Source organism: Salarias fasciatus, chromosome 3 (assembly GCF_902148845.1).
Source record: "Salarias fasciatus chromosome 3, fSalaFa1.1, whole genome shotgun sequence".
Classification (NCBI taxonomy): domain Eukaryota; kingdom Metazoa; phylum Chordata; class Actinopteri; order Blenniiformes; family Blenniidae; genus Salarias; species Salarias fasciatus.
Genome location: NC_043747.1, coordinates 11125974 through 11198062, shown reverse-complemented (window position 1 = coordinate 11198062; position 72089 = coordinate 11125974). Strand labels below are relative to the sequence as shown.

Sequence of the window (72089 nt, the reverse complement as noted above, 5' to 3'; positions counted from 1 at the left end):
AACCACATGACGTTGGTTCAAATAAACCAATCAGTTTGTTCCTGATGTGTGTGCATGTTTCCGCCATAAAACTCTCAAATAAAAACTCAAGTTTATATGATTGGCATGTGATTCAGCTTGTTTTCAGGTTCCTACAACGCAATACTTTTCAGCATCGAATCTTTTGTTCTTTCATTGTTTTCCACTCACTTAATTCTCAAGTTCTTTATTATATCTGTATAGTCTCTAAAACAAAGATCAAATTCTAACGGAATGAGCCTTTCCTGTATGGAATCCCCTGCAACCACAATAAACCGCTCATCACCAGTGTTGGGCAAGTTACTTTAAAAAAGTAATTAGTTAGAATTACAAATTACTTCTCCCAAAAAGTAATTGAGTTAGTAACTCAGTTACCTCACTGAAAAAGTAATTAGTTACTCAGCAAAGTAACTGACGTTATTTTTCATGTTCTACACATTACCACATTCTATAACATCTATAACATCAAAGATGTTTATATCAAGTGATTGAAGAATAAAAAGTCTTTATACAGTATTTTAGAACATTTAGTATTTATTTGAACTAAATTGCAGCCTGTTAAGAAAACACAAATGTAAACTTCTGGCCATTAAGTATTGCAAATCTCTGTAACTGTACATTAGGTCTACTGTGTTCCTGTGGACCTGCACAGGGCCGGCCCGGGCTTCAGAGGCGCCCTAGGCGAGCCCGACACGAGCGCCCCTTGGGAGCGTGTTTTTCGAGCGGTCCCGACATTTGTTGAGGAGGGGGGGGGGGGGGGGGGGGGGGGGGGGGGGGGGGGGCGCTGAGGAGCGATGCCGAACAATACCGATCAGTGTCGGCCAGGGCCGAGGACTAGGAGCGCAGTGCGTCGGACCGCTGCACAGAGGGGCACACGGAACACAGAGCGTCGTGGCGCCCCTTGTACGACCGCGGCGCCCCCCTCGGGACGTGGCGCCCTAGGCGGCCGTCTAGTTCGCCTATGCCTAGAGCCGGCCCTGGACCTGCAGTCAGTGTTCAGCTCGGCTCTGGTCGCCTGCTGGTTGCTTGTTTTAACAGAGCGGCCCCTCTCCCTCCTGCTGCGTTTGGACTCGGGGTCGGGTTAGCAGCAGCAGCAACAAGTGTCATGCTAGCATGTGGCAGACGTGGATAAAGTCTTCCAGTGACGCTTCCAGTTTCAGAACGCTACCTTTCTATGTCCTGGGCTCGAGCTCCACGCCATTGTCTCTGTCTTGTTGTGTTTACCGGTCAGCGCGTGCAGCGAGTGAGACACGTGGGCAGGGCATGCCCGCCCACCAACCAATCATCATCGTGTCTTCATCTCCCCCCCCCCCCCCCCCCCCCCCCTCCATTCCCCTCTCCCCCGTCCTCCCTGCCCTCTCCTGCAGCTGATGTGTGCGGCAGCAGCGGACACTCGCGCTTCATTCAGTCAGTAGTAACGCGCCACTTCATATTCTTAGTAACGGTAACGGCGTTGCAAACGATGGGAAAAGTAACTAATTAGATTATTCGTTACTGAAAAAAATAACGCCGTTACTAACGCCGTTTATTCTAACGCCGTTATTCCCAACACTGCTCATCACTCTGATCAGATGGCAGCTGCAATAAAAAAAGAGGAAGAAAAAAAAAAGCAGTTTTGTCTGGTTTAATATTTAACGGATTGTTTGATGTGTGCAGTTTTTTTTTTTTTTTGACGAGTGGAAAGTACGAGACAGAATTCGTCTCATTAGAAGCTTGAATGCAAATATTGTAGATTTATTTTGAAAGAAGAGTTACTTGAGAACAGTTTCTTTGATTTAAGAAGTATAAGAAGCAAATTTGATGTAACTCTGTTTTTTCATGGACACACCTGATTGCAATTAGATGTGTATCTACCAAGTTCACACCCACAATAAAAAAAGCAAAGCACACAGACAAATGTATTTAAACAAAGATGTAAGAGGAAAACTGCAACACCATCATACGAGGGGGTACCCAAAAATTCCCGGAATTTGGTCAGAAAACAATAATAATAATGAGTTCCGACTTCTGGCCGTCAGATGTGCTGCAGGTAAGCCTCATAAGAGCTATTTATAGCAATAGAGTGCAGAGGAGGTCTGCGATTTTTTTCCAAAATGGCGACATTGACTGAGAAGCCAGAGCAGCGCGTAAACATTAAATTCTGCTTTTTGCTGGGAAAAAACAGCAGCAGAAACACTCACCTTGTTGCAGCAAGCCTACAAGGATGATGCTCTGGGGAAGAATCAGGTCCATGAGTGGTTCGGGTGGTTTAAAAAGGGCCAGATGTCCGCGCGTCAGGTGCGCTCAGCCGTGAAAACACTGCTGAGCTGCTTTTCCGCTGTCCAGGGTATCGTCCACAGCGAGTCTGTCCCTCCAGGTCAGACTGTAAATCAGGACTACTACATGGAAGTCCTCAGACGGCTCCGTGAGGATGTGAGGAGGAAGCGGCCCGCGTAGTGGCGGAGTGGAGCCCGGTTGATCCACCACCACAGAGCGCCAGCGGACACGGCGCTGCGCGTCACGCAGTTTCTGGCGAAGAATGAGATGAATCTCCTCCCATCTGCCTAATTCGCCAGATTTAGCCTCCAGTGACTTTTTCTTGTTCCCCAAGTTGAAGAAGTAGCTGCAGGGACAGCGGTTTGCAGAAGTGGAGGAGGTGACAGAAAAATCGCAGCCGGCAAAAAATGGCACAATTACGCGCGGGTCTGACGACGCATTCGCGAAGTGGAAGACACAGCTGCAGCGCTGCATTAATGCGGATGGAGATTATTTTGAAGGCGACGGCGGTGTTTTATTTTGAAATGTCAGAAATAAAAAGTTACAATCAAATTCCGGGAATTTTTGGGTACCCCCTCGTACAGCCGTCATTACCTTTTAAAAACACGTCAGCGTTTCTGTCAGTCACAAGCATCATTTCGTGATATGTTTCTCATATGAAAGATTCAGGTTTATTGTGAAGAGGCGTGTGCCGCTCTTTGTCATGTAAACAGCATCAGCAGCTCATCTCACAGTCCAAACAGTCAAATGTTGGCGGTTCCACGTCCCCATGTGTCCTTGGGCTAAACACTGAGTCATATGTTGCCGTGAATGGACGCTTTACTTTGAATCTTGAACTGAACTTTATGTTGAAAGCTAGAAATTGGTTTCTTTGCTATAAACTCTGATTTATTTCGTGCCACAGGATGGTCACCTAGTTATTCATTTGCTCAGTGGGATCACCTGGTATGTCTGTGTGGGGACATAAAAGCAGGAAAATGCCAAACCCTCCATCATTTAAGAGGTTTCTTCATGCAATCATCACTCTCAACAAGTAAGTGTTCTTCTCTTTGGAGATGTATTCATTCTGACAAAGAGGCTGCGCTGGTCATTTACAAAAATGTGCTTTGGTTGTTTTGCTCAGTAAACGTTATGTTACTGTAATTATACTGTACATTCATAAAGCAAATCAGCGATCATATCAACATATAATCTGTTGAAAGATTCTTTCAGTTTGTCTTATGTCTTTAAATACAGCACATTTAACAGGCATAACCATTGTATGTTCTGAAATGTACATTATTCTTCAGTTTTGAGTGACATTATCTTATTTTTTTAACCTCTGGCACTTCATAACTTATCTTTGTACCATTTCAAGCTATTCTGTGATGTTTTGAACTACTTAAATTGTAATATATTCCTGGAAAAACTGGGTTTACTAAAAATGTTTTGATCAATAGTGTGTTTATATTAAATCTATTTTTGATGTTTTATGTGTTAGAAAAACATTTTTCTAGGTATCGGTTTGCCACTTTCACCATTTCTAAGTTAAAGGATGAGTTCGGTTTCAACAGTTTTCACGTTGTTTATAGAACAAAGTAGAACAATATACTCACCCAGAAGGATTTTCTGATCCAAATAGTGCTTCGGAGTACCATTAACCAATGGGGCATGCGTGGCGCCGGCTCCCAAAATGGCTTTAATCATCCAAAAACTCATTAGTTTGACCAATATTTCCTCATGGTCCACTCACGCCACTCCTCCAAGACAGCCCGGTGTTGCAAAATACATGCTGTTGCGGTTTTACCAGTGTTGCCAAGTGGGAAATGTAGTATTATCGTACCAGAGACATAAAATTATCGTATTTTGAGGAAAATTATCATACACCTGTCATAATCAAACTTAAAAAGTCTATTTATGTACTATAGTCACTCTAGTGTTGAAAAGCGTCTAACAGGCACTCAGGGCTTTGCGTCAATACGGAATGGATCAAAGAACGTCTCAATGAATTCATCAGCAGCCCCACAGTTGCGTTAGGCAAATGTGTCGCCCATAAACAATAACGGGTGGGATCTAATGAGCCAAATCATGAGGCCTGGAGGCCACCTAATGTCAGGATATAGACATAGCACCAGGTTTAAAGGTAAATAGTTTTCATGATAACTGACAAGGAAATAAATATCTGGCTTCACGTATTGAAGTTTTATTTTCAGTGAAACAACATTGTCTCTGTCCTCACAATGAAAACAGTTCATAAAATAAACAAACACTGCACTTATGCAAACGTAAAAGTGCCTGTGTCATGCCAAAACTTGATTTGTGCCAGAAAGTGATTTCCGGTAGGCGGAATCAGTTTTTGTCAAGCAAAATAAGCTGATTTTGACATTGTAATGTCTTTACTCATTTTTCAAGTGGTATAAAGTACTGGTTGTGTTCAAATGTTGTAAATCCGACTCTGCTGTGTGATATTAAATCATTTTGGGGCAAAATATCCCTCTTTATACAATACCAGAGGCATGAATCTGTTTTTGGCAAGCAAAATAAACTGATTTTCACATAATGTCCCTTTACTCTATTTTCAAACCGTACAAAGCACTGCTTGGGACCAAATCACTCTGTTAAGCGATCTAGTAATTTTGGTGCAGAAAAAAAAAAACACATAGAACAAGGCAACTGGACGTACAGGAGGCTATCAAATGCAAACAAGTATAAACATCATTCGATGATGTTCATAAACAAACTTGTTTGAGCCCGATGAAGACTGCTGCAGAGCCAGAGAAGCTGCTCTTTTCAGCTGTCTGCCCACCAGCTCCGTTTACTTCTTCTGGTTTTTTTTTTTTTTTTGCTTTCCTCACTCATGGGGCGGGCGCGGCGGACTATTCAGCCAATCATTACTGTTGTTCTGAGGTAAGCTCACATTTAGAAAATCACGATTGGCTTGAAAGTTGTCACATGGACAGAGATGCCTTCAGGGTTCACAAAAAAATCCGACAGACAGGTGCGACAGGCTGATTTCAACCAATGGACTCTATGCACAACTTCACCACTTCCTGAACTTCAGGAGCCTCCTTGTTTCCTGTCTTTCATGATAGGACGAGCTGATTAACGCAGGTGTGTCTGACCTCTGTAACAACTTACCTCAGACGCACCTGCATTAATCAGCTTGTCCTATCATGAAAGACAGGAAACAAGGAGGCTCCTGAAGTTCAGGAAGTGGTTGAGTTGTGCATAGAGCCCATATTTGGCCTTTTTTGGGATTACTGATCGTACATCGCACAGAGGGCAAAATTATCGTACAAATACGATAATTATCGTACACCTGGCAACTCTGGGTTTTACAGATCTCTGAAGCGAATACGGTGATCAGGATGTAAACTGAAGTACATTCTCCAAGAGACAGAGTAGGTGGAGTTGTGCACCTAAGTTTTTGTTTGCCACCTGCTCCAAAGAAGAAGATCTCTGAACTGCAAACATCTTCTTCTTCTAAAACACCGACCGCATCACCCTCCTTTGCCATAAACAAGAATCTCATTTCATCGGTTGCAGGCACAGTGTGTCTGTGTCTGAGGCTGTGTTCGAAACCGCATACTGCCTACTACATGCTTCCATACCCATACTGTCCATACTGCATACTAAAATTTCCAGTGTTAAATTAACTCTGAAGGTTAAGATGGATCTATATCCCTTTTGTGGTTAAAATCACAAAACCGGCCATGTTGTTTTCAAGGGTGGAGTTCTATCACCATCCTCTCTTCACCAGTTCGTTTAACACTACAGTGAATTCGAATACATAATATTTTAACACTTCATTGAGCTACAAGGTTATTGGCCACAACCCTTCAGAGTTAATTCAACACGCAATTTCTGTGTACAGTCCATCCGAGCAAGCTTTACACTACAGCATTACTATACACCCTGAGCAGGTGCCCACCCCCAGCGGCCCGCTCGAGCGCGACTTTTCAGGCCCCCCCCCCCCCCCCCCACCCCCCCCCCCCCCCCCCCCCCCCCCCCCCCCCCAACCCCCACCCGAGCCGCCCTCCCCACCACACCCGCCGGCCACCAGGCCGTAGAGGAGGAGGGGGGGACGGCGGAATCTCCGGGCCCCGCCAGGCACAGCATCGCGTTGCATCTTGGGTAATTTCAGTATGAGTAGAAAACCCACGATGTATACTCAACATTTCTGGCGAATGCAGTATGCATCCGGGAACTTCTCGCATACTCACAAGTCGCATACTGCCAGTGTAAACGCACTGCATACTCAGTAAGTTAGTATGAGTAGTAGGTAAGTATGCGGTTTCGAACACAGCCTGAGTCTGAGTGTGTGGTTTCCCAGGTTTGCTGCTGCAGGAACCAATCATCACTTCACTGCCTGCGTCTGGGGAGAATGACAAGAGAGCAGCTCGTCAGCCAATCCTGCAACGCACCTGAAGAGTTAAAAGCAGCTGACAGGACGCTGACCGGCAGCTGGCTGTAACCAACCATGTTCACGTGCCTCCTGGAGTTAGTTGTCAGTTGTTGCTGTTGTTGGCTAGGGAGGCACTCGTTTCTGTTTGTGGCTCTCAGTTCTGTGTTTTGGTTTCAGGAATCTTTTGTTGTGTTTCCTTTATTTTTAGTTACCTTTTGGCTTTGTGTTTGTGGTATGACAGCTCCAGTTCAGAGTCTCTTTTTATTCCTGTGTGATCTTACTTTTGGTTAATAAATAACTTTACTTTCCACATGACATCTGTGGATTTTTATCTTACTGCCATTTTCCTTTATCCTCAACTAGCTGGTTATAAAAGACCTTGATAAAACAATAAAAGCAGGAGAAGATTGTCAGGCTGATTCAAACGCCCAAGAATAAAATTGTTTTTAAGATCTCTTTTTAAAATGGACAGTATGGGGGCCTGTCTGATGTGCAGTGACAACATATTCCACAACTTAGGGGCTGTAGCGTTGCATTACGCAATGACGCCGCGTAATAACTTGCCGCATTTCGTAATAAAATTCTTGAACGCAATATGTAATAAAGTTTGTCGCATTGTGTATGATAATGTTTCTGTCTGTAACTTGCATTCAATGCAGTTTTTGTCTCTGAACTTTCAATCACATTCTCTTTGATTAGAATGGACACTTATATTTAAATAAGTGTTGACTAATGAAACATCTTACTAGCTTGTAAAAATAATTCTTAGTTATGAGTCATGCTAGAATGCTTAAAATCAATGTTGTTCTGACGTTATCATGTTTTTTTTTTTCAAATGAAAACATCAATTTTTTGGTTTCTTACATAATGCACCAAATTATTACATTTTCTTCCAAAACATTTTTAACACCTGCATTTTGTGGTAACCGGTGCAATATGTAACAACTTATTACAAACACAGCAAAATTTATGACATATTGCGTCAAGAATTTTATTACAAGATGCGGAAAGTTATTACAAAATGTGGCGTTATTACATAATGATATGAAAATTTATTACATTACTACATAATGCGGCTGCAAGGGAGATTGGAGTGATGTGTTCCCTTTTATGTTAGTAGTCGGGGCTGCAGCATGTTGGACCAACTTGAGACACGTGAACTATGAATACCTACTTCCCAGATAAAGCGCATTACAATAATCCAGCCGAGATGTAATAAAGGCACAGATTACAGCCTCAAAGTGCTCACATGCAAGAACAGGCTTAACTTTAGCCAACTTTCTAAGGTGGAAGAAGCTTTACTTAACCACTGAGCCTAGTGAATCCAGTTTAAAATCACTGCCCATTTTAAAACTGAGTTTTAAAACAGTTGGCTTCACATGTAGCCAAGGGGCCCACGTCAGCAGATGGAGTCACTGTGACCAAACACGCTCACCTCTGTCTTTGAAACATTTAACTTTAAAAAAGTTCAGGGCCATCCAGGTTTTTATGTCCGAAAGGCATCGTGATAAACGTGTTAACAAGAAGGCTTCTTTCTTCATAGATGCTGTCGTCGGCATTGCAGTCAAATGAGGTGCCGTGCCTTCTAAGGATGGACCTCCGTGGCAATAAATAGAGTGAAAAGAGCAGAGGCCTTACGATTGAACCCTGTGGCCCTCCATAAAAACTTTAAAGTGTACTGTACTTCAGAAAATTATTGACGGCGGTCTTCAAATATATTAGTGCATAAAATAAATATCAGGACATAAAACAAAACCTCATGACGTTGGTTTAAATAAACCAATCACAGTTTATTCCTGATGTGTGTGCATATTGCCATCATAAAACTCTCAATTAAAAATTTAAGATTATGTGATTTTCATGTGATCCAGCTTGTTTCCAGGCTCCTACAACCCAATAATTTTCAGCATTGAATCTTTTGTTGTTTTGTTTTCCACTCGCTTAATTCTCAGGTTCTTTATTTTATCTGTATAGTCTCTAAAACAAAGATCACATTGTAACGGAATGAGTCCTTCCTTTCGGGAATCACTTACAACCACAATAAACTGCTTATCACTCTGGCCAGATAGCAGCTGCAATTAAAAGAAAGAAAAGTTCTTTTGACTGGTTTAATATTTAATCAGATAGTTTGATATGTGCAGTTTATTTTTCATGATGTGGGAAGTACGAGACAGCTTTACTGCAAATATTGTAGATTTCTGTGAAAGGAAGAGTTACTTGTGAGCAGTTTCTTTAATTTAATTTAAGAACTATGAGAAGCAAATTTGATGTAACTCAGTGTTTGTGCATGGACACACCTGATGGCAATTAGGTGTGATGTAAAAGCTTGGTTTGTTTCTTTGCTATAAACCCTTATTTATTACGTGCCACAGAATAGTCAACTAGTTATTAATTTACTTAGTGGGATCACCTGGTATGTCTGTGTGGTGATATAAAAGAATGAGAACGCCACACCCTCCATCATTAATGAGCTTTCTTCATGCGATCATCACTCTCAACAAGTAAGTGTTCTTCTCTTTGGAAATGTATTCATTCTGACAAAGACGCTGGTTCCTGAGCTGTTCATTTACAAAAATGTGCTTTGATTGTTTTGCTCAGTAAAATTAATGCCATGTTAATTATATATTCATGAAGCAAATCAGTGATCATGTCAACCCAATCTATAGAAAGATTCTTTCAGTTTGTCTTATGTCTTTTAATACAGCACATTTAATAGGCTTTACATTCTGAAATGTACATTATTCTTGAGTCACGAGTAACATTATATTCTTTTTTAATCTAACAATAATAATAATGCATTGGTTTTATACGCCTAGTTGCATTATTGCATTGAATTGCATTATTCATTCACACCATACTGGGTGGTGGTAAGCTACTATTGTAGCCACAGCTACCCTGGGGTAGACTCACGGAAGCGAGGCTGCCAGTTTGCGCCATCGGCCCCTCCGACCACCACCAACCATTCACTCTCACAACTTCCATACGAGGCAAGGTGGGTGAAGTGTCTTGCCCAAGGACACAACGACAGTTTTACGCCTGCAGGTGCGGGGATCAAACCGCCAACCTTCCGGTTATAAGACGACCCGCTCTATCATCTGAGCTACTGAGCTACCCTCTGGTAGTTCTTAACTTATCGTTGTACCATTTTAAGCTATTCTGTGATTTTTTTTTTTTTTGAACTACTTAAATTGTAATATATAACTGGAAAAACTGGGCTTTACTAAAATGTTTTGATCAATAGTGTGTTTATATTTCAGATATTTTTGATGTTTTATATCCTGGACAAGCATTTTCTGAAGTTATAGGTTTGCCACTTTGACCATTTCTAAGTTAAAGGCCAGTTGAAGACACAAAGTGATCAATGGCTTCACATTTCATCCATCTAATTTATCTGAACCTTTTACCAAAGCGGACCGAAGATGTTTCTCTTGATCAACACGTGACTGTAACTAGAGAAAATGTCAAATGTCAATACGAGAGCTTTCAGAGTTGATCTTTATCTCTTACAGGTCAATAAAGCTGAATCAGAGATCACCATGATGGACGTCAGTGCAAACGACCTCCTCAGATCCTCAGACCATTTCAGATCAATCACTAACAACCTAACAGTGATAGGAGGGGCTCTGATCGCCTTCACCCTGGCAGGCTTTGTCATTTTGATCTTAAGCTTCTGCTTCCAGTTGAGAGGACGCCATGACTACAAAGAGAACTTCAGGAAGTCTTTTTCTATGAAGCAGCGTAACCTCAGCAGCATCCAGAACGTCTACAGTGCTCTCACCTCCATGTTCATCATGGACGTTGCATATGGCACCGCATCAATCGCCGTGGGAAGTGTGCTAATTGCTGATTATTGTCCAACAGTAGGCATGTGTAATGTCTTTTCCAGTATGTTTGAAATCACCCGTGGTTTAGGAGTCATCTACCACCTGACGGTCGCTCTGGTTTCCATCTTTCACCTGTGTCATCCATCGCAGAGATCCCGCCACCATTATGTTTTCACAGCAGTTGTTGTTTTGATTGCTGTTATCTCCCTGGTTCATGTATACTACCGAGATGCTGCAGTCATCCTTGTGGCTGTTGTCGCCATAGGTCTAGTTTTGGTTATCGTGGCTAAATCTAAAACACCGGCCACATCCCCCTCCTTTGTCATAAAGAAGAATCTCATTGTGTCGGTTGCCTTGTTCACTTTTTGGACTGTCTGTTTTCCCTTTTTTGTCATTCATTGTTTGGCACTCACTAAAATTGTCTCCAACCTATTTACTTATCTGCAAGTTCTCTATTACACGAGTTTCAACATCATCATGGATGGGATCCTGTGTTGTCTGATCTTCAGTTTGTCCTCTGAAGAAAAAGAGGAACAAGAGGTCCAACAGCAACAACCTCCACCAGAATTGCCACGACCTTCTCCACAACAGCAACAACAACCATCACAGTGGGAACAGCCTCTATCACAAATACCACGACCTTCTCCACAACACCAACAACCTACATCACAGTGGGAACTACCTCGACCACAATGGCAACAATCTTCTTCACAATGGGATCAACCTCCTCCACAATGGGAACAACCTAATCCACAAAAGCAACGACCTTCTCCACAATTTGAACAACCTCCTCCACAAAAGCAACGACCTTCTCCACAATGGGAACAACCTCCTCCACAAAACCAACGACCTTCTCCAGAATGGGAGCAACCTCCTCCACAAAGGCAACGACCTTCTCCAGAATGGGAACAACCTCCTCCGCAATGGCAACGACCTTCTCCAGAATGGGAGCAACCTCCTCCACAAAAGCAACAACCTTCTCCAGAATGGGAGCAACCTCCTCCACAAAGGCAACGACCTTCTCCACAATGGGAACAACCTCCTCTTCAAAGGCAACAACCTACTTCACAATGGGAACAACCTCCTCTGCAAAGGCAACGACCTTCTTCACAATGGGAACAACCTCCTCCTCAAAGGCAACGACCTTCTCCAGAATGGGAGCAACCTTCTCCACAAAGGCAACGACCTTCTCCAGAATGGGAGCAACCTCCTCCACAAAGGCAACGACCTTCTCCAGAATGGGAGCAACCTCCTCCACAAAGGCAACGACCTTCTCCAGAATGGGAGCAACCTTCTCCACAAAGGCAACGACCTTCTCCTGAATGGGAGCAACCTCCTCCACAAAGGCAACGACCTTCTCCAGAATGGGAACAACCTCCTCCACAAAGGCAACGACCTTCTCCACATTGGGAACAACCTCCTCCACAATTTGAACAGCCTCCTCCACAATTTGAACAACCTCCTCCACAAAGGCAACGACCTTCCCCAGAATGGGAACAACCTCCTCCACAAAGGCAACGACCTTCTCCAGAATGGGAACAACCTCCTCCACAAAGGCAACGACCTTCTCCAGAATGGGAGCAACCTCCTCCACAAAGGCAACGACCTTCTCCAGAATGGGAACAACTTCCTCCACAAAGGCAACGACCTTCTCCACAATGGCAACAACCTCCTCCACAACATAAATTTGGCACTGAAAATCCAGGATTTCGTCTGTCCTAAAATGGAACATCAACATTGCCAATTTTGAAATGAAAATTGGTTCAGAATTGCACTAAAGACATTGATGAATGATGAAATAATCAAAGTTGATCCTTCATTGTTCTTTTTCTATTTGCAATCTTCAAAATCTGTTGACCTTGCCTTGAACGTCCCTCTTTTTTTCTGCAACTTTTGATGTATTTATTAAGTTCCACACGAAAATCCTGGAGCTGTTGAGAAACTGAATCAAAATGATGAAGTACAACATCAGCGAGAGTAATTATCCCACAACAACAACTCAAGAGGACATTCAATCTGCAGGACTCAGATTGTGGGAAATGTATTTATGTGTGTACTGAATGATGTCTCTGTATGATGAAAAATGTTGATTTTACTTGTTTTTTTCTCAGTGTATTTCGATGTTTTCAGCAGAGTGTCAGTCAACATTAGAAGGGTTAAATGTCTGATTGTTCATCTCGATTTAATTGAGCCACTCCTTGATGGGGTCCAGAGAGTTAACGGGCATGGCAATGATTACAGTGTCTTGTAGATGTGACATCTCAACTGCCAAGTGTTTTAAACTGAAAAGTTTATGATCACTCTCCTCACCCACCTTCCTCATCTGTTTTCTTCTATTTGTTAAATTGTGGTAAAAAAAATGGAAACTTTTTTTCTTTTCTTTCGATTGTTGTTGGGAGTGGGAGGGACTTGGGAGCAAATGCACATTTCTGTTTTTTTTTTAACAGGATTTTTAAACTACACACACATACACAACCATCCTCCTCTTCCTCCTGGCACTTGTCCTCAGTTAACTTTTTTTTTAAATGTTCATTCTGAGTTTTATTGTTAATTCTGAAAATCCTTGTTTTCGTAGTAAAATAAATGGAGCTGCAGTCTGTTTTCATTGGCTGTTTTTTTCCCTTTCTAATATTTCAGTCCTCAGTTGTTGCATCAGATGGCAATTTTAATTTTAAAAGGGCATTAAACAGTGAGCTCTTGGTGATCTCAATTTATGAAGCTGCACAGCTGAGAAATCACACAGTCACTCGAGTAACACGGTGAGTTCTGCCCTAGCAGGGGTGTGCAAGTTTCTAATAACTGTCTGCCACGTACACTCCCAGAGGCCTTGACTGCACTCAGCCACAGGCTGGATCCAGGAAGACTCCCTCGAGTGACCACAGCTGCTAAGCTCAGATTATCAGGAAAAGAAAATTTCCAGACAAAGCATTCGCGGTTCAATTCAATTCAGCTTTATTTATGAAGTGCCAATTACAACATGGTCATTTCTAGACACTTTTACAGAGAAAACCCAACAAATCCACATGAGCAAGCATAAGCGACTGTGGAAAGGAAAAACTCCCTTTTAACAGGAAGAAACCTTTGCAGAACCAGGCTCAGAGGTGGCGGCTTTCTGCTATTCCGGTTGGGGTGAGGGGACAGAAAGAGAAGGAGATAGAACAGACAGTTTCTTGTATCTACATACAATTCATATATAAACACAGGGCACATAGGCTACAAGAGGAACAATCATCAATGACATATAGCAATACAATGAAACTACATTGAAAGGAGAGAAGGAGCAGAATTGGGAGCCGATTCCACGTGATAGGAGCCCCGGGTTAAGTAAACGCTTACACCCACTGGGTCCGGGTTACCTCGATTAATCAGTGGAGCAGCTGTTTTGATTGAAGCCCAATCACAATTACACCCATTGATTCCAGGCTGTCTCAGTGGATCAGCCGCGATTGATGTACTGTCTGCGATCCCTCAAGCACGGCTCTAGTCCACCTAAGAGACAGCCTTTTCGTCCAGGGTTTTGGTGTTTTGATTTTTTGGTCTCCCACAGTGGAAAGAGAGAGAGAGGGGGAGAGATAATTTTATTTCCAGTGAAGTGGACACAGGTTCACAGATTTATACAATAAATCCACAACTCATTTTCCCAACATCACCTTACAGAACAGTTACACAATAGTTGAGAGAGAGAGAGAGAGAGAGAGAGAGAGAGAGAGAGAGAGAGAGAGAGAGAGATAGAGAGAGAGAGAGAGAGAGAGAAGAGAGAGAGAGAGAGAGAGAGAGAGAGAGAGAGAGAGAGAGAGAGAGAGAGAGAGAGAGAGAGAGAGAGCAGGCGCAACCCCTAACTGTAAGCTTTACTGAATAGAAAGGTCTTAAGCCTCATCTTAAAAACCGAGACTGTGTCAGCCTCCCTTACAGACACTGGGAGCTGGTTCCACATAACAGGAGCCTGATAGCTAAAGGCTCTACCTCCTGTTCTACTTTTAGAGAACCTAGGAACCTCCAGCAGACCAGCCCTCTGAGAACGAAGTGTTCTCCTGGAACAGTATAGGACTAATAGCTGTTTAGGATATGATGGGGCCTGGTTGTTCAGGGCTTTATAGGTTAAGAGGAGGATTTTGAATTCATTTCTAGATTTAACGGGAAGCCAGTGAAGGGAAGCTAATATTGGGGTGATATGATCTCTCCTACTGGTTCTTGTGAGAACTCTTGCTGCAGCATTTTGAACGAGTTGGAAACTTTTTAGGCAGTTATTGGGGCCCCCTGATAACAAGGAATTACAGTAGTCTGCTCTGGAGGTAGAAAATGCATGGATTCATTTCTCAGCATCGCTTTGAGTCAGCATGTTCCTGATTTTAGAAACATTACGCAGGTGGAAGAAGGAGGTCCTGCAGACCTGTTTAATGTGGGAGTTAAAAGATAAGTCTTGGTCAAAGATCACTCCCAGGTTCCTCACAGGGTTCCAGGGAGTTAACGCAACACCATCTAGGGACAATATTTGATTAGATAATTTTTCTCTCAGGTGTTTTGGGCCAAATAAAATAAATTCTGTTTTTCTGCACACATCTGAGCGTGTGAGACCTATGGTTACCTATAACACATAAACCTAAGCACTACAAATCACTTAATCATGCACTCATGAGAAATTTCCATCACATTGCACTACAGCAGATTTTGGGGCTGAATCTTTTCAACTGCCACCTCTCCCTCTAGAACTGCCACCTTAACGTGGTGGGGGAGTTTGAGACCCCGCATGATCCCATGAGCTATGTTGCCGGGGGCGGGGGTTTATGCCCCCTAGTAGGGTCTCCCATGGTAAACAGGTCCTGGGTGATGGGCCAGACTGAGAGCAGTTCAATAGCCCCTATGCATACAAAAAGAACAAAGGTAGTTACGTCTTCCAGTATGGCGCAGCTGGGGCCCCACCCTGGAGCCAGGCCTGGGGTTTGGGCTCGTAAGCGAGCACCTGGTGGCTGGGCCGTTGCCCATGGGGCCCGGCCGGGCTCAGCGTGAAGGGGCGACATGGGCCTGACCTCCGGTGGGCTTACCACCCACCAAGGGAACCGTAGGCACCGGGTGCAATCTGGATTGGGTGGCAGCCAACAGCAGGGTGCCCGACGACCTGATCCCCGGACACAGAGACGAGCCCTCGAGACATGGAATGTCCCCTCATTGGCGGGGAAGGAGCCCAAGCTTGTGAGCAAGATTGTGAGATACCGGCTAGATATAGTCGGGCTCACCTCCACACATAGCCTGGTCTCTGGAACCCAGCCTCTTGAGAAGGGCTGGACTCTCCACTTCTCTGGAGTTGCCCACGGTGAGAGGCGGCGGGCTGGTGTGGGTTTGCTTATAGCCCCACAGCTCAGCCGCCATGTGTTGGAGTTCACCCCAGTGAACGAGAGGGTCGGGGATAGGTACCTCACTATTGTTTCGGCTTACGGGCTGACCAGCAGTGCAGAGTACCCGGCATTCTTGGAGTCCCTGGGAGGGGTGCTGGATAGTGCTCTGACTGGGGACTCTATTGTTCTACTGGGGAACTTCAACGGTCACATGGGCAGCGGCAGTCAGACCTGGAAGGGGGTGATTGGATCGCACGGCCTCCCTGATTTGAACCCGAGTGGTGTTTTGTTATTGGACTTCTGTGCTAGTCACAGTTTGTCCATAACAAACACCATGTTCGAGCACATGGGTGTCCATAAGTACACTTGGCACCAGGACACCCTTGGTCGGCGGTCGATGATCGACTTTGTTGTTGTGTCATCTGATCTCCAGCTACGTGTTTTAAACACTTGGGTGAAGAGAGGAGCAGAGCTGTCGACCGATCACCACCTGGTGGTGAGTTGGATTCGCTGGTGGAGGAGGAAACCGGACAGACTTGGCAGACCCAAATGCGTTGTGAGGGTCTGCTGAGAACGTCTGGTGGAACCCTCTGTCAGCATGGTTTTCAACTCCCACCTCCGGGAGAGCTTCTTTCATGTCCCGAGGGAGGCTGGGGACATTGAGTCTGAGTGGACCATGTTCTCCACCTCCATTGTCGAAGCAGCTGCCCGGAACTGTGGTCATAAGGTCTATGGTGCCTGTCGTGGCGGAAACCCCCGAACCCGGTGGTGGACACCGGACTTAGTGCTGCCATCAAGCTGAAGAAGGAGTCCTACCGAGCCTTGTTGGCTCGTGGGACTCCCGAAGCAGCTGACAGGTACCGGCAGGCCAAGCGAACTGCAGCTTGAGTGTTTGTGGAGGCAAAAACTCGGGTCTGGGAGAAGTTCGGGGAGGCCATGGAGGAGGACCATTGGTCAGCCTCGAAGAAATTCTGGCAAACCGTCCGGCACCTCAGGAGGGGAAAGCAGGTCTCCGCCAACACTGTTTACAGTGGAGGTGGGGAGCTGCTCACTTCAACTGGGGATATTGTTGGACGGTGGAAGGAATACTTCGAGGACCTCCTCAATTACATCGCCATGTCTCCGTAGAGGAAGCAGAGGCTGAGGTCCCAGAGGTGTACTTGTCCATCACCCAAGCTGAAGTCACCGAGGTGGTCGGCAAGCTCCTCGGTGGCAAGGCACCGGGGGTGGACGAGATTCGCCCTGAGTACCTTAAGACTCTAGATGTGCAGGGATTGTCTTGGTTGACACGTCTCTGCAACATCACATGGCGTTAGGGGACAGTGCCTCTGGATTGGCAGACCAGGGTGGTGGTCCTCCTGTTTAAAAAGGGGGACCGGAGGGTGTGCTCCAACTATAGGGGGATCACACTCCTCAGCCTCCCTGGGGAAGTCTATTCCAGGGTACTGGAGAGGAGGATCCGACCGATAGTCGAACCTCAGATCCAGGAGGAACAATGCGGCTTTCGTCCTGGTCGTGGAACACTGGACCAGCTCTATACCCTCCATAGGGTGCTCGAGGGCTCGTGGGAGTTTGCCCAACCAGTCCACATGTGTTTTGTGGACTTGGAGAAGGCATTCGACCGTGTCCCTTGTGGTGTCTTGTGGGGGGTGCTCCGTGAATACGGAGTCCAGGGCCCCTTGTTAAGGGCCGTCCGGTCTCTGTATGACCGGAGTAGGAGTCTGGTCCGCATTGCCGGCAGTAAGTCGGACCTGTTCCTGGTGCATGTTGGACTCCAGCAGGGCTGCCCTTTGTCACCCGTTCTGTTCATTATCTTTATGGACAGAATTTCTAGGTGCAGCCAGGGGCCGGAGGGGGTCCGGTTCGGGAACCACAGGATTTCATCTCTGCTTTTTGCAGATGATATTGTCCTGTTGGCTTCATCGAACCCAGACCTACAGCATGCACTGGGGCGGTTCACAGCTGAGTGTGAAGTGACAGGGATGAGGATCAGCACCTCCAAATCCAAGTCCATCGTCCTCGACCGGAAGAAGGTGGCTTGCCCTCTCCAGGTCAGTGGAGAGACCCTGGCCCAAGTGGAGGAGTTTAGTATCTTGGGGTCTTGTTCACAAGTGGGGGAAAGATGGAGTGTGAGATTGACAGGCGGATCGGTGCAGGCGGTCATGACCCTTTCGGATGAAGTGGGTCATGACCAAAGGACAAGAGGACAAAATGAAAATGAAATGAGTGTCCTTCGTAGGAAGCTGGGCGCTCCCTTAGAGATAGGTTGAGGAGCTCATTCACCAGGGAGGAGCTCGGAGTAGAGCCGCTACTCCTGCACATCAAGTGGAACCAGCTGAGGTGGCTCGGGCATCTGTTTAGGATGCCTCCTGGACGCCTCCCTAGGGAGGTGTTCCGGGCATGTCCTACCGGGAGGAGACCCCGGGGATGACCCAGGACACGCTGGAGAGACTATGTTTCGCAGCTGGCCTGGGAATGTCTTGTGATCCTCCCAGAAGAGCTGGAGGAAGTGTCTGGGGACAGGGAAGTCTGGGCATCCCTGCTGAGACTGCTGCCCGCGCGACCCGGCCCCATATAAACGGTAGAAAACGGATGGATAGATGGATGGATCTTTTGAAAAATTTCCTGAAATGGAAAAACTATTAACATCACTGTGTTCTCTAGCGCCAACTCGATACACTATAATGGCCCCCACGGCAACTAGGAATGTCGCAGACTACGGAGATCAAACCAACACTCACTTGTTTAGCCAGAATAGAGAAAAGGTGTGTACTCTGCTCTCCTTTGAGACAAAATCTTTTGTTTTTCAAAAACTGAGGGCTCTACTGTCTAAAATTAAGGTCTGACTGCTTTGAAAACCACAGAGACTAAAGGATAACCAATTTTCCTATCAGATTCCATGGTTTTTTTCAAACCTTTGGCCAAAACAAATTGATCATTGAGCATTTTTCTCTTTTTCTTAGGGACCGAGCCCAAGGGCTCGGTGGCCTCAACTGAGGCCACCTTGCCTGAGAGCAAGGCCTCTATTGTTTTTTGTCTGTTTCTTCTTATTATACTCCTGGCGTCTTTAAATGCAATTTTGACCCCCTAAACATACACGAAAACTCACCAAATTTGGCAGGCAGATGCAGACTGGCGAAAAATTTTATAAAATGGAAAAATTAACCCGATCTGCTCTCTAGCGCCACCTAGAAACAGTAAAAACTCTACTGCGGCCCGCAGGAATGTCGTAGAGAGACCAGATCTGCGCTGATGCTTTCGTCTCATCGAGATCTAAAAATCACGGGCTGACACCCCTAACCTAAATCCAACAGAAAATCCGGCATTTCCTATCAAAGTAAAATTTTGGCTGAAAATCACTCCTAACCACAACTGTGTCATGGTCTGCATGAATGTCATAGAGAAATCAAATCGACATTGACACGTTCGTGTCGTTGAGATCAAATATTTATCAACTGACACCCATGACTTAAATCCAACAGGAAATCCGTCATTTCCCTTAAAAAAAAAAATCACTCAAATATTTAAATGATTGCTATGGCCCACAGGAATGTCATAGAGAGATCAAACCAATGCTCCGCGTTCGTCTCACGGAGAGCTAAAAATCACCATTTGACACCAATAACTTAAATCCAACAGGAAGTCTATTTCCCTTTCAAAATAACAGTCAAATTTTTGCAAAAATGGTTGCTACGGCCCATAGGAATGTCATAGACAGATCAAACTAATTGCTCATATGTTTGTCTCATCAAGATCTAAAAATCATCCATTGACATGCATTACCTAAATCCAACAGGAAGTTCGCTATTTCCCTTTCAAAGCAAAAAACACTTGTCATGAAAACATTATACCCTCCAAGACCATTTGTTGTAGAGACGTCAGAGTAGCGCGGCCTGATAGAGAAGAAGTTTCTCTACAAGCAATGTGCACAACTTTTTCAAAAGTCACACGGTGTGGATTTTATCTGCCCTTCAAAAAAAAAAGTCACATTTTGTGAAAATTTGTCGCTAAGGCCCGTAGGAATGTCGTAGAGAGATAAAACAAACTGCTCACGAGTTCGTCTCATCAAGATCTAAAAATCTCTCATTGACAACAATAACCTAAATCCAACAGGAAGGCCGCTGTTTCCCTATCAAAGTAAAAAATCACTCCTCATTTAAAAATTATACCAGCCAAGACCGTTTGTCATAGAGATGTCAGAGTAATGCGGCCTGATAGAGGAGAAGTTTCTCTACAGACGTTATTTTGAACTTAGTCAAAAGCAGAGTTGGGTATGTAACGAGCGTTACAAGTAGTTAAATTACTTTTGATGGGAACGAGTAGTGTAACGGCACTACTCCTTCTAGATTGGTAGTTAAACTAGCGTTACAAATGAAACTCTACAATCGTTACTTTTACAATGACTGCAAATAGAGCAACCAAAATATTATTATTTAAGAGGAGTTTTTTTTTATTACCACCAGTAGATGGAACGGTGGCCATACGAGCAGCTACTGGCTATCTCTTCCGGGTCAGGGCTGATGGAACCGTCAAAGTAAAATTGGTTGACTTATATAAATTTGTGCCCCACTTACAACACTGCACTCCCTCCTACTGTAAATGCCCCTTTTAAAGGAACACTCCGAAGATTAGGGACCCTCGCCCTTTCCCTATCATTGACAAAGTTAGACAAGCTCATAAATACCTGTGTCTCTGGTTCCCAGCTGTTAACATCGTAGTAGCTTAGCTCGAAGCTTAGCTGGAAGTCAATCAGAGCCGGACTACGCAAATGGACAAAATACTCCTTCCAGTGGTCCAGGGGATGGCGTATTAGTATGTGAAGTAAATCCGAATGGGTATAAAACATTTTAAAAGACGTGTTTTCTTTTCAATCCATTAAAAAATAACGTTTTGATACACACAGATCTGCGCGTGCGCAGCGCTCCGCGGAAGGATATAAGGGAGCACAGCTCCGTGGAGCACTATGCAGTAATGAGTAGTGTAACTTCGTTACTATTTCCATGGAGTAATCAAGTAGTGTAAGGCACTACTTTTTTCAAAAGTAACTAGTAACGGGTAACTCTTTACTTTTTGAGTAACGGACCCCAACTCTGGTCAAAAGTCACATGGTGCAGATCAGCCCTTCAAAATAAAAGTCACATTTTGTAAAAAAAAAAAAAAAAAAAGGTTGCTACAGCCCGTAGGAATGTCGTAGAGAGATCAAACAAATTGCTCACGCGTTCGTCTCATCGAGATCTAAAACTCACCCATTGACACCCCTGACCTAAATCCAACAGGAAGTCCACAACTGACTGCATATGGGCATGTCGTGCAGTCCTTGAGCTGACAGCAGCTGTCATTAAAGGGGACATATGATTCTATTTTTCAGTCACATCATATAGGTCTCTGAAGGCCAAAAACAGTATTCAAGTTTGTTTGCCCCAAATTCATCCTTCTTTCGGAGTTCCAGCGGTGTAAAGAGTCGCTCTGAGGAGCCCTCCTCAGAACAGGCTGTTTCTGAGCCTGCTTTCCAGGATGCACTTGAATGCATCTGTGCATGCCCACTCTCACACACACCCAGACTTGGTGGGTGCGTCCGAGCTCCCAATGGGAGCTCCTCCAATGGGGTGGGAGCTGGGCAGAGCTAGGCGGAGCCTAATGGCTCGTTCACACCGGACGCGTCGCGGGCGTCGTGAGCGGCGCTTTTCTATGCAAAGTCTATGGTGGACGAGCGTCGTGGAGCGGCAGGCGGCGGGGTAGCGCGTCGGGACCGTCAGGAGAGTCGACTTTTCAAGCGTTTCAAGCGTTTCGAGCGTTTTGAGCGTCCCCGGTGTCAGGAGCATCGTGAGCGTCGCTTTTTGAGAGTTGGGAAAACTGAACTTTCGACGCGCTGCCGCTGAGCGTCAACCAATCAGAGACGTCAATGAGCTGCGGGTGCTGCTGTGAGCCCCTCCCCCGTCCCAAAGCACTCACAAGCGGTCAACGCTCCCTGCTGCAGAGCAGAGAGGAGCAGACCAACCAATAGCGACTTTTCCGATGACGACGCGGTCTAGCTTTATTTAACAAATAAAGTAGACGGAGCTCCAACCTGATGGCTCCACTTAAAGACACGGAAACAGTGAAAAACTCGTGGAAAGAGAGCAGACTGTCTGGAGGGAGGAGAAGGTCCGCAGACAGAAGTGAAAGTCTCTAATCGCTCCGGCGCCGCCCCCGCGATTCAGAAACAGGAAAAAAAAGGCTAAATAAACTTTAATACTTAATGATAATGTAATGACAATGTATGTGCTTAATTTTCTCTAAATAATACGTAATCAAGGAGCAGATAAACAGTCTGTAGTGCCGGAAAAGCTTCTCGAGGCTGCGTGGATCACCGTGCCTGGATGGGATGCGCACAGCTGAGCTCAAAATGTAGTATGGGAGAAAGCGCGTCCGCATCGGTGGTGCGCGGACCTTCCAAAGCGGACACGGAAACGCGTACATTTGAAGCATGGACGGGCCTTTAAGCCGAGCCACTCTCCTGATGCGATCCGACATAGCTGGAAACAAAAATCAGCCTCCCGTGCGCCAATAAATAAGATAAGCCATAAATTGACATGTGGCAAGCGTTGTGGGCTTTGTGACCACCGGGTGTCAAGCGTCGTGCTCGAAGCGTCACAAGCGTCAGCTTCGAGGCGTCCCAAGCGTCGACGACGCCCGCGACGCGTCCGGTGTGAATGCACCATTAGGGAGATGCTACATTCATGTTACATGCTAGTTGTCCAAGATCGCCAACCCTAACTTTAACTCAACTTTGTTTCTTAAAACAACTGCTGTTGGCACAAAGTGCTGTTCATTTAATCATAAAAGCTCTAGACAAAAAAAGAACAACAATAAGAACACTAAAAGATATTGATAAAACAAATAAAAGCAAGAGCACAGTGTCACACTGATTTAAAAGCCCAAGAATAAAAACGTTTTTTAAGATCTCTTTTCAAAATGGACAGTTTGAAGGCCTGTCTGATGCGCTGTGTCAACTTAATCCACAATTTAGGGGTTGCAAGGGAGATTGGAGTGACATGTTCCCTTTTACGTGCTCCAGTTAGTAGTCTGGCTGCAGCATATTGGATCAACTTGAGACACATGAGCGAAATAACTGAATAACTAATTCCCAAAAAAAGTGCATTACAGTAATCCAGCCAAGATGTAATAAAGGCACAGGTTCTACTTCGTAAGTGCTTAGCCCGCCTACGGGCTTCGCTAGTGGCACACCTCCAATCTCTGTCCAATCCACTGAGACTATACAAAGCTCGACGCACCAATCCCCCGCACGCGATGGCGCAGCGCCACGCCCCACACCGAGGGTACATAACCTCGGATGGCGCTAAGCAAACCCTTCTTCTTTCTCAGCATCTCCATGAGACTTAGAAGCCTCTTCTACGGATCAAGATTCGACTTGAATGGATTCGCCGGCCCGGGACCAGTCGCCATCGGGCGTCGGGCCGTTCTCCTGCCGCTCCTGCGGCATTCCGCTCATCGTACAGGACTGTCACGAGCTCTGCTTCCTCTGCCTTGGCTGGCAGCATCACCGCCAGCGGACCTCCTGCCCGGCCTGCCTCGCGCTGCCGCTCGAAGAGAGCCAGCGGCGAGCAGCCTTCATGGGCACAACCTCCCCGGCTCCTGCCGGTGAGGACGACGCCGAGGAGACCACCGCCGCCGCCTACGACTGGGCCGAGATCCGCGGCAGCGTCAGCAGCAGCAGCAGCAGCAGCAGCAGCAGCAGCAGCGTGTCTGTGTCACGGAGTTCGACTCGGTTCGACTCCGCCTCCACCGCATCCCGTCTCCCCCGTGAGCCTGTGGAGCACCTCGCGGGGCTCTTCACTTCAGCCGCCGAGCGCACCGGCCTCGCGCTGCCGCCGCAGCCTCCGGAGCCGGTGCAGCGTGATTTTGCACTCGGGCTGGCAACCCAGTCACGGGCTCGGTCCCGGACTGCGGTCCTATGTCCCGCCGTGCCGTCGTTTCAAGCTCACGTGCAGCGGGACTGGGGTACGCCACTTGCCGCCAAGGGTACGGTGAAGGGCTACCGAGAGTATTCTTGTGTGGAGGGCTGGCCGCCGGTCTCCGAAGTGCCTGCCATTGAGGACTCCGTTCGGCTGTGCCTCCTCCCCCGATCCTCCGCCTGGCCCGGCGGAAAGCCCGTGCTGCCGTCTGAAAGGGACAGGCGCATGGCGAGCTTCCTGGATCGTGGCTACGCTAGCAGCAACCTGACGTTCGCCCTAGCCAATAACATGACCTTCCTCCTGGGCTCTGTGGACAAGATCTGCCACGAGAAGTCCCAGCTTTCCCCCGAAGACATCGTGGAAGTCCAAAATACGGCCGAAGTCCTGATGCGCATGTGCAGAGCCATCGCCGTCAGTGGAGGCCGCGTCATGGCCAACGCACAGCTCGCCATGAGGCACCTGTGGCTTGGTCTGTCTTCTTTATCTGAGCGGGACCAGCGGGGCGTCCTGGGACTCCCCTTGTCCACCTCTTCTCTTTTTGGGCCCGATATACAGGTGATCATCAAGCGCCTGGAGGCAGCAGCACGAGGCTCGCAGCAGCTCGCCCCGCACCTCCAGCCCCGCCGTGAGCCGCCGCCGCAGCGCCGCCGCTCCGCGGACCAGCGGCGTCCCGCTCCTTGGAGCACCTCGGCACCTGGACAGACCGGACCGTCTTTCCGCCGATCCTCCCGGGGCGCCGATCAGCCCAGACGGTCCCGCGCTCCCGAGACACGGAGCGCCCCGTCCGCTCGACCCGCACCTGCCAGCAAACATGCAAATAAAGGCCGTCAGGCCCATTACATCTTCCAAAGAGCAGCAGTCCCTCCTCTCCCCCGTGTTAGCATGATCGAAAAGTGCAAAACCCGGCTGGGCCCTTCTCCCTCCCTCCTCCCGCTCCGCGATAAGGCGGCTGAGGATGGTGAGCGGAATGCGCACGGAACCGCCTCTTCACCTATGGGTGGCCGTTTGTGCCATACATCGCCTGGTACAAAACGCCGTTCAGAACGGCGCTTTTAACGCCGAGCGCCGCCAGGCGCTTTTATTTTGAAACGCCTTCTGGCGTCTCAAACGCCGAGCGCCGCCAGGCGCTTTTAAAGCGCCACCAGGCGCTTTAAAACTGAGTGAGGAACTTTTTTCCATATATGTTTTCTTGTCCACATGACGTTTGATATATTAAATGTATTAAAATATATTTTTTCCTTTCTAATAAATTTTTCAAAACTGAAATGTTTAAAAACAAAAAAATAAATACTTTTGATCAGGGGTGAGCTTAATGAGGAGACTTACAGGGTTATAGGGTGGAAAATGTTCAAAAACTTACTTATCTGACATGTTTTCAGAGCAGCTAAAGTTTGCGAATAGTCAGAACAGGACAAAAGGATTGTAAATGTTCCCACAGGGAATTTTTTACCTTTGAAAAAGTTAGATCACATTTTCAAAATGTATGTAGAATCAAATTCCTTCACCGAAAATGTTTTAACTCTCATAAATACAATAAATAAATCCCACCTTGTGATAGAAAAAATCCCCCACAAAGGAGTCTTGTGTAAACAAAGAAATCTTGAATAGTTGAGCCTATATTTCTTTCCTTCTCTCCTTCTATTTTGTAATAACAGATTGTAATAATACCTACACATTGTGCAATAAATTATCTTTTTGACCCCAGGCTTGTGACTTAGGAATTGAGAGGAATACATGAAGCCCACTGGTGTGACGATCCAGGAAAAGCAGTGTTCCTCTCTGACAGCAACCTGCTTGGTGGCTCCCCAGATGTCATGGTGTCCAGTGACTGCATCGTTGAGATAAAATGTCCCTGCAGCCAGAAATAACATGTTTATAAGTGAAATAATTATCTGTGCCTTCGTACCAGTTAAACTGTTGTTTTATGTTGTGTGATTTATTATTAAAAATATAAGCAGTAACAAAATAAAACAAATGATGTCATAATAAATTAACCAGTGTGAAGATTTGTGTTTAAGTAGTTCAGCATCCCTGACACTTACTACCAAACGAATGTTCAAATACTTCTTCTAATCATGCATTCAGATATTATTTGAAAAAACTGAATTGTACTGAGAATGTAATGTTGTAACAGACAAACATAGACCCTAAAGAGAGAATCTCAGATTTATTTTTAAACATTTCAGTTTTGAAAAATTGATTAGAAAGGAAAAAATATATTTTAATACATTTAATATATCAAACGTCATGTGGACAATAAAACATATATGGAAAAAAGTTCCTCTAAAAAGAAGACCTATACCTTTTACTGGCTGGTGAAACTTCAGGGGAGGAGAATATTAGCATGTTATGGAGCGCGTGGCGGCGCCAGGCGTCCAAAAGCGCCTGGCGGCGCTCGGCGTTTGAGACGCCGGAAGGCGTTTCAAAATAATCCCGGCCCCGGCCGCACCCATAGCGCTCTCAGCAGCGTCTGTCCGCCGACCTCCGCTCGTGTTAGCATGACGAGGCGTCAGAGCGGCGGTGCCGTTACGCCCCGGGCTGCCGACGTGCAGCGCCCCAGCCCCGGCGCCACTCATGCCGCTCCCAGCGGAGTTTCTCCGCCGAGCGGCGGACTCACGCCGGCCCGGGTGTCCGCCGTAAAGCGCCCCGATCCCGGCCTTATTGGTGTTGCTCCCGGCAGCGCTCCCTCGGCTTCCCCGTGTGTTGTCACAGCGGAGCCTCGGAGCAGCGGAGCTCTGCCGTCCCGGGCTCCCGCTATTGAGCGTCCCGGGTCCGGCTTCAGCATCACGGCCAGCGATCCGGAAGGCTCCGACATCAGCACCGAGGACAGCGACCCGGAAAACTCCGGGATCGCGCTGCCTCTGCTCGGGTTGTCCCCAGCAAAGCGCCGGTCCGCGGCCGCCTGGCGGCCGCCCGCTCTCATTCAGGGTACGCCTGCTCCACAGCCCTTTCGCCGGGGGCCCCCCGTCTCCCGAGGCCGGGAGGACGGGTGGGCCGTCCCCGCTGGCCGTGGTACAGCCACTCACGCTCCGGTTTCACACGTGGCGTGTTATGTTGGGACCGCTTTCTCCCTGGCTGTCCAGGACGCTGAGAAACGGTTATGCCCTGCAGTTCGCCTGTCGTCCGCCTCTCTTCAACGGCATCCTTCGTACGCGGCTCGCATGCCCTGCGGGGACGGCCGCTCTCGAGGCAGAAGTAGCCTCACTCCTCCGCCGGGGTGCAGTCACGGAGCTGACCGCGACAGAGGCGCACTCGGGTTTTTATTCCCCCTACTTCTTGGTCCCCAAGAAAAGCGGGGGTGTAAGACCCATTCTGGACCTGAGGGTCCTCAACACTCACATAGCCACCAGGAAGTTCCGCATGCTGACGGTCAAACACCTCCTGGAGAGCATTCGACCTGGGGACTGGATGACTTCGATCGACCTGACGGACGCCTACTTCCACATCCCCATTCTCAGAAGGCACAGAGCCTTCCTCCGCTTTGCCGTGGGGACCAGGTATTTTCAATACAACCGGCTCCCCTTCGGCTACTCTCTCGCCCCTCGCACCTTTACCAAGTGTGTCGAAGCAGCGTTGGAGCCCCTCCGTCGTCATGGTCTGAGGATCCTCACTTACATCGACGACTGGCTCATACTGGCGTCCTCTCATCAGGAGGCTGTGCTGCACACGACCCAGGTCCTGCACCACATCGAGCTCCTGGGGTTCACGGTGAACCGACACAAGAGCGCACTCACCCCAGCTCAGAGCATGGCTTATCTGGGGTTGGAGCTGGACTCGCTCTCTATGACTGCCCGCCTCTCCGAGGAGAGACGGACCTCCCTTCTCTCGACCCTGAGGTCTGCAGTGACCACACCCCTGGTCGGGGTTCGTTTGATCAGGACCGTCCTGGGTTTAATGGCCGCGGCCCACCCAGTGGTCCGGCTGGGCCTTCTACACATGCGCAGGCTGCAACGGTGGTTTGCACGCCTCCGCTGCGTGGGAAAGTGGGACGGATGCAAATGGTTCCCGATCCCGCCCCAAGCACGCCAGGATCTCCTTTATTGGATGGATCCTGCTCTCCTAATGCAAGGAGTTCCCCTGGGCTGCGTGTCGCATCACGTCGAAGTGTTCACCGATGCGTCTCTCGCGGGATGGGGAGGCACCCTAGACCACCACGCGGTGGGCGGTGCTTGGGATTTGACTCCCACTCACATCAATGTGCTGGAAATGACGGCGGTGCAGAGGGTCCTGCTCCATTTCCAAGCCAGGCTGAAGGACAGCCATGTGCTCATCAGGATGGACAACACTACGGTGGTCGCGTACCTGAACAGGCAGGGGGAGACCCGGTCTCCCCCTCTTCATCGCATAGCGGCGGAGATCCTCCGGTGGGCGGACCGGCACCTCGCGTCTCTCAGGGCGCGTCACGTGCCCGGAGTCCTCAACGTCGGTGCAGACAGAATGTCCCGGGGAGGCCCACTCCACGACGAGTGGGGCCTGTCCCCGTGGGTCGCAGCCCGACTCTGGCGCAGGTTCGGATGCCCAGTGGCAGACCTTTTCGCCAGTGCAGAGAACGCACAGTGCCCACTCTGGTTCTCGCTCAGGTTGTCAGACGCCCCCCCTCTAGGGGTAGATGCCTTCGCACACAGGAGCTGGCCGTCGGGCATCCTGTACGCGTTCCCTCCAGTCCACCTCTTGACCCCGCTGCTGCGCAGGGTGAGGTTGCACAATCTTCACGTGACCGTGGTGGCTCCGGACACCCCGAGTGCGCGGTGGTTCCCGGACCTGGTTCAGTTGGCAGTCGGGGACCCGTGGCCGATTCCCGACGGGCCCGATGCACTGCAGCAGGCAGGAGGCGCCCTTCGGTCCCGCCCCTTCCTGGGCGGGAGGCTCCTGGCTTGGAGGCTGAGCGGGTGAGGCTGGTGGAACTAGACCTCCCCCCAGCGGTGGTGTCCACCATCCAGAGTGCCAGGGCCCCCTCTACTGTCAAGGCCTACAGGTCTCGGTGGAAGCTCTTCACATCATGGTGCTCGGAGAGGGGCTTGGACCCGGTCTCCTGCACCGTTGGTGGAGTTTTGGAGTTCCTCCAGGCCCTGCTGGACAGCGGTCGCGCTGCATCCACCCTGGCGGTGTTTGCATCGGCCATCACAGCGGGCCACGGCGGTTTCGGCCGCTTTTCTGCACGCAGCCACCCGCTTGTGAAGCGGTTTCTGCGCGGGGCGTGTCGGTTGCGACCGCCCCCCAGGCATGTGGTCTCTCCATGGGACCTCCATGTGGTGTTGGAGGGCCTTAAGGGACCTCCTTTCGAGCCTTTGGAGCAGGCGGAGGACCGCTTTCTCTCCTTTAAGGCCGCCATCTTGTTGGCGCTAGCATCCGCCAAGAGAGTTGGGGATCTCTGCGCATTGTCAGTCCACCCATCCTGCATGGTGTTCAGCCAGGATGGGGGACTCGTGCACCTCTGGCCTAACCCGGCCTTTCATCCCAAGGTGATCACTTCGGACTTCCGGTCGCGAGTGATCCGGGTCAGGACGTTTGACTCCATGCCTGGTTCGTCTGGGGACGACCCACGCCTGCGGTCACTGTGCCCGGTCAGGGCTCTGCGTCCAGCGCACAGCTGGCTTTCGCACCACGGACCAGCTGTTTGTGAGGTTTGGAGCCCGGGGGCGTGGTTCCCCGCTGACCTCTCAGCGTCTCGCCCACTGGGTGGGGGGCGCTATTGCAGCTGCCTACAAGGCACAGAATCTCTCGCCACCAGCAGTGATTCGTGCTCATTCCACACGACGTGTGGCTGCCTCTGCGGCCCTGTGCAGAGGGGTCACGGTGAGTGACATCTGCCAGGCTGCCTCCTGGGCCTCTGCGTCCACCTTCGTGCGTTCGTATCTGTTGGATATGTGCACTGACTCTGTGGCCATGTCGGTTTTCGGCGAGAACAGGAGTTCAGTCGTCTAACCGTTTCGGTCCTTCTGGCCTGGCTGCCGCGTCCCGGGTGGGCTCGCGGACCAGGGGTTCCCCACCTGCCGCTCGGCTCTGCCGCGGTCTGCAGATGTTGTTTACGGTGTTGCAGGGGCAGGAGTTCTGCCGCTTGCTGTTTTTGGGTTCGCTGCCGCTCCCCGTGCGTGGGACGCGGGCCAGGGGTCCCCCCCTTCACCGCCTGCCGCTGTGGTTTCCCGGCCGGCGTGTGTGTGTGTCGCTGTGGCGATGCTTTGTACGTCGTGGGCCGCGCTACATCGCTAGGTGCCCGCCTCGTCCTTCGGGAGTTCTACGGCCGTTCTGGACGTACGGTTTGTTTACTTCCGTCTTATGCACCAATCCCGTCAGCAGGCCAGCTGGGAGTACATTCATCGACCTACGGCCTTCGCCTTGGTGAGTACCACTAGCGAAGCCCGTAGGCGGGCTAAGCACTTACGAAGTAGAATTAGTAGTTACTGGATGTAACTCCAGTTCTACGAGTAAGTGCGTGCCCGCCTACCTGCTGGCCCAGCTGTCTGCTTCCCTTGTTTTTGCTACGTCAGAAGAAGGGTTTGCTTAGCGCCATCCGAGGTTATGTACCCTCGGTGTGGGGCGTGGCGCTGCGCCATCGCGTGCGGGGGATTGGTGCGTCGAGCTTTGTATAGTCTCAGTGGATTGGACAGAGATTGGAGGTGTGCCACTAGCGAAGCCCGTAGGCGGGCACGCACTTACTCGTAGAACTGGAGTTACATCCAGTAACTACTAATTACTGTCTCAAAGTGCTCACATGCAAAAATAGGCCTCGCTTTAGCAAACTTTCTCAGGTGAAAGAAGCTTTATTTAACCACTGAGCCTATCTGTGAATCCAGTTTAAAATCATTGTCCATTTTTAAACCTGGGTTTAAAACAGTCGGCTTCACATGTGAAGCCAAGGGGCCCATGTCAGCAGGTGGAGTCACTGGGAGTCCCAGACAGTGTCACCTCTGTCTTTTAATTATTTAACTTTAAAAAGTTCAGGGCCATCCAGGCTTTTATGTCATCAAGGCATCGTGATCAACATGTTAACAAGAAGCCTTCTTTCTTCATAGACACAAATATGGCTGTCATTGGCATGGCTGTGAAATGAGGTGCCGTGTCTTCTAAGGTTGGCCCCCTGTGGCAATAAATAGAGTGAAAAGAGCAGTGGCCCCAAGATAAAGCCCTGTGGAACCCCATAATACTTTAAAGGCAGAGCTTTCAGCTATCAGGCTCCTGTCATGTGGAACCAGCTCTCAGTTTCTGTTAGGGAGGCTTCTCTTTACTAAAGTTTACAGTCAGGGCTGGTTCAGGCTTTCCTGGACCATTTTTCTTGTTGTTGCTGTTGGCTGGGAGCTAGTTAACTAGCTAGGTAGCCCTCTCTCTCTTTCTGTCTGTGTCTCTCTGCCTCTGTCTCTGTCTCTGTCTCTGTCTCTGCCTCTGCCTCTGCCTCTGCCTCTGCCTCTGCCTCTGCCTCTGCCTCTGTCTCTGCCTCTGCCTCTGCCTCTGCCTCTGCCTCTGTCTCTGTTTCTGTCTCTATGGGTGAATTCCAATTCTCCCCTTAGCCCTGAGCCCTTGGCCCTAGCCCTTCATTTTGCGCGTTCATGTGAAGTGGTAGGGGTGTCCCGATTCTACTTCATACCCCTTCAGACCGAGAGGCAGGGCAAAGTGCTAGGGCTATCTCGCCCTTTAAACTGAGATTTTCCAGGGGCACACTAGAAAACGAGGGCTATGTGAAATTTCCCACATTGCCCTGGGAAATGCCGGCAAAATGGCGAAGAAAAAATGAGCAGCAGCCAAAGAAATCTACAAATGTTGAGTATTTTTTGTTAAAAAAAAAAACAACAACGCTATTTTAGGGTCACTGCAATGTTATGTGACAGCTAGTTGTGTAAAGTTAAGTGCATCTGCTCATGTCTCTAACGTAACGTGGAGACATGAGCATTGTACATTGTACATTCATTGTATAATGACCAATAAAGCACCTTATCCTAACGTTATCGATTAACTTGTTTTAATTTCTGCACGACCATGACACGTTTTACTGATATTACCGTAGCCTGCTTTTCTGCTTTGAGCATATAAGACACCCGAAAACATGCCATTTGTGCTACCCTAGTAAAGTTAACATTATCGGAGCATGATGCGGTATCACGGATTGTAACGCTAACATCAACAAGCACCGCTGGGATAATATGATTGATGGAAGAATGAAACGTGGGGGCCGTGAATGAATAATTCCTTCACAACAGTGTTGCATATCAACCAGACAATTGTGAAAATGTTATATAATAAACTAACTAGAATTTGGCAATCAGAGAGCGCAAAGCCCGCCACAGGTGAAATCAGTCACCAACAACAATAAGAACACCATATATAAATATCAGTAAACAGATGTAAACAAAGCCTGTCATCAATTCAAGACGTAGTACTGAGGCCCACTGCTGGATAGATACAGTACTACACTGGTCAAATGAAAGTCGTCACCCTAACGAAACTCAGCAATAAAAAAACAACACAAGGACGGACATGCAGAGATGCATAACAAAGGAAACAAACAGTCCAACATATGGTGAAATCACTTACCGACGAAGCTCTGATCAAGTTTTGAAGAGAAGCCAACTTGTGGCGATTTTGTCGTGGTGCTGCGCGACTGTTCCGTCCATGAATCAGGTCCGACGAGGAACCAAAACTGAAGTTCCGCTGGGCGGTACACCCTATCGGTCAGTGATAAAGAATCCTTTAAAAAATTAGTGATGATCCTGATCATCACCAAAATTGAGTGGATTCTAAGTTAGCCCAATACCCACCTTTCCACAAAGTTTCACTTGCAATCTGTCCATTACTTTTTCCGCAATCTTGCTAAGAAACCAACCAACCAACAAACTGACGTGATTACATAACCTCCTGGCGGAGGTAACCGGCCTGGCAGCATATTACAACAGCATATTACTTGTGCTTTTATTCACATGTAACAGCTGTACCCCTCTTTTGTGTCAAAACTTTTCACTCATGTTTCACTTTACTCTTTATACAGGGCGTTTCTCAGCGACCTGTGACTTCAGGGGAAGGTCACCCCTCAGCAGGCTTAAAAAAATGGGAAAATTTAAAAAAAAAAAAAATACAAGGTAATCAGAGGAATTTTAATGACATGCATAACAGCTCATAATCCTTAAAGGGCAACTCTGGTTTTTTGACACCTGGACCTTATTTATAGGTGTGTGCATGCTCATATACTCACTCAGACAAACATCGTGCAGCTCGGAGTCCTTCAGAAGTTATTTAGATCCAAACGATGTACCCGCACTAGCGGGGGTGCCACAGCAATGGAGCGTTAGCGCTGGACATAATCTCTGCAAAGTCGCTCATTTCGGCTATATTTCTTCATCCATCGCCAGTGTTATCATAAAGTCAGCTCGTCTACCGTCTTCAGGTGGGTCAAAAAGTGCTTTTGGACAACATCGCCTACCCGAGCTTTAAAGGTGCCTTAAGGAGTTTGCACGTTTTATGCGAAACAGCACCCCCTGCAGGCCTTGGGTGTAATGCAGCTTAGTGAAAAACCCGTCCCTGTGGCTCGCATGCACGGAAGAGGGGGACTCCGTCTTCGCTCGTTTAGTAGCTCTCGAGTAAAATGTAAGTTTCTTTTACCTGGTGGAGTCTGTGCTGGAGTTGTGGCAGTCTTTTCTTACTTTCTTACTTTCTGGAAGCTCCTGCTCAGTTGTTGCTCACTAAGCATCTGGCGGAGTAATGGCGGACAAAATGAAACCGATCCAGCCGGAGCGCGCATTACGTCATTCCTTTCAAATTCTCCCCCAAAAAATTGTGGTGCCGGACCGGCGCTGCAACTTTCAAGTGACAATTTAGCGCTGTTAGAGGTACTTGTAATGAATATGTCAGGGCACATTGTACACATCATTAAAAATGTGTAACATATTTATGGTGGAAAATAAGTATTTCTAAGGTTGTAAAACTCCTTAATGCACCTTTAACCCCGGGCTTCTACCATGTGGAACTGGCTCCCAGTTCTGCTTCACTTCTCTTGTTTCTTTCATGGAATGTTTCATAACTCCAAGTCATTGACCACTGTTTCTCATGTACTCTCTGTTTATACATGAAATGTATGTCGAGCCAAGAAATACCTCTCTGTCCTATTTCTTTCTCTTTCTGTCCCCTCACCCCAACCAAAATAGCAGAAAGCCACCACCTCTGAGCCTGGTTCTGAAAAGGTTTGTTCTTTCAAAAAGGGAGTTTCTCCTTTCCACAGTCACTTATGCCTGCTCATGAGGATCTGTAGGGTTTTCTCTGTAAAAGTGACTAGAAATCACTATGTTGTAGTTGGCACTGTATAAATAAAGCTGAATTGAATTAAAGTGTACTATACTTCAGAAAATTGTTTATGGTGGTTTTCAAAATTATTCGTGCTTCTTGAACTTTTCCACATTTTGTCACACTACAGTCATAGTTTTATTATACTATTAAAACTAAAAGTCTGGCTGTGTTTTGGGTCTTGAGTGTTTTATTGTGTAAATGTGGTCACACATTAAGAGTAATCTAGGATTTTTTTTTTTTATATACCATCTTCAAGCTGAAACACTAAGCTGCTTTTTATGTAACTTTCAGCACAGGGCAGAAAACAAAACCACATGATGATGGTTTAAATAGACCAATAACAGTTTATTCCTGATGTGTGTGCATATTTCCATCATAAAACTCTCAATTAAAAATTCAAGTTTATATGATTGGCATGTGATTCAACTTGTTTTCAGGTTCCTACAACCCAATACTTTTCAGCATCGAGTCTTTTGTTCTTTCATATTTTCCACTAACTTAATCTCAAGCTCTTTATTATATCTGTATAGTCTCTAAAACAAAGATCACATTCTAACGGAATGAGCCTTTCCTTTATGGAATCCCCTGCAACCACAATAAACCGCTCATCACTCTGGTCAGATGGCAGCTGCAATAAAAAAAGAAAATAAAAGCTGTTTTGTCTGGTTTAATATTTAATCTGATAGTTTGATATGTGCAGTTTTTTTTTCATGACGAGTGGAAAGTACGAGACAGACTTTCGTTTCATTAGAAGCTTGACTGCAAATATTGTAGATTTCTTTTGAAAGAAGAGTTACTTGAGAACAGTTTCTTTAATTTAAGAAGTATAAGAAGCAAATTTGATGTAACTCAGTGTTTTTTCATGGACACATCAGATTGCAATTAGATGTGTATCTACCAAGTTCACACCCACAACACAATAAAAAAGCAAAGCACACAGAGAAATGTACTTAAACAAAAATGTAAGAGGAAAACTGCAACACCATCATACAGCCGTCATTACCTTCTAAAAACACATCAGTGTTTCTGTCGGTGGGAACGTGTCTGTAAATGTCTTTTCAAGCATCATTTCTTGATTTGTTTCTCATATGAAAGATTCATGTTTGTTGTGAGGAGACGTGTGCTGCTCTTTGTCATGCAAACAGCATCAGCAGCTCATCTCGCAGTCCAAATGTTGGCGGTTCCACGTCCCCATGTGTCCTTGGGCTAAACACTGAGTCATATATTGCCGTGAATGGACGTTTTACTTTGAAACTTGAACTCAACTTCATGTTGAAAGCTAGAAATTGGTTTCTCACCACAGGATGGTCACCTAGTTATTCATTTGTTCAGTGGGATCACCTGGTATGTCTGTGTGGGGATATAAAAGCAGGAAAATGCCACACCTCCATCATTTAAGAGCTTTCTTCATGTGATCATCACTCTCAACAAGTAAGTGTTCTTCTCTTTGGAAATGTATTCATTCTGACAAAGAGGCTGCGCTGGTCATTTACAAAATTGTGCTTGGATTGTTTTGCTCAGTAAACGTTATGTTACCGTGATTATACTGTACATTCATAAAGCAAATCAGCGATCATATCATTATATAATCTGTTGAAAGATTCTTTCAGTTTGTCTTATGCCTTTAAATACAGCACATTTAACAGGCATAACCATTGTATGTTCTGAAATGTACATTATTCTTCAGTTTTGAGTAACATTACCTTCTTTGTTTAACCTCTGGCACTTCATAACTTATCTTTGTACCATTTCAAGCTATTCTATGATTTTTCTGAACGACTAACATTGTCATATATAACTGTAAAAATTGGGTTTTACGAAATTTTTTTTGATCAATCGTGTGTTTATATTTCATATATTTGTGATGTCTTATGTGATAGAAAAACATTTTTTCTAGTTATGGGTTTGCCACTTTGGCCATTTCTAAGGTAAAGGCTAGTTGAAGGCCCAAGTAATCAATGACTTCACATTTAATCTATCTGATTGATCTGAACCTTTTACCAAAGTGGACTGAAGCTGTTTCTGTTGATCAACACATGACTGTAACTGGAGAAAATGTCGATACGAGACTTGATTTTCTTCTTTATCTCCAACAGGTCAGTAAAGCTGAATCAGAGATCACCATGATGGACGTCAGTGCAAACGACCTCCTCAGATCCTCAGACCAGTTCAGATCAATCAGTTTCAGCCCGACACTGATGGGAGGGTTTCTCATCGCCTTCCCCCTGGCAGGCTTTGGTGTTTTGATCTATGCCTTCTACTCCCAGTCGAGAGGACGCCAAGACTACAAAGAGAACATCAGGAGGTCTTTTTCTATGCAGCAGCGTAACCTCAGCAGCATCCACAATGTCTACGGTGCTCTCACCTCCATGTTCATCATGGACGTTGCAAATGGCGTCACATCAATCGTCTTGGGAGGTGCTCTGATTGGCTATTGTCAAAATGGCATGTGTAATATCTCCCCCACTGTGTTTTTCCTCACCCGATGTTTTGGAGTCATCTACCACCTGATGGTCGCCTTACATGCCATCTTTCACCTGTGCAATCCATCGCAGGAATCCCGCCACCGTTATGCTTTCTCAGCAGTTTTTGTGTTGGTTGCTGTAGCCAGCCCAGTTTACGTATACTACTCAGGTGTTGCATTCATCCTTCTGGCTGTCATCACTTTAGGTCTGGCTTTGATTATTATGAGTAAATCTAAAACACCGACCGCATCCCCCTCCCATGACATAAAGAAGAATCTCATTTCATCGGTTGCCTTGTTCACTTTTTGGACCGTCTATTTCCCCAGTTTTGTCATTCAGTGCTTGATACTCGATGGAAGGATCGGCTATGCATATCTTTTTTTGGAAGTTCTGTATTACACAAGCTTCAACATCATCATGGACGGAGTCCTGTGTCATCTGATCTTAAGTTTGTCCTCTGAAGAACAAGAGGTGCAACCGATACAACCTACACCACAATGGCAGCAACCTCCTCCACAATGGCAGCAACCTCCTCCACAATGGCAGCAACCTCCTCCACAATGGCAGCAACCTCCTCCACAACATAAATATGGCACTGAAAATCCAGGATACCTTCCGTCCTAAAATGGAACACGCACATTGCGAATTTCAAATGAAAAGAAATTTGCACCAAAGACATTGACGAGAAAATCAAAGTTGATCCCTCATTGTTCTTTTTTTATTCACAATCTTCAAAATCTGTTGACCTTGCTTTGAACGTCCCTCTTTTTTCTGCAAGTTTCGATGTATTCATCAGCAGTTTCTCACAAAAATCCTGCAGCTGTTGAGGAACTGGATCAAAATGATGAAGTGCAACATCAGCGAGAGTAATGATCCCACAACAACAACTCAAGAGGACATTCAATCTGCAGGACTCAGATTGTGGGAAATATATTTTTGTATGTGTAGTGAACTATGTCTCTGTACGAGGATAAATATTGATTTTACTTGTCTTTTCTCAGAGTATTTCGATGTTTTCAGCAGAGTGTCAGTCAGCATTAGAAGGGTTGAATGATTTACTCGGTTTACTCGGTTGAAGGACTTCACACTCCTTGATGGGGTCCAGAGGGTTAACAGGCTTGGCCCCGATTATAGTGACCTTTTTGCTGTAGTCCTTGTAGATTTCACATCTCCCCTGCCTATTGTTTTATATGGAAAATTTATGATCACCCTCCTCACCCACCTTCATCATCTGTTTTCTTCTGTTTTTTAAACTGTGGCCAAAAATTGTGGTCAAAAAATGGAAACTTTTTTTCTTTTCTTTTGATTGTTGTTGGGAGTGGGAGGGACCTGGGAGCAAATACACGTTTCTGTTTTTTAATTGGGATTTTTAAACTAAAGATGCATTCACGACCATCCTACTCTTCCTCCTTGCACTTGTCCTCAGTTAACTTTTTTTTTTTAAATGTTCATTCTGAGTAGTTATGATGTTTATTGTTAATTCTGATCATCCTTGTTTTGGTAATAAAATGAGAGGAGCTGTCGTCTGTTTTCAGTGGACTGTTTTTTTTTCCTCTATAATATTTCAGTCCTCAGTTGTTGCATGCAATGATAATTTTAGTTTTAAAAATGCATCAAACAGTGAGTTCTTGGTGGTCTCAATTTATGAAGCTGCACAGCTGAGAAATCACAGAGTCACTCGAGTAACAGGGTGAGTTCTGCTCTAGCAGGGGCGTGCAAGTTTCTAATAACTGTGCCACGTACACTCCCAGAGGCCTTGACTGCACTCAGCCATAGGCTGGATCCAGGAAGACTCCCTCGAGTGACCAGAGCTGCTAAGCTCAGATTAACGGGAAAGGAAAATTTTCTAGAGAAAGCATTCACGGTTCCTCACACATTTGAGTGTGTGAGAGCCATGGTTAGCTATTACAAATAAAACTAAGCACTGCAAATCACTTAAGCATGCACTCATTAGAAATTTCCATCACATTGCGCTGCAGCAGATTTCGGGGCTGAATGTTTAGAAAAATTTCCTAAAATGGAAAAACTATCCCCATCACTGTGCTCTCTAGCGCCAACTAGATACACTATAATGGCCGCCACGGCAACTAGGAATGTTGCAGACTACAGAGATCAAACCAACACTCACTTGTTTGTCTCATCAAGACCTAAAGATCACACGCTGACACCCCTAAGCTAAATCGAACAGATATGCTGCAATTTTCCTTTCAAAATAAGATTTTCACTCAAATTTGGTCCTCACAAAAAAAAATATCGAGGGTGTTTTAATAGAGACTTTAAAATGCCACGAAATAACAGGGGAGAACGTGCTCAACAAAAAAGTGGAATGTCTCTTTGTCTCTCTGTCTCTGTCTCTGTCTCTGTCTCTGTCTCTGTCTCTGTCTCTGTCTCTGTCTCTGTCTCTCTCTGGGATTGACAGTTCACCCCACTCCACTATGGGAGACTGAAAAGTCAGAACCATAGCCGCGGGAATGTATTCTCAACAGGGGGTGCTGAGAGAAAAAAGGGCTCAGCGCCTGAGACGAGCGCTTTCATCCAACGGGGGCGGGGGCGTGGCACCGGCGCCCTCATCCAACGGGGGGGTGCCAGCGGCGCACCAACGGCGCACCAATGGCGCACCACACAAGTTTACTGGGATTTTTTTTTCATCGTGAGAAATACAATATGTGGCGTGACTGTGTGACAAAAGATCAGGTGCTGCAGCACCCCCAGCACCCGTACTTCCCGCGGTAATGGTCAGAACAAAAAAAAAAAAAAACCCTGGAAGAAGAGGTTGTCTCTTTGGTGGACTAGAGCCGTGATTGAGGGATCGCAATCAGAACATCAATCGCGGCTGATCCATTGATCTAAGAAGACAACATGGACTCAATGGGTGCAAACAGTTTCTAATTGGACATGATTCACTGATTGCATGAGACAGTCTGGACCGAATGGGTGCCAGCGGTTTACTTAACCCCGGGCTTCGACCATGTGGAACTGGCTCCCACTTCTGCTTCACTTCTCTTGTATCTTTCATGGAATGTTTCATAACTGCAAGTCATTGACCACTGTTTCTCATGTACTCTCTGTTTATACATGAAATGTATGTCGATCCAAGAAATACCTCTCTGTCCTATTTCTTTCTCTTTCTGTCCCCTCACCCCAACCAAAATAGCAGAAAGCCACCACCTCTGAGCCTGGTTCTGAAAAGGTTTCTTCTTTCAAAAAGGGAGTTTCTCCTTTCCACAGTCGCTTATGCTTGCTCATGTGGATCTGTTGGGTTTTCTCTGTAAAAGTGTCTAGAAATCACTATGTTGTAGTTGGCATTGTATAAATAAAGCTGAATTGAATTAAAGTGTACTGTACTTCAGAAAATTGTTTATGGTGGTTTTCAAAATCATTGGTGCTTCTTGAACTTTTCCACACTTTGTCACACACAGTCATAGTTTTATTATACTATTAAAACTAAAAGTCTGGCTGTGTTTTGGGTCTTGAGTGTTTTATTGTGAAAATGTGGTCACACATTAAGATTTTTTTTCGACCATCTTCAAGCTGAAATACTGAGCTGCTTCTTATGTAACTTTCAGCACAGGGCATAAAAAAACCACATGATGATGGTTTAAAAAAAACAATCACAATTTATTCCTGATGTGCGTGCATATTTCCGCCATAAAACTCTCAATTAAAAATTCAAGTTTATATGATTGGCATGTGATTCAGCTTGTTTTCAGGTTCCTACAACCCAATACTTTTCAGCATAGAATCTTTTGTTCTTTCATATTTTTCCACTCCCTTAATTCTCAAGCTCTTTATTATATCTGTATAGTCTCTAAAACAAAGATCACATTCTCACGGAATGAGCCTTTCCGTTATGGAATCCCCTGCAACCACAATAAAGCGCTCATCACTCTGGTCAGATGGCAGCTGCAATAAAAAAAAAAGTTGTTTTGTGTGGTTTAAAATTTAATCGGATAGTTTGATATATGCAGTTTTTTTTCTTGACAAGTGGAAAGTATGAGACAGGTTTTGTCTCATGAGAAGCTTTACTGCAAATATTGTAGATTTCTGTGTAAACAAGGGTTATTTGAAAGCAAGACGCCAAAAACATAACTTTCATGTTAATCATTATTCTCTTTTCAGAAGAGGTACTTTACAAGTATTGATCCTCTTTTTTCACATGTATCCATCCAATTTCTGGGATGTGGTGTACAGCCATAAGGTGCTTTAGTAGTTACTAAACGTAACTCCAGCTCTACGAGTGTATGCGTGCCCACCTACAGGCTCTGCTATTGGTACTCTTCCTGGCGCCAGCCAATCACTGAGAGAAATCCGAAATCGACATGCCAATCCTCTGTGCGCGCTGGCACACTGCCACGTCCCTGTCCGAGGGTACATTACCAGTGCCTGTACAACACACTTCCTTCTTCTGAAACAGCTGTAGAAAAGGAAGCAAGACAGCTGGGCCTGCAGGTAGGTGGGCACACATAGACTCGTAGAACTGGAGTTATATTTAGTAACTACTAATTCTACTTCATGTAATGCTTAACCCACCTACGGGCTTCGCTATTGGTACTCACCAAGGCGGAGTTTGTAGGGATGAATGTACTCCCAGCTGGCCTGCTGACAGGATTGGCGCAGAAAAAAGAAACAGGCAGGCTGTACGTCCAGAACAGCTCCACCAAAGAACCCTACAAACAGCTGGTCCGTAGTGCGAACGCCAGCTCTGCGCTCAACGTAGCAACGCAGAGCCCTGACCGGACACAGCAACCATAGCCGAGGGTTGTCCCCTGACAAGCCAGGCAGGGAGCCAAGCTTCCTGATCCGGATCACTCTCAACCAGAAGTCCGAAGTGATCACCTTGGGATGAAAGGCCGGGTTAGGCCAAAGATGCACCAGTCCCCCATCCTGACTGAACACCATGCGCGTGGTAACTACTTTGTGGCTTTGATCTGGATCTGTCAACAGAAGGGCAGCCTTAAAGGATAGAAAGCGGTCCTCCGCCTGCTCCAAAGGCTCAAAGGGGAGTCCATTCAGACCCTCCAACACCGTGTGAAGGTCCCACGGGGAAACCACATGCCTTGGGGACGGTCGCAGCCAACACGCCCCGTGCAGAAACCACTTCACCAGCGGGTGACTGCGTGCAGAAAAGCGGCCGAAGCCGTGATGGCCCACCGTGATGGCCGATGCAAACACCGTGAGAGTGGATGTCCAGCACTGTCCAGCAGAGCCTGTAGAAATTCCAGCACCCCGCCGATGGCACAGGAGATCGGGTCCAAACCCCGCTCCGAGCACCATGACGTGAAAAGATGCCAAAGGGACCTGTAAGCTCTGACCGTAGAGGGGGCCCTGGCACTCTGGATGGTGGAAACCAGAGCTGGGGGAAGATCTAGTCCCGCTAGTCTGACCCTTTCAGCTTCCAGGCCAAGAGTCTCCTGCAGAGGACAGGGCGAGACCGGAGGGCGCCCCCTGCCTGCAGTAAAGTGTGGGACCCATCGGGGATCGGCCACAGGTCTGCGACAGCCAACTGGACCAGGTCCGGAAACCACCTGGCGCTCGGGGTGTCCATGGCTACCATGATCATGTGGAGACCCTGCACCCTCACCCTGCGCAGCAATGGGGTCAAAAGGTGGGCCGGAGGAAACGCATACAGGAGGCCCGGAGGCCAGACCCTGTGCGCGAAGGTGTCCACCCCGAGAGGGCGTTCGTCTGACGATCTGAGCGAGAGCCAGAGTGGGCACTGCGCGTTCTCTGCATTGGCGAAAAGGTCTGCCACCGGGTGGCCGAACCTGCGCCAGAGTCGGGCTGCCACCCACGGGGACAGTTCCCACTCCTCCTGGAGTGGGCCTCCTCGTGACATTCTGTCCGCGCCGACGTTTAGAGCCCCAGGCACACGCGGCGCTCTCAGAGAGAACAGGTGCTGGTCCGCCCACAGCAGGATCTCTGCCGCTTTGTGATGAGGGGAAGGAGACCACGCCCCCCCATCTGTTCAGGTATGCGACCACCGTGGTGTTGTCCCGAGCACATTGCTGTCCCGCAGCCTGGTCTGGAAGTGGAGCAGCACCAGCTGCACCACTGTCATTTCCAGCACAGTGATGTGAATGGGCGTGGAGTCCCAGGCACCACCCACCCCGAGGTGGCCTAGGGTATATCCCCATCCTGCGAGAGACGCATCCTCGACGTGATGCGACATGCAGCCCATGGGAACTCCTTGCAGAAGAAGAGCAGGTTCCATCCAGAAGAGGAGATCCTGACGCACCTTTTTGTGCCCGTCCCGTTTCCTCAAGAAGCGGAGGCAGCAGAACCACTGTTGGAGCCTGCACATGTGCAGAAGGCCCAAGTGAACCACAGGATGGGCCACAGCCATCAGACCTAGGACAGTCCTGATCCAGTGGACCTGGACCTCTCCTTGGAGAGGCGGGCTGTCATGGTCAGGCCGTCAAGCTCCAGACCCATATAAGCCATCTGCTGAGCTGGGACGAGCGCGCTCTTGTCCCGGTTCACCATGAACCCCAAGAGTTTGGTGTGGTGCAGGACCTGGGCCGTATGCTCCAGAGGCGGCATGATCCCGGGACATCTGGGGCCGCTAGCCACACCAATGATGCCAGGGCCCAAGAGCGCAGTGGCGGACACGCGGGCCGGCATAATCACAGCGCTCTGGAGCTCCGCTGTGCTTAGGCAGGGAGTTGCAGATGGGAGACGCAGTCTGGGGCGCTTATAGGCTGACAGAGAGTCACTGGCAGCGCCCCTGATGCGCGTCCTGTGCGGCGAGAGGGCATGCGAGCCCAGGCGCCGCTGCAAGCGCACTGCTCACCTCACCACTCCGCTTTATAGCATAGTGGCGGGAGGGAGAGAGAGAGCTCTGCCGGGCTCGAGATGCTTTGATTGTGCAACTGCGGAGAGACAAGGAGGACTGTTGTTCTTTAGAGATGTAACGGGCCTGACGGCCTTTAATTGAGACATTTTTCACAACAGTGGAAGCAAGCTGACGAGCGGACAGGGTGCACTGGGCCGTCTTGGGTGGTCGGAACCCCTCGAAGACGAAGACCGGCGGGCAGCTGACCGGTTCTGGTCAGGCGACAGGGTGTGCCGGGGGCAGACCTCCATCCTTCTGCAGGCTGCCGGCGCTGCAGAGGCAGCGCATGGCATGGGTGAAGGTGGGGGACAAGCTGTTGGGAACCTTGGGCCACCTCCTTCAAACGGTCGATGATCACCTGGATGTCTGGACCGAAGAGGGAGGAAGTCGACAGGGGAAGCCCCAGGATCCCCCTCTGGTCCCGTTCAGTGAGTGAGGAGAGGCCAAGCCACAGGTGCCTCATGGCAAGCTAGGCAATGGCCATGACGCGGCCTCCATTGATTGCAGTGGCACGACACATGCGCATCAGGACCACGGCCGTGTTCTGGATCTCCCTGATGTCCTCCGGCGATAGGTCTGACCTCTCATGACGCTTATCGATGGAGCTTAGGAGGAAAGTCACATTGTAAGCCAAGGCGAATACTTGATTGCCATTAGTATAACCCCAGTCCAGGAAACCTGCCATGCACCTGTCTCTTTCAGACGGCAGCATGGGTTTTCTGCTGGGCCATGAAGTGGAGGTGGGAAGCAGGCAGAGCCTCACGGAGTCCTCTATAGTAGGCACTCTGAAGACAGGCGACCAGCTGTCCACGGAGCAGTACTCACGGTAGCCCTTCACTGCCCCCTTGGCAGTGAGCAGAGCACACCAGTCATGCTGCAAGTTGGCCTGGAACGACGGCACGGCGGGACACAGCACTGCAGTCTGGGACCGAGCCCGTGGCTGGGTTGCTAGCCCGAGTGCGAGTCACACTGCAGAGGTGGTTGCAGAGGGAGTGACAGGCCGGTGCGTTCTGCAGCAGAGGTGAAGAGCCCCGCGAGGTGTTCCACTGGCTCACGGGGGGCACCCATGCGGCTGATTTTTGAGAACGTACGTAGAGAAGGAATCATCGTGCCGAACAGATTTCTCTGAGCCTGAAGTGCTGTGGCAGCTGAGGAGATCCCCACCCGACTCAGCCCAGTCAGTGAAGGAGGTGGGAACGGCGGTGCAGTCTGCGCCGGCGTCGCCCGGGGCGGAAGTCGATGAAACGGTGCCCATAAATGTTGCTCGCCACTCGGATTCCTTGCACGGTAAGGCGATGCAGGCAGGGTATGCCAGCTGGCGGTGATGCTGCCAGCCCAGGCAGGTAAAACAGTGTTCATGGCGGTCTTGCTCCAGGAGCGCTGTGCCACAGCCGCGGAAGGTGAGAGGCCTGACGCCAGATGGCGACAAGTCACGGGCCGATTTTTCCATCTTGAATCTTCTGATCTTGATGTGAAGAAGTGGCTTCGAAAGTCTCAAGGGCTGAGAAAGAAGAAGGAAGTGTGTTGTGCAGGCACTGGTAATGTACCATCGGAGAGGGGTGTGGCAGTGTGCACAGAGCGCGCACAGAGGATTGGCTCATTGGTTTTGGACTTGTTTTACTTTGTTTTATTTGAGATTGGATCCCTATTAGTTGCCACCAGGGTGACAACTAGTCTTCCTGGGGTCCATGACTACTTAAACAGTCATAAAGTTTAATTAATGGTCCACAAGAATAAAAATCAAAGATTTCAGTTTCGGACTTGTCTCAGTGATTGGCTGGCGCCAGGGAGAGTACCAACAGCGAAGCCCGTAGGTGGGCTAAGCATTACACGAAGTAAAACTGGGAAGCTGATGGGGGGGTCAAGGGTCATGCTGAGAGAGCCAACTTGTGATGTCACAGTGACTTTTCAGCTCACTGAACCACTGGTTTCATTGCGGAAGAAAGGCTTCAGGATCTTCAATGTGCTCATGAATAACTTGGAAGAAGGAGAGTTCTGACTTCCAAACTGTAAAAAAAATTCAGGAACACTTTACTTGAAGCACCCGGTATAACACATATATTATAAAGTAGTTATAAACACTCATAAATGATCATAATGCTTCATAACCCACTATACAGCACAGGGTTAGGGTTTGGGTTAGGGTTAGGGTTAGGTCTTGACATTGAAAGGAACCAATGTCTACATCAATGAGCGTAGTGAATGTGCAGATTATAACGTGTCCACCAAAGTGTTTTGGGGTTGTTGGATTGTATATTTGATGAGTTTGACGAGGGGAACCAAAAATACCATTGACTTCCATTGTGTCCGTCCCGAAAACCTTCCCCGACTCACCTATGAATAAACTACAGCTCGCCCTCACAAAAAAATGTAAGTATGCTGTTCGAAATGACTAAGGAATTGAGCTAAATGGGCCAATTTGCCAAAATGTTGAAGTATCCCTTTAACCCTTTAAGCAGGCCGGTCAACTTCTCCCGATCATTTATTAATTATTTTGCATATTCCACAGACGTACTATGTACCGTTAGAAAGCTGATATTCTCATGAATCCGCTGGTATAAACCACTTTCAGATGTGATTACCACAGCGGGTAATATAAACACATTTGTCCAACATACAGCAAATTAAGTAAACAGCGCAACTCACCTTTGGAGGCTCATAACTGATCACAGACGATCCATAATCCAGATAATCCAGCAAAAACTGTCACAGTACAAGCGTATGCATCCAGGCAAAGCTAGAAAGTATAGCCTTTTGTCCAAAACATGTCTTGAAATAAGCAAATAATCCAGAATTAGACGCGCCACCGCGCGTGCACGCGGCGCGTCTCTCCGCGTGCGCGTCCGATAATAATCCATTTTTTTATCAGATAAAAACATCCAGACGTCTCTCCCTCACTCTGAGGATATCCAATATGGCGACTGATCGGTTTCCGTTGCTTATTCGTCATATTTCAACCAATCAAGTGACTTATCCCTCCCTCCGATGGCTAACCAGCCAACCGCTGCCGAGACTGATGGACCCACGTCATCGGTCGTCATCCCTCGTAATCAACGTATTCTGAGCCAATCACGTCGGTAGAAACGTTTGACTGACAGGGCTGGTAGCCAATGAGCTTGCTGAATGGCTGGCTGGCCCGCTAGCGGGGTTTTGTGACTTCTCAGGCATCTGCTGAGGGATGCACCTGCTGTCTGTCCCTGCTCCTCTCAGTCTGAGGGCCTTATCCCACACTGAAGCCTGTCTGAAGTGATTTTTTGAGTACTTTATGAGTTTTTGGAGTGAAAATAATATAAAAACGGGCCAAAAACCAACATATACCATTGTACAGAGGGCATCCAGGGGGTATACAGAGGATGTCCAAAATTGACCCCGCCGGGGCATAGCAGTACAAATACATGTGTGAAACACTCATTTCTTGTAGTACTGCTCTGACATTTTGACCTGAACTATGTAAGACCCCAGGCTTTAGCAAAATTGTGTTTTCAAGCTCGCACAGTGCTTCCACACTTATTTCCAGGTGTTTTAAGAGGGAAAAAATTCAGGCGAGAATGAAATTCATCCTAATTCAGTGTGCTGCAACATAAATAAATCTGTGGCAGTAGCACCTAGAGTAATTCTGACTGCACTGGGTGAAAATACAGGTTGTCAGCTTTCAAATGAGACCCCAACCATGCATGTACTCCAAACAGTTCAAGAACAGCATTCAGTTTACTTTGGGTACGCCTTTAGTTGAACTTTTAGGCGAAAATGGCCCCGAGCTTAAAGGGTTAAGCTTAATGGAGGTCCAGAAGAAGCAAAGGTACTAATGGTAAAACGTCTAGATGAGCTGAGCAAGTAAGAGTAAAGCAAGCACTGGGCAATGAGGTAAGCCGCAACACTCATACTCAATGCACAGCACAAGGAAAAACTCAATACATCAGAGAAAAATATGAGACATGGAGACAATGACTATTCCACCACCATGGAGTTACAAACATCTAAATACACTGAACATACAAGTCTGGATATGGAATACAATATTGATCCAGACAATCATTTCTTTGCTTGCATGGAAAATAACTGGATACTATACAGATGAAATGTACAACCAAATCAACAAGTATGGCAAATTCTCTGTGATTCATGTCAACAGTAGAAGTCTTTATAGGAACTTTGAACATATTAAGAACTACTTACAACAATTTCCTCAACATTTCAATATAATCGCAATATCTGAGACATGGATTTGCGAGCAGAGGGAGATGAACTTTAAGTTGGATGGATATGTTTTTTACATGTGGACCGAAAAAGCAAAGGTGGAGCAGCCGGAGGAGGAGTTGGATTATTTGTCAACATGAATCTGAAATTTAATGTTGTGGAGGACATGTCTATGCCAATTGAAAATCTGTTTGAGTGTATAACAATTGAAAATCAAAGAGAGAGAGAGAAAAAAAAACAATCTTCAGTTGTGTTTATAGAATGTCAGGCTCTTGTATGGTTCAATTTAGTGAGAAAATGTTGGAATTGTTTGCTGGAAAATTGGCAAAAACCATAGTCGTGTGGGGAGACTTCAACATTGACCTGCTTAATCCAGATAGAAACAAGATGATTGAGAATTTTATTGATACAATATACAGATTAAATTTGTATCCTAAAATTACTCGACCCAGTTGAATAACATCTCGTAGTTCTACATGAATTGACAATATTTTGACCAATGATATTCTTAATGACTCAACAAGTGGACTCTTAGTATGTGATATAAGTGACCATTTACCAGTATTTACAGTATTTGATAACGGCTGCACATCTTATCAACAGGAGCAAAGAAATCAGTGTATAAGGATAAGAACAGAGGAGTCAATGAATGAATGAATGAATGAATGAATGAATGAATGAATTTATTCGAGCTATTGCAAGGTGACAAGATATATATTTTTTGACAATAATCAATTCACAGGAGTAGACATGAGATGTATAACGCTCGAAAAGGAGTGGGAAGAAGAAAAACTTATTTTATCCCACCCCAAGTGCATCAAGTGCTTCAGTGCTGTTGCTTCCAGTGCTGCCTTAATAATACAATTCCTATGACATTTGAACAGTGAAAAAGTTGATATTTACATATGTACAATTGCTATTGATTCAAGTAAACGTGTGGACATATTTATATTCAGTCACCCTTGAATCAAGCACCTTAAACAATATCACATATAGTACGTTAGCCTTCGAGTTACTGATATAGCAATGTTTTTCAGCGGCTGCCAGTGAATGGCAGAGCTCAGCCTCAGCTGATACCTGATGCCGCAGGGTCACATGCAACTGCAAGTGAGTGAAACACAGAGCGACCCAGCAGACAGCACAATAACCCCCACCGGCCATGCAAAAGCTGCCACACCCTCATGCGTTTTTCAGATATTATTTATTTTTCTCTTTTTCCCTTTTTTGGATCCCATCCTATGTAGATGGGCTCATCACCACTGCTTGTGCCATGGCTCCCCCTGCTGGACGGATCATTTCATGTGAAACCAGTTGCTCCTATCTAACCTTTGCAGATGGATCATCACAACTTTGTGTGTCATGACTCCCCCTGCTGGTTAATAGTCTCTTGTTTCACTTGTCAGATCTTTTTTCCTTATTGTTGCCTTTTTTTTTTTTTTTAACACATAGGTGTGCCAGCCTCTGCACTTCCAGCGAACAGCCGCTATACCACCAGCCCTGCAGCTCTATCAGTCCTACACCTGCAATCACACCACGGTTCCTGCCCATCCTGAACCAACCTTAGCATTCACACCATGAGACACCCAGTGTACCGTAATCAGCTGCTTTCTTTTCCTACATGTACACAGTCCTATGTGGTGCATTCTAATACAATAATGCCGTATTGATCCTTAGTTGTCATCCAAAACAGTGGCAATTCAAAAAAAGAAACCATAAAAAAAAAAAATTGAACGTCACTGTATACTTAACTTAACCTTAAAATAAAACAAGAGTTGTCCACAGTCATACATACTTGAGTTATATACCGTTCTCACATGTGTACTGAGTGAATATCATTTTTTTGTACCTTGTTTTGAACAGTTGAATATTGGGAGATTGCTTGAGCTCCAGACTCAATCGGTTCCAGATCTTAACACCTCCGACAGAAACACAAAAACACTTCCTCTTAGTTCTCACTGGTTGGACCTTAAAGTTCTCAGACCCCCTTAGAATATATCCACCTTCCCGCTGTGTAAAGAGTTTTTGAAGATTCAGAGAAAGTCCATTTGTGCTTGCTTTATATACAAGTAGAACAGTACAGAAGTCAATCAGATCATTCAGTTTTAAAAGCTTTGACTTTAGGAATAAAGGATTAGTGTGATAGTGTAATAACCTGCACAATGTATCACTCGTACTGCTCGTTTTTGGAGTATAACTAGGGGATGTAGTGAAGTTTTGTAAGTATTGCCCCAACTCTCTATACAGTAAGTGGGATAGAGTAATATTAGTGAACAGTACAGAATTCTGAGCGCATCATGATCAAGAATTTTTTTTTTACTTTTTTTTATAACTGCAATGCTTTTGGAGATTTTGGATTGCATGTGTCTTACATGCGACTTATATCCAACTGAGCCTGTTATCAATCATCACGCCTAAAAACTTATGTTCAGACACAATCTCGATTTTGACACCTTCTATATTTAATATTGATTCAGAGTTTATTTTGCTATTCCCACAAAACACAGCTTTAGTTTTGTTTAGATTCAATGATATTTTGTTTTTATCCATCCAGGCTTTGATTTTGCTTAGCTCCTTATTAACAGTATTAATAAGTGAAGCATAACTATCATCCGAGCAAAATATGTTTGTATCATCTGCAAATAAGATCAATTTTAAAGATCAGACTCATCGAAAATTGAACAACTTAGCACTCAGAATGGAACCTTGGGGCACACCACATGATATTTTCATACAATTAGATTCATATTTGCCCATTTTTACAAACTGTCTTCTCTCTGTCAAATAGCTTTCTATCCATAGCCACTCCCCTAATACCATAAAGTTCTAATTTTTTTAATAGTATCGAATGATCAGGAGTGTCAAAAGCTTTTTTTAAATCTATAAATACTCCTACTGCACTTTTTTTTTTCTCTAAAGCATTTGTTGTCTCCTCTATGGCATCAATTATTGCCATAGATGTGGATCTCTTACTTCTAAATCCGTACTGTCTTTCGTTTAATATTTCACATTTTTCCATAAAACATTCTAGTCTCTTCTCATATAATTTTTCGAGTATTTTGGAGAGCTGGGGGAGCAGAGAGACTGGTCTGTAGTTTGTAAAAATGTGTTTATCACCATTCTTATACAACGGAATAACTTTTGCAGTTTTCATGTTATTGGGAAAGGAGCCTGTTGTAAATGATAAATTACAGATATATGTGATAGGCTTTATAATACTACATATAGTGTTTTTAACCAATTTCATATTAATGTCTAAACAGTCTGTAGAAACCTTGTTACTGAATTTATTAACCATATTGATAATTTCCTGTTCCTCTACAGGTGCAAGGAAAATTGATGCTGGATTTCTGCTAATATTATGAGTGTTTGAACCTGTGTCTGGTATTATGGATGCAAGGTCATGTACCACCTTTACAAAAAAATGATTCATACCGTTCACCACCCTGTTCATATTGTCATCTGCAGTGTTATTAATCAAGAAATGGTTAGGATATGCCATCCTTTTGGATCTATTTTTTGCTATACTATTTAATACTTCCCAAACCTTTTTTGTATTGTTTTTGGTTATTTGTAGCATTCTTTTATAGTGTAATTTTTTTTGCAGTTTGTATAATATCTGTCAACCTATTCTTATATAATTTGTACTTTGTCTCAGCCTCCCTCAAGTTTGATTTAACAATTTTTTTGTAAAGAATGTTTTTCTTCTTACAAGCATTTTGTAGTCCTTTGGTCATCCAAGGACATTTAGTAAAGTTATTCTTGGCACTATATTGCTTTATAGGACAGTGCACATTATATAATGCCATAAACATTTTCAGAAAGTTATCATAAGCTTTGTCTACATTCCGTTCAATGTAAACACAGCTCCAATCCTGAGTACTTAGGTCTTGATTGAAAGCATTGATAGACCTCTTAGTCAGTACACTCTTATATAAATGCTTTCAAAAGTGACTTAACAACACACAACTGGGAAGAGGTGTATAATAAAAGAAATGTGCATGATGCCTGTGATGCGTTTATTAAAATATTTCAAAAGTTGTATCATAACGTTGTCCCTTAAGGAAAACAAACAACATTTTTCAGCAAAAAGGTAATCCCTGGATGACGAAGGGATTGCAGAATGCCTGTAAGAAGAAGAATTTGCTATATAAAAAATTAATCAAATCAAGAACTAAGGAAACTGAAAATAAATGCAAAACATATGAAAACAAACTAACAAATATTATCAGAACCGCAAAGAAAGATTATTTGTGTAAATTATTGGATAACAATAAAGATGATATAAGAGAACTATGGAAAATACTGAACAATGTAATACAAAAATCCATAGGAAAGGTACATTACCCCAAGCATTTCACTGTGGAAGGAAAAGAAAATGACAATATGATGGATGTGGCCCATTGCTTTAATACGTTTTTTGTCAATATTGGAAGTGGCCTCACTGAAAAGATTCCAGATGTGGGGAGCGACACAGGCAGTCATAATTGTATTGATCGAAATCTAAGTTCAATGTTCCTGAGCAATGTTGAAGAAAAAGAAATAATTCAGGTAGTTTCTACATGCAAAAATAAAACATCAAATGATTGCAATGATATTGACATGATTCTTGTCCAAAATGTTACTGAATGTATTTCACAGCCACTCACCTACATCTGTAACTTATCTTTTCAAACGGGGTACATTTCCGAATCAAATGAAAGTAGCCAAAGTAATTCCACTGTATAAAGCTGGGGACAAACATTATTTTACAAATTATAGGCCAGTCTCATTACTTTGTCAATTCTCCAAAATATTACCAAAGCTTTTTGTTGCCCATTTGAATACATTTCTGGTAAAAAAAAATAAAATACTTAGTGAAAGTCAGTACGGGTTCAGGTCAAATAGGTCAACTGCATTAGCACTTTTAGATCCTGTTGAGGAAATAGCAAATTCGTCAGAGAAAAAAATGTATACAATCGGAATATTCCTTGACCTCCAGAAGGCTTTAGATACTATTAACCATGAAATTTTAATAGATAAGTTAGAGAGATATAGGATCTGAGGGAGAGTATTGGACTGGGTAAAGAGCTATCTGACTGACCGTCAACAATTTGTACAACTTGGAGATTTCTGTTCTTTTCTGTTGGATGGTTCTTGTGGTGTCCCACAGGGGGCAGTATTGGGTCCCATTTTATTTATTCTTTATATAAATGATATATATAAAGTTTCAGATGTTCTTAAGTTAGTTTTGTTTGCTGATGATACAACTATTTTTTGTACTGGGAATGATCTCCAGGCATTAGAGCAGGAAATGAATACAGAATTGAATAAACTTAAATTGTGGTTAGATAGAAACAAATTGTTATAAAACTTGGGGAAAACTAAGTTAATGGTGTTTGGAAACAAGGGAACAAATGATGTTGAAATTAAGTTGGATGATAAAATTATTGAAAAAGTAAATGAAATAAAGTTTTTAGGAGTATTAATAGATGATAAAATTAATTGGAAATAACATATAAGTCATGTTCAAAGAAATGTTTTGCGAAGTATTTCAGGAATAAATAAGGCAAAAACATGACTTAAATAAAAATTCATTGCGTATACTTTATTGTTCATTAGTTTTGCCATATTTTACTTACTGTGCGTGTGTATGGGGAAATAACTATAAAATAGCATTACACCTTCTTGTCATTTTACAGAAGAAAGCAATAAGAATAATACATGGTATCGGTTACAGAGAACATACAAACATACTTTTTGCAAATTCAAAATTTTTAAAATTTCAAGATATTGTTAATTTATTGACTGTACAAATTGTATTTAGGGCAAGTAAGGACAATCTTCCAAAAAACATCCAACATTTATTTTCTAAAAGAGTAGGTGTAGGGTATAATTTACGACATACACATAATTTTAAAGTTAGATGGGCAAATAATAAATGGAAAAGACTTGATTTTTTTAAGAACTATGAGAGGCATACTTGATGTAACTCAGTGTGTGTGCATGGACATACTTGATGGTAATTAGACTTGCATACCGAGTTCACATCCACAATAAAAAAGCAAAGCACACACAGAAATTTACCGAAACAATGATGTGAGAGGAAAACTGCAACGCCATCATAAAAAAAAAGTCAGTGTTTCTGTCGGTGGGAACGTGTCTGTAAATGTCTTTTCAAGCATCATTTCTTCATATGTTTCTCATATGAAAGATTCAGGTTTGTTGTGAGGAGACGTGTGCGGCTCTTTGTCATGTAAACAGCATCACCAGCTCATCTCGCAGTCCAAATGTTGGTGGTTCCACGTCCTCATGTGTCCTTGGGCTAAACACTGAGTCCTATAATGCTGTGAATCCATGCTTTACTTTGAAACTTGAACTCAACTTTATGTTGAAAGCTAGAAATTGATTTCTTTGCTGTAAACTCTGATTTATTACGTGCCACAGGATGGTCACCTAGTTATTCATTTGCTAAGTGGGATCACCTGGTATGTCTGCGTGGGGATATAAAAGCAGGAAAATGCCACACCTCCATCATTTAAGAGCTTTCTTCATGCGATCATCACTCTCAACAAGTAAGTGTTCTTCTCTTTGGAGATGTATTCATTCTGAGAAAGAGGCTGCGCTGTTCATTTACAAAAATGTGCTTGGATTGTTTTGCTCAGTAAACGTTATGTTACCGTGATTATACTGTACATTCATAAAGCAAATCAGCGATCATATCAACATATAATCTGTTGAAATATTCTTTCAGTTTGTCTTATGTCTTTAAATACAGCACATTTAACAGGCATAACCATTGTATGTTCTGAAATGTACATTATTCTTCAGTTTTGAGTAACATTACCTTCTTTGTTTAACCTCTGGCACTTCATAGCTTATCTTTGCACCATTTCAAGCTATTCTGTGATTTTTCTGAACGACTTAAAGGTGCTGTAGGCAGGATTTTGCTAGTCAATGCTAATTTTTCTGTGTTTTCTTTGGATTAAATGTTAGAGTATCCATTGATAATCCTTTCGGAGTGTAGCATAATTGCACAACAGCGTGGGCGCAGCGTTTCCATCTGTCTCTGTTCTGAGCTGAAAAGGAATCTCAACAGCTCCAGGTATCTTTGACCAATCAGAAGAGCCCCTGAGGCTCTAACTGTGATTGGTCGAGTGGCGTTCGTTGCATGTTCTTGTGGGAGGGGATTAACTTGCGTAAGGGCGTGATGTCAGAGAAAACAGGACAGGATTGGCTGTGCTGGGTTTCAAATCGCCATCTTAGATGGGTCAAATCGCCATCTTGCTTAGGTAACCCTAAGCAAGATGGCGGAGATGCGGAATCCTGCCTACAGCACCTTTAAATTCTAATATATTATTCTAATATGTACCTAAAAAAAAATTTTGATCAAAAGTGTGTTTAAATTTCATATATTTTTGATGTCTTATGTGATAGAAAAACATTTTTTCTAGTTATAGGTTTGCCACTTTGACCATCTCTGAGTTACAGGTTAAAAGTTGAAGACATAAAGTAATCAAAGACTTCACATTTAATCCATCTAATTTATCTGAACCTTTTCCCAAAGCGGACTGAAGCTGTTTCGGTTGATCAACACGTGACTGTAACTGGAGAAAATGTCGATACGAGAGTTGATTTTCTTCTTCATCTCCAACAGGTTAATAAAGCTGAATCAGAGATCACCATGATGGACGTCAGTGCAAACCACCTCCTCAGATCCTCAGACCAGTTCAGATCGGATGACGGGTTCAGCCCAACACTGATGGGAGGGTTTCTGATCGCCTTCCCCCTGGCAGGCTTTGGTGTTTTGATCTATGCCTTCTACTCCCAGTCGAGAGGATGCCAAGACTACAAAGAGAACTTCAGGAGGTCTTTTTCTATGCAGCAGCGTAACCTCAGCAGCATCCAGAACGTCTACAACGCTCTCAACGCCATGTTCATCATGGACGTTGCAAATGGCATCACATCAATCGTCTTGGGAAGTGCTCTGATTGGCTATTGTCAAAATGAAAGCATGTGTAATATCTCCTCCACTGTGTTTTTCCTCACCCGATGTTTTGGAGTCATCTACCACCTGATGGTCGCCTTACATGCCATCTTTCACCTGTGCAATCCATCGCAGGAATCCCGCCACCGTTATGCTTTCTCAGCAGTTTTTGTGTTGGTTGCTGTAGCCAGCCCAGTTTACGTATACTACTCAGGTGTTACATTCATCCTTCTGGCTGTCATCACTTTAGGTCTGGCTTTGATTATTATGAGTAAATCTAAAACACCGGCCGGGTCGCCCTCCAATGCTATAAAGAAGAATCTCATTTCATCGGTTGCCTTGTTCACTTTTTGGACCGTCTATTTCCCCAGTTTTGTCATTGAGTGCCTGATACTCTCTGGAAGGATCGGCTATGTATATCTTCATTTGGAAGTTCTGTATTACACAAGCTTCAACATCATCATGGACGGAGTCCTGTGTCGTCTGATCTTAAGTTTGTCCTCTGAAGAACAAGAGGTGCAACCGATACAACCTACACCACAATGGCAGCAACCTCCTCCACAATGGCAGCAACCTCCTCCACAATGGCAGCAACCTCCTCCACAATGGCAGCAACCTCCTCCACAATATGGCACTGAAAATCCAGGATACCTTCCGTCCTAAAATGGAACACGCACATTGTGAATTTCAAATGAAAATTGGCTCAGATTTGCACCATAGACAGTGATGATTGATGAGATAATCAAAGTTGATCCTTCATTGTTCCTTTTCTATTCACAATCTTCAAAATCTGTTGACCTTGCCTTGAACGTCCCTCTTTTTGATGCAAGTTTCGATGTATTCATCAGCAGTTTCTCACAAAAATCCTGCAGCTGTTGAGAAACTGGATCAAAATGATGAAGTACAACATCAGCGAGAGTAATAATCCCACAGCAACAACTCAAGAGGACATTCAATCTGCAGGACTCAGATTGTGGGAAATATATTTATGTGTGTACTGAATTATGTCTTTGTACAATGAAAAGTATTGATTTTACTTGTCTTTTGTCAGTGTATTTCGATGATTTCAGCAGAGTGTCAGTCAGCATTAGAAGGGTTGAATGATTTACTTGAACCACTCCTTGACGGGGTCCAGAGGGTTAACGGGCACGGCACTGATTACAGTGACCTTTTTGCTGTAGTCCTTGTAGATTTGACATCTCCCCTACTAAGTGTTTTATATAGAAAGTTTATGATCACCCTCCTCACCCACCTTCCTAATCTGTTTTCTTCTGTTTGTTAAATTGTGGTCAAAAAATTGAAACTTTTTTCTATTCTTTTGACTGTTGTTGGGGGTGGGAGGGACCTGCACATTTCAGTTTTTTTAATGGGATTTTTAAACTACACACACATACACAACCATCCATCTCTTCCTCTCCGCACTTGTCCTCGGTTAACTTTTTTTTTTAATGTTCATTCTGAGTAGTTATGATGTTGTACTGTTAATTCAGAAAACCCTTTTTTTGTAATAAAATAAATGGACATGTCGTCTGTTTTCATCGACTTTTTTTTTTTTATCTCTCTTGAATATTTTAATCCTCAGTTGTTGCACTATGGCAGATTTTGAGGCTAAACTCAGTCTCACTCCAAATTGTGTCATAGCTCTACGTTGGTCCACAGCACATACTGTAGAAATGTCACGAAAAATGCCTGGAGTGTGTTACAGTGCTACGTTTGATCATCAGATTCTTTCCTATGGACATATCTTCAGGTCACTGTTAGGTACCTTACAGACTGTTTAATCCTCAGTTGATCAGTCATGAAAACAATCGCAATTAAATCAACACATCATGAAACTGAACAGTTCTATGCTTAGCAAAACATGTTATGTGATAATGCTCCAGATCATTACCACTTTTCAAGGAGTGGCTTTGGGGCAGCTAGCCACTCAGCACTAGGCATGTGGCCGTTTCTTTGCTCCCAGTTAGCAGGTCCCTGCTAACGTTTGCTTTAGCTGGAGCATAACATAAAAAAAAAAAAAAAAAAAAAAAAAAAAACATCCTTGGCTCCGATTCTGCCGTGCCGTGTCCTTTTGTGGGCTGGAGGAGTGGATCCTGCTGGAGTCTCAAAGAACAGGGCTTGTGAAAGTCAAGACTGTGTTGGCCTCTTGCCTGTTCCGGTTGTCTTTGGTGACGAGACTGGGCGCTCGGTGCCAGCCTCTTCTCTTTGGTTAAGGCCTCAGTCTGAGGCCTTCTCCCTTTGGTTAGCCATTTTAGCTAGCCAGCTCTGGAGCAGAACGGAGTCTCGCTTCCATTTTGAAGGTCCCAGGAGGAAGGGTGAATGAGGAGGTGGGCCGTGAGTTGAGCAGAGGACATCACAGTGCAGGCCAGTGTCTGTGAAGCCATGTAATCACTATTGTTTACCTGCTGGTGAGGAGTGTGCTCTGGGAGTGTGTTCTCAGAGGGGATACAGTCAGGTCGGCACCAATCCAAGTCGGCCCTGGCCAACTCGGCACTGCCTCCGGGATACAGTCAAGTCGGCATCAAAGCCAAGTCGGCTTCGCGGGGGGGGGCTCTCAAGTGGCCGAGTTGGTCGGTGCCGACTTGACTGTAAGCTGCTTACCAACTCGGCCAAAAGCCTCTTTTTTTTTTAATCACGATGCGGCTGCGGCGTGATGATTTGCACAGTTTTTTGACGATGCACTCGGATGTAGGTTTTCTTGTTGTTTGTTTTTTGCCGCGGCGAGAGCGCAGATTTGCATTTGCACCAACCTGGATTGGTGCCGACCTGACTGTAATCCTTCTCAGAGGGAGGGGGAAGGGCTGACCTCCCTGTTGTGCCGCTACAGTCAAGCTGGGAGACGCAATTATGTCATGAAAAATATCGATTTTACTTTTCTTTTTTCAGCGTACTTAGATGTTTTCATTAGAGTGCCATCAGCACTAGCATTAGCAGGGTTAAGTGGCTGTTTGCTCATTTTGATCTCATTCATGTGAAAATTAAAGTAAACTTTGACAATGAAGATGAAAGTCAGCTCTCAACCCTGGGCAGCAACTTCATGAAAAATCCACTACACAGTGGAGAACAACTACAGAACAGTTTAATTTTGGAATCTAAATGGAGACTTTGTGAAAAATAACATCTGGTTTATGCTTCTTTGTGTAGTTTTGTTTTTTAACCATGAAACACCAATTCAAATAAATCCTTCTCCAATGTATTGTTGAACCGTGCGATTTTTATTTGTGGTTCTGTTCAAGATGGTCATATAGTTAATCATTTGCTCGGAGGGATCACCTGGTCTGTGTGCTGCCTGTGCAGAGGACATGCCAAGCCCAGAAGCTTTTACAACATCCTGTCAAAAGACAAAGTCCATCGCTTCAGAGCGTTCTTCATGCGGTCATTACTGTTTACAGCAAGTAAGTGTTATTCTCTTTGGAAATGTTTTTATTCTGGCAAAGAGGCTGTTACCTTAGCTGTTAATTTACAAGAATGACCTATAATGTGCTTTGATTACTTTGCTGAGCCAAACTTATGTCAATTCTGTAACTCTAGGCTAATCAGAGATCATATCACAGTTCTTGAAGTTTATTTTTCTTGTTTAGTCTTAAACTTTACATTGAGCAAGCATGACCATTGTATGTCCTGGAATATGCATTATTTCTAATTTTCTGTAGTTATAGGTTTGCCACTTTGACCATTTCTAAGTTACAGGTTAAAAGTTGAAGACATAAAGTAATCAGTGACTTCACATTTAATCCATCTAATTTATCTGAACCTTTGTTCAAAGTGGACTGAAGCTGTTTCTCTCAGCATTTCAACACATGACTGTAACTGTTGGGAGAAAATGTTGATGCGGAAGCTGATTTTCTTCTTTATCTCTAACAGGTTAATAAAGCTGAACAAGAGATCACCATGATGGACGTCAGTGGAAACCACCTCCTCAGATCCTCAGACCAGTTCAGATCGGATGACGGGTTCAGCCCGACACTGATGGGAGGGTTTCTCATCGCCTTCCCCCTAGCAGGCTTTGGTGTTTGGATCTTTGCCTTCTGCTCCCAGCCGAGAGGACGCCATGACTTCAAAGAGAACTTTGCAAAGTCCTTTTGTCAGCCCTGTGGCCTCTTCAGGACACAGAACATCTACAACGCTCTCACCTCCATGCTCATCCTGGACATAGCAACTGGCGTCACATCAATCGTCTTGGGAAGTGCGCTGATTGGACATTGTCAAGATGAGAGCATGTGTAATGTCTCGTCCATTGTGTTTTACATCTTCAGAGGTTTTGGAGTCATCTACCACCTGGTGGTCGCCCTGTTTGCCATCTTTCAGCTGTGCCATCCATTGCAGGGATCCACCCACCGTATTATCTCATCAGTTTTTGTGTTGATTATTGTTATCTGCCCGGTTTATGTATTCTACTCAGATGTTGCAGTCATCCTTGTGGCTGTCGTCGCCATAAGTCTGGCTTTGGTTATCATGAGTAAATCTATGACACCGACCGCATCGCCCTCCTTTGCCAAAAAGAAGAAACTCATTGTGTTGGTTGCCTTGTTCACTTTTTGGACCGTCTATTTCCCCGGTTTTGTCACTGAGTGCTTGATACTCTCTGGAGTTGGCGTCGAGCCCCCTATCTATCTGGAAGTTCTCTATTACACGAGCTTCATCGTCATCATGAACGGAGTCCTGGGTTGTCTGATCTTCAGTTTGTCCTCTGAAGAACAGGAGATGCAACAGCAACAGCCTACACCACAGTGGCAACAACCCCCTCCAGAGTGGCAGCAACCCCCTCCACAATGGCAACAACCCCCTCCACAATGGCAACAACCCCCTCCACAATGGCAACAACCCCCTCCACAGTGGCAACAACCTCCTCCACAATTCGAACAGAGATATGGCACTGAAAATCCAGCATTTAGTTCTTCCTAAAATGGAACACTCACAGTAGCGACTGGTCATTCGGGGCAGGTGGGGCACAGCCCTACCTGGTGTCACCAGAATTAAGCTCCCTCCCTCCAAAATAGCATGTAACTTGTGTGTCCAGATATTATTTCATGGTTTTTGGTCTCTGTCTTGCCGTTTCAGACTGTATTCTCTCGATTCACACCTTTGGGGCACTACAGAGGCTGGCCCCAATCTCATAATCAAGTGTGTATTGCATACAGAAAACCACAAGTACGCATGTGCACGAGCACGTTGCGTTCATTGAGACCAAGCGATTATTTTATTTTTTACATGTGGGGCTTTGAGCTCAAGCCCCACTACAGCGGCATTTCCAAAGTGAGAGCTGATTGGCTGCCGCCGATATAGATAACAACACCTTGCCCCAGCAAGTATCTTCACAAATGCCACTGAACACACACAATCTCCATTTTATGTCTGGCATCTGGAATATTTGCTCAAACTTGTACCATGGACATGAGTGATGAGATAATTAAACTTTGTCCTTGTTTTTTTTCTCTTCACTATAGCAAAAAAAATCTGTTGACCTGGCCTCGAACAACACTCGATTTTATACAAATTTGGAAGTTTTCATCAGCAGTTGTTGGTCTGTTCATGTAAAACTGGATCAAAATGATAGAATGTAACATCAGCGGTAGTATAATCAGGAAATCTGTGACATCTACTTTATATGCTTCTTTGTGTGGTTTTGTGCGTTTTTGTCTAACCATGAAATACTAAATCAAATAAATCAATCTGCAATATATTTTCTCTGTTTCTTGCTTATTCAAACAGCATCAGTTAAAACTGATTTACTTGTTTTTCTTTCACAGTTCTCACAGTTCTTTTATTGTTGAATGATTCATAAATGATTGTCCATCATTTTACAGCTTTATTCTAGAGCTTTGAAACCATAGTTTACCTCCGGATTTATGATCAATTACAACATAATGATAAACAAAATGTGCAGAGTCATATCACAGGTTTCAAGAAGAGTTTAGGGCAGTTTAGAGGGAAACGTGGATGAATGTGCCACAGGAACACAAACCAAATGAGCTTGTTTCACCATGTGACGCCTGTGCACCACTGACAACCAAATGTGGTTGTTCTTGAGCCTCTCCGCTGTTCTTTCCGCTCTCTTTTCATGCAAAACCAAGAAAGGGTGACAAAATATTTCCACAAAAGCTCTTGGCTCATTGACGGCTTTCAGATAGAGGTGGGCCTGGAAACCTGAGCAGAGCGGTTCAGCTGAAGGATTCTGAGTGTCATTTCTTCTGTGCTCCTCATTTAGAGGTAAATGTTGAAGTTGCAAAGTGCTCTTCCCTTTATTGGTATGTATAAGCTTCACTTTTCAGATTTTTGTCTTTATAAAAGACATAAAAAGTCATTATGTTATAAATGTAGGGATTCTCCTGTGGCTCCAGAGGATGGACACTTCGCCCAGTAAGTACTTGATCAAACATGTTTATGTATGTATGGGTACATATCTTCCTTGATTCCTTTCTTCCTTTATGTACCAGCTTCACTCATATACTTTTTAAGAATAATAAAACGTTCTGCCCCTGAAGCCCGTCCACAGTACCACCTCATCAGTCTGTCCATGACCTGGCGTGAAGCTCAGCAGTTCTGCAGAGTGAAGCACAGCGACCTGGCCACCGTCGCCAACATGGACGACAAGAGCAGGCTGGAAAACGCGCTCGACGCCGCGTACGCCTGGATCGGGCTTCGCCGAGGAGACGCGACCCGGTGGATGTGGTCGGACGGCAGCGGCGTGGCGGCTTTCACCAAGTGGGCACACGGAGAACCCAACGACCACGGGTCTGAGTGGTGTACGCAGATGTCTCAGAACACCAACTGGAATGACCTGAACTGTGAAGACAAAATGGAGTTTGTCTGTTATGACTGTGAGTAAATCTAGGTCAACGTCTGTACAAACTACCAACCCAGAAAACAACTCAGAAGCATTTACGACTGTCTTACGTAAAGCTGGACTTCAACACTTATGTAACGAAACACATTTATGGCAGAGCTGCTGGACTAGATTACACTGGACTGTTTATGGAAATATGATCAAGTTAATAAGTGTGTAGAGGTGGAGCAAGTCAGGTTTAAGTCATCCCACCATTGTTTTATTAGATGGCGGTAGAGAGTCACTGCAGTGCTTCAGTCAACCTTCGGCTCTTTAAGATTCTCGTCTCAGTTTTTACATGCTGTCTTTTGTTGTTGTTAGTTGTAAATAATAGCTTTAAGATCTGTGTTGTTTATAATCTGCCACTTTTTTTATTTAACTGGATGCTTTGGATGGATTAGGCCATCTACTTAGCTGGCTAAAAGAATTAATGAATAATCAAATAAGATATATAAGATGTATATGCTGTAAAACACATTGCCATTAATAATCTGGCACAATGTGAATTGTCTTCGAGTTACTTATTTCTAAATTTAAAAAAAGACAGTCCCTTAAAGCCTAATAAATCAAAGTGGCTCAGATTTATATGATTATGTCTTATTTATCATGCAACAACAGCTGTGCAATAAATGACTCTATATGTCCACTTTTGTTCAGCTGACCGTTATGAGTAAGAGTCATCACCAAACATCACTTTGGGGATTAGGATGAAACTGCAAGATTGTAAATTTCTTTTTTAAGATGACCACTGAGAATTTCAGCTGACATAGAGACTTTTCTTTAACCATAAGCTGTCAATCACAGTGTCACAGGTTGACATTACTCCTAAACGACAGTGAGATTCTTAAAACTGAGCCTTTTATTCATCTTGTATTCTGGTGTGTGTCTCTGTAGGTCTGCAAGATGGCACTAAAAAGTTCATACATTACTCGGATAAAGGTACTTGGGCGGACAGTGTAGCGCTGTGCAGAAGCAGCCACACTGACTTGGCCTCCATACAAACCGATGCGGAAAATTCAGAGATTGCCAAGCTAATCAAGTCGTGGACGGGCTACATCTGGCTGCCAAAAAAAGTGTGGATCGGCCTGTTTAAAGACAGCTGGTCGTGGTCGGACGGGTCAGGAACCTCCTTTAGGTACTGGCTGAAAGGCTCCAGTTCTTCAGGAAACTGTGTTTCAGCATCAGCGAAGCAGCAAGGAGGCTGGATTCAGTCTCCCTGTGAGCAGAAGTCCAGGTTCATCTGTCAGGGAGGTGGGTTAACTACTGGACATGCTCACTGAAGCATTTTAGTCCGAGTTCAGCTTCAGCCTTTTTCCGATTCTTTGTTTTGTGACTTTGCAGCCCCAAAAGTGAAGAAGATGGTCATAAGGATGAAGGTGGCCTCAGACGTGACTCTCACCAACACCACAGTAAGCAATGCACTCCTACTGCAGGTGAGAAATTGGCACTGTGTAAATTTGTATTTGAAAAAAAGAGAAGAAAAAAAGAGAGAATACAGAATACAGTCAACCATTCATTCAGAGTCAGATTACGGTCAACACTTTTAAGTGAAAAGATGGTTAAACACAGCACAAGTTTGTCGAGAATATTATGTACCCACACCTAAACTCCATTCAGAGTAATATTATAAATGTGCATACCTTTGGATTCTGGGAAGAAGCTCGAGTCCAGAAAATCCATGCAAACACAGGGAGAACATGCAAGTAAATTCACGAATGATCATGTTAAATAAACCTGCACTTTATACTCCCGTAAAAACAGATTTATAGCAGAACTGCTGTGCTGGTGAACAACTCACTAGTTTTCTTAAGGAATAGATTGTTTATTTGGAGGAATATCACATAGGTAATGTTTTATAGACTTTCATTTTTTTTATTACAGTTGGACAAACTCTTGAGACTTCAGAGTATGGCTGATTTCAAGCTCAGCTGGCAACAAGACACACACGGCGTCATCTTTCATCATGTCGAGGAGCCAGTTGTCAAAAAGAAAGGTAGAATTTCTCAAATTGAAATTGTTTCTACATTTCACTTAAAGCATCTTTTTTTTCTTTTCACAGGATGCATATTGCTGAGCTGATTAGAAGTCACCATTTGAAGCTACAGGGTCTTTAATGCTGTGTTCTTATAATGCACACAGAAATCTTCATGCAAACTGATGCATGTCTGCAAGACGGAGACGAAACTTTCCAGTTTTCTAAAGACACTTCGCAGCTATTTCATCGTCATTTCTATTCAAATGTAAATCAACAATATGGTGTGTTCAGCAGCTTATCTTGACCATTAAGTGAGGGTTTTGAGGTTATCATTAACAGTTTTTGTGTATAATTTGTTGGAGTTATAGAGGAAAATGCTATCAAAATGTTCAAAGAAATAATGAGAAAATGAGAATGTAAATATAAGATAGAATAGAAAAGAGTGCTGTCACATGAAAAGGTCGAGGATGGTCTGGCTCATACAAGTATGAGATAACTTCATGGGTTATCTTGTTCTGGCCTTTACAAAACTGCTGATAGCCATTATGCATGAAGCTGGAGGAGACAATTCTTGGACCTGTGAAGGCTTGCATATTGTTTTGGAAAATAAATTGATATTTTACAGAGCGGTGGATTACTAAAAGGTGAAAATATGCTTAGCTTCTGTCGCTTGGTGTCAGCCAGAATTCATCTTCTATTTGCAGAATAAAAACAAAAAAACATTGAACTTTGAGTCTCTCAAGTCTTTCTGGAATAGATGGATTTTAGACTTTGTCTAAAAATGTGAAATGGTGAATTAAACTTGAAAAAGTCTCCAGACTCTTTGTTGTCAAAAATGTCTACGAGTTTTTTATTTATTCAATCAAACATCATGTCAATCCCTCTCAATACATATTGTGTTCATGAGAGAATATGAATTTTCAAGAGTTGTATGATTACCTTTTTTGTCCAAACTTCATGGTGCCGTTTGTCTCCAGAAACATGCAGCACTCTTATGCTTCCTCCAAGTTTGCAAATCTATTACGGTACACCTGGAGACAAATACATATTGCAGACACCATCACAAATGTTTGAATATAGTCTGAATACTTTAACCCTCAAAATGAACATTTTCTAAGTTATCAACATCAGACTCACATTCTTTATTCATATGTGCTCTTACATAGTTTTAACACCTTCAGTGATGTAAATATATATGTAAATAGACGTGAACGTAACGAAAAAAACATTCAAACTTTGGACTGGTCGTGCATATTGCTCCCTATTGCTGAACTGAAGATATTTAAATGATGAATATTTGGTTTGCAGTGAGGTTTAAGAAAAACAAACTCAGGATCTACAGATGAAGGAGATGCAAATCAAAAGGAAAGGAAAGGCCTTCAGTTGTCACTGAAACGAGAAAAGTGATGATGGGTTTGTAACCCAAACGTGTTGTGAGGGTCTGCTGGGAACGTCTGGCGGAACCCTCTGTCAGCATGGCTTTCAACTCCCACCTCCGGGAGAGCTTCTCTCATGTCCCGAGGGAGGCTGGGGACATTGAGTCCGAGTGGACCATGTTCTCCACCTCCATTGTCGAAGCAGCTGCTCGGAGCTGTGGTCGTAAGGTCTCCGGTGCCTGTCGTGGCGGCAACCCCCGAACCCGGTGGTGGACACCGGAAGTAAGGGGTGCTGTCAAGCTGAAGAAGGAGTCCTATCGAGCCTTGCTGGCTCATGGGATTCCCGAAGCAGCTGACGGCTACCGGCAGGCCAAGCGAACTGCAGCCCGAGCAGTTGTGGAGGCAAAAACTCGGGTCTGGGAGGAGTTCGGGGAGGCCATGGAAGAGGACTATCGGTCGGCCTCGAAGAAATTCTGGCAAACTGTCCGGCGCCTCAGGAGGGGAAAGCAGGTCTCCACCAACACTGTTTACAGTGAAGGTGGGGAGCTGCTGACCTCAACTGGGGATATTGTTGGACGGTGGAAGGAATACTTTGAGGACCTCCTCAATCCCGTCGCCACGTCTTCCGTGGAGGAAGCAGAGGCTGAGGTCTCAGAGGTGGACTCGTCCATCACCCAAGCTGAAGTCACTGAGGTGGTTGGCAAGCTCCTCGGTGGCAAGGCACCGGGGGTGGACGAGATTCGGCCTGAGTACCTTAAGTCTCTGGATGTGCAGGGACTGTCTTGGTTGACATGTCTCTGCAACATCGCGTGGCGGTCGGGGACGGTGCCTCTGGATTGGCAGACCGGGGTGGTGGTCCCCCTGTTTAAAAAGGGGGACCAGAGGGTGTGCTCCAACTATAGGGGGATTACACTCCTCAGCCTCCCCGGGAAAGTCTATTCCAGGGTACTGGAGAGGAGGATCCGACCGATAGTCGAAACTCGGATCCAGGAGGAACAATGCAGTTTTCGTCCTGGTCGTGGAACAGCGGACCAGCTGTATACCCTCCATAGGGTGCTTGAGGGTTCGTGGGAGTTTGCCCAACCAGTCCACATGTGTTTTGTGGATTTGGAGAAGGCATTCGACCATGTCCCTTGTGGTGTCTTGTGGGGGGTGCTCCGGGAATACGGAGTCCGGGGCCCCTTGTTAAGGGCCGTCCGGTCTTTGTATGACCGGAGTAGGAGTCTGGTCCGCATTGCCGGCAGTAAGTCGGACCTGTTCCCGGTGCATGTTGGACTCCGGCAGGGCTGCCCTTTGTCACCGGTTCTGTTCATAATCTTCATGGACAGAATTTCTAGGTGCAGCCAGGGGCCGGAGGGGGTCCGGTTCGGGAACAACAGGATTTCATCTCTGCTTTTTGCAGATGATGTTGTCCTGTTGGCTTCATCGAACCCGGACCTACAGCATGCACTGGGGCGGTTCGCAGCCGAGTGTGAAGCGGCAGGGATGAGGATCAGCACCTCCAAATCCGAGGCCATGGTCCTCGACCGGAGGAAGGTGGCTTGCCCCCTCCAGGTTGGTGGAGAGACCCTAGCCCAAGTGGAGGAGTTCAAGTATCTTGGGGTCTTGTTCACAAGTGGGGGACGGATGGAGCGTGAGATTGACAGGCGGATCGGTGCAGCGGCTGCAGTGATGCAGTCGTTGTATCGGTCCGTCGTGGTGAAGAAGGAGCTGAGCCGAAAGGCGAAGCTCTCGATTTGCCGGTCAATCTACGTTCCCACCCTCACCTATGGTCATGAGCTTTGGGTCATGACCGAAAGGACAAGATCCCGGATACAAGCGGCCGAAATGAGCTTCCTCCATAGGGTGGCTGGGCGCTCCCTTAGAGATAGGGTGAGGAGCTCAGTCACCAGGGAGGAGCTCGGAGTAGAACCGCTACTCCTCCACATCGAGAGGAACCAGCTGAGGTGGCTCGGACATCTGTTTAGGATGCCTCCTGGACGCCTCCCTGGGGAGGTGTTCCGGGCATGTCCCACTGGGAGCAGACCCCGGGGAAGACCAAGGACATGCTGGAGAGACTATGTCTCTCGGCTGGCCTGGGAACGCCTTGGGATCCTCCCAGAGGAGCTGGAGGAAGTGTCTGGGGACAGGGAAGTCTGGGCGGTTTACAGTCAGGTCGGCACCACTCCAAGTCGGCCCCGGCCAACTCGGCACCGCCCTGGGATACAGTCAACTCGACATCAAGCCAAGTCGGCATCAAGCCAAGTCGGCATCTCGCCAAGTCGGCCTCGCGGGCGGGGGGGGGGCTCTCGAGTGGCTGAGTTGGTCGGTGCCGACTTGACTGTAAGCTGCTTACCAACTCGGCCAAAAGCGTCTTTCTTTTGTTTTGAATCACGATGGTGGATAATGTACCTGGGAGCTTCAAGTTTGACGTCTGAACCGAGTAGCTTAGCTACGAGCGCGCAGCGCTTAGCGGCTGTCTGGTCATGTGACTGGTCTCAAGGCATTCTGGGAATCGTAGTGCAGCGATGCCAGCTGCGCCGCGACGATTTGCAGTTTTTTTCGTGCCACCAGCGCCGCTTCTCCTCACGTAGCAGGCAGGGGACTGGAGGACAAACTGTGCGGTTATGGTGACTGACAGGTTAGAGGTGGAGAATGGACCTGGAGCTTCATGGTTGACGTCCTGTTTGAACCGAGTAGCTTAGCCACGAGCGCGCAGCGCGAGCGGCTGTCTGGTCATGTGACCAGATCATGTGACCAGCATGTGATCCACGAACTCTGCCTGATCAAACCAGTCGCCTGCATTATAATTTTATTGTAATGTTCTCCACCCCTGAAGTTTGGTCAGCCAGTACAATTAATTTATTTTTACTCAATCAGTGGAAACCTAGGAAGACCGAAGCTGCGGCGAACTCGATCATACTTGTTGTATTTCATCCCAACCACAAAATAATACCTGTATTGCATTATGCTTATGCTGATTTGTTCATTTCTGATCAACATTGTTAGTTTATCAGTCATTATTCTTTTCTTTAACAAACATTGTAATTTGCAAAAGCGTGTATTTTGTTGTAAATGTTGTTTGCCCGCCATCTAGTGTGCGTCAATAGTAATAGCAACTGGGACTGTAATATCAAACGATTACCAGTAGTACATGTTAAGCTGTTCATATGGTTTCTTGGCGTTCATAAGCTCATAAATGTAGCCCTCCGGTAAAATATTACATACATTTCATTTCACTGAAATGATGGTCGCCATGTATACATTTAAATCACGTGTCAAACTCCAGTCCTCAGGAGCGGTGACCCTACATGTTTTACATCTAATTGTAAATCTAATTGTACTGGCTGACCAAACTTCAGGAGAGCGAGCGCGAAGCGCGAATGGCTGTCTGGTCATGTGACCAGATCATGTGACCGGCATGTGATCCGCGAACAACCCTCTCCTTCTCCACCCCTGAAAGGATAAAGATGTTGGACAGCTATACTTTTTTCATTTTACTTAAAGGTCTAATACACGATTTTCTCGAAAAGACCAAGCCCCAAGTCTGTTACTCACTTTTTGAACAACGCGCATGCGCCAGACCATCCGCCCGGCTCTCCAGCTTCTCCCAGGAAACGCGGAAGTGTACGAGCGTGATCTCCTCTTCTCCGGCGTGCACGGCTCTGTTTACAGTTTCTGCGATCCGCCTCGCTCATAAATAAAGCTTTTTTTCCAAAACAGTTACAGTTTCATTATGTCAGACTCGCCATCGTTAAGTACTGGCTCAGAAGCTCACAGGCTACATAAACACTCTGAATGCGCATGCGCAAAAGGGAGAGGCTGATTGGGCGCAAGCACCTAGAACCGCCTTACGAAAGCAGCTCGTCAGAATGATTGACAAACAGACCCACCAATTATTTAGGTGATCCACCCGGAAATCAAAATCGTGTATTATACCTTTAACCAGGAAAAGAAAACCCACTGTGATTGAGGTCTCTGTTACAAGAATCCACAGCAAGTCACAGCATATTTAAATCAACAAATCTAACAGTATACAGCAATTAAAAATGCTTAAGTGAAGATTTCTAGAGAAGATGTCAAATGAATAAATAAACAGTAAGATGTTAAAGTGCACGATTATTGTGAAAGACAAGGCATGAGGGCGGAATGTGTAAGCAGGTCACATGGGGACCGAAGATATCACCACCATTCTTTCCTAACTATTTCTTTCGTCTTGGACGGCCGGTTGTGTAGTGGCCTGGAGGCTGCAGTAGGAATTATTTGGGATGATATTGGTATGGGTGGCATGCAGAACCAGCAGTGGTTCAATCCCAAATACACTCCCCAGCTCTGCTGTGCATCTGCTCTGAGTGAATGGCCCACAGACAGACGTGACTAGTTTATATCGGTAATTCTTTATGCTTTAGAACATTTCTGTTATGTTGCGCATAAATCAAAACCATCTGTCTTATACCTTGAGAGTTTTTACTCAGCCTCTAAATGAGTCTGCAATTTCATGTCATTTTTTTGCACTCCCCAATCTGCTCTTTTGTTGCAGATTATCTATAGAAAAAGGAGCATATGTATTGTTCGTTTATTATCATTTAATATTAGAATTTATATTGCTTTGGTCATTCTTAGTGACCTTTAAGAAAGAAGAATTTGAAGTGCTTGTTTGAATAGACTTAGATAGCCAGGAGACAGTGCTCTGCAGTGTCAAAAGCTTTTTTTAAACATCTAGTGCCTGAATAAATTTATTTGAGACTCTCAGTTTGGCTGTAATCATGCGATGCTGCTAAAACCATACCGAAAATCATTTAAAATACAGGTTGTTTCTTAATATAACTTAGTCACTGACTAGTATTTCAGAAAAATGCTTTATTTTTTTATTTGTTTTTTTTTTTTACAATAATGCACAAAAATAGACTACAAGGTGTTGTCTTTTTACGTCACAAAAATGCATAATGCTTTTGTGTCCTTTATGTATGGAGCAAAAAACATTTTCTCCCGGCACTCTAGTTTCTGTACCTACAGAGATGACGACGGCGTCGGAGCATTTTTGAAAAGTTAGCAAAATGTAGTGCTTTCCGTGGCTCCGAGCTCTGTTGTCATGTAAACAGACAACCAAAGTTTTGCGCTTTCATTTTGTTGTCTTGTAAAAGCCATAGTGCCAAAGCAGTGATGATTGCGGTTTTTTTTTTTTTTTAGGTAAACATTGTGGTGAGCTGAAGTAGCATTGTATGTATATATATGTTACTTTAATAAGGCTTCATGGAAATGCATATATGAAATTATTAGAGTCAAGTTTGATCAACTCTTTGGATCTCACATTCAAAAATCAAGAGATTTGTAAAGATGAGACTGACATTGAGCTCCAAGGAAGTTCTGAGCCTTTCTGCACAGAGGAAGTCACTCCTAGAGCGGGTGTGTGAGAGACTACAGAAATAACCTGTATAAAATTACAGTATATTTACATACTTTATTTATATACTTTTAGATTTATATAAAATCTTTAAATGTTCATATTTGTTTACGGTTACATTTCAGGCTAAAGGAGGAGGGTGTGTCTCTTCTCAAGACTAGTCTCGGAGTTCACAGACCGACCAAACAGGTATGTGTCCTTTCATTTACTGGAAAACCAAACCAGTGGGTTGACAGGAGAAGCGTGTCTTTCTTTCAAACTCACAACAAATATGCTCAATTGTGTTTAAATGCAGGTTGTTGAGTAGATAAGTCACTGTGAGTCTTGCTGGGTGAGATCATGGACGTGCTGATGTGATCTGTCATTTTATCATTACAATGAGATTATTCGAAGTCTGTTTGAAGAGCTTAACTCAGGCTCAGTTTGTTTGATTTTCTAGGATTGTAACCAAATCTTGTTGTTTTCATAGGTGTGTTTAGCTTTCATAGACTTTGAATATTGCTTATGTCACCCATGCACAAAGCTTTTGTATCTGTTTATATAAAAATTCTGATTTGTTTCGTACAATCATGACCTTTGTAAAGCACAAAACTAACAGCTTTTTTGACTGCATGGCATCTCTGAACAACTTAAAAATCACCTGTAATGCAAGTGCAACATAAGGTGTGCTGATGGTTGAGGGGGGAAAAATCATGATAAATGTCAAAAAAATAAAAAAAATAAAAATAAAAAAACAACAAAAAAATGCCATAACAGTACTCTCATGATATCTTTTAAAATGTGATTTCTTCCATGAGGAGGACAATGTGGTTGGTGTCATAGATTTTCTATTGAATTAAACTATCAAGAGAAACAGCTTCAGTTCACTTTGGACAAAGGTTCAGATAAATTACACAGATTAAATGTGAAGTCATTGATTGATTTAAATTTTAGCCTGAAACTTAGAAATGGTCAAAGTGGCAAATCTATAAAATATGCTTGTCCAGGATGTAAAACATCCAAAAAGATGTTATTGAGTTTTCGCTCCAATCAA

The 72089-nt window shown here is 45.2% G+C and overlaps 1 long non-coding RNA gene across 1 annotated transcript; it reads left to right on the top strand.

Annotated features, from left to right (window-relative positions):
* Nucleotides 1–19027: 19027 nt before the first annotated feature.
* LOC115385863 (uncharacterized) lies at nucleotides 19028–38732 on the top strand. Its single transcript, XR_003931192.1, has 3 exons — nucleotides 19028–19044; nucleotides 35937–35942; nucleotides 38614–38732. It is a non-coding gene; the product is annotated as an uncharacterized LOC115385863 (long non-coding RNA).
* The last annotated feature ends 33357 nt before the right edge of the window (nucleotides 38733–72089 follow it).